The 70,429-nt window shown below is 42.1% G+C and overlaps 1 protein-coding gene and 1 long non-coding RNA gene across 3 annotated transcripts; one reads left to right on the top strand and one right to left on the bottom strand.

Annotated features, from left to right (window-relative positions):
- Positions 1-9,990: 9,990 nt before the first annotated feature.
- LOC138981732 (probable N-acetylgalactosaminyltransferase 9) lies at positions 9,991-42,537 on the top strand. Of its 2 annotated transcripts, none has more exons than XM_070354802.1 (11): positions 9,991-10,407; positions 12,233-12,399; positions 15,000-15,177; positions 22,436-22,636; positions 23,349-23,466; positions 24,239-24,326; positions 24,821-24,918; positions 26,314-26,448; positions 28,299-28,406; positions 30,820-30,954; positions 33,863-42,537. In XM_070354802.1, exons 1-11 carry the CDS (start codon positions 10,079-10,081, stop codon positions 33,998-34,000), a joined length of 1,695 nt encoding a protein of 564 aa, XP_070210903.1. In that variant the 5' UTR covers positions 9,991-10,078; the 3' UTR covers positions 34,001-42,537. The 2 variants fall into 2 exon arrangements, with proteins under 2 accessions (XP_070210903.1, XP_070210902.1); XM_070354801.1 differs by lacking the exon at positions 22,436-22,636 and adding an exon at positions 18,272-18,487.
- On the bottom strand, positions 25,456-53,420 carry LOC138981733 (uncharacterized). Its single transcript, XR_011460703.1, has 2 exons — positions 52,935-53,420; positions 25,456-25,539 (listed from the first exon to the last, which is right to left on the bottom strand). It is a non-coding gene; the product is annotated as an uncharacterized lncRNA (long non-coding RNA).
- Between the last annotated feature and the right edge of the window lie 17,009 nt (positions 53,421-70,429).

The following is a 70,429-nucleotide window of genomic DNA, read 5'->3' as shown; positions in this document are numbered from 1 at the left end:
ACACACACACACACTAATTGTGTGTGTGTGTGTGTGTGTGTGTGTGTGTGTGTGTGTGTGTGCTTAGTGCCGTGTGTGTGTGTGTGTGTGTGTGTGCCGCGTCAGTGTTTGTGTGTGTGTGTGTGTGTATGTGTGTGTGTGCGTGTGTGTGTATGTGCGGCCCAGGCCCAATAATGAGAATGTGTATTTATATGTGCGCGTGTGTTACTTGACCGGACACTCTGCAATTCGTCCGATGGATTGAAAGTGTTGGAAGTCATTTAGTAACTTTTGAGTGCAACCATGTCTCTTATTCAAATGAACTTTTAAGATATTCTAACTTTAGGTGTACACCACAGTTTACACTGAGCATTTATAATTCATTGTAAGTTTAATAACGGAAAGGGGAGACGAGAGAGGGTATTACAAGGAAGAGTGTGTATGTGTGTGTGTGTGTGTGTGTGTGTGTGTGTGTGTGTGTGTGTGTGTGTGTGTGTGTGTGCATATTGTGTGTGTGTGTGTGTGTGTGTGTGTGTGTGTGTGTGTAGTGTGTAGTGTGTGTGTGAGTGTGTGTGTGTGTGTATGTGTGTGTGTGTGTGTGTGTGCGCGCGGACGAGCCTGCGTGCTTGTGCGTGTGTAAATGTGGGTGTCTGTATCCATGAGTGATTGCAAAGAATGTTATGGATCTTTTTAGTGGGATTTTAAACTGTCAGTGATTGAGATGTTATTTATGTTTTAAACCGCCTGACACTGCGAGGCAATTTTCCTTGGTTTTTTTGTAAGAACATTAAAATCTTTGAGTTGAGTTGAGTTGAGTAAGAGAGAGTAGGAAAACGAGAGAAAAGATCTTGCGTGTTTCATTTCTTGTTTCTTTTTTCTGCATGTTATGAATTTATGCTACAGTTTTCAGTTTCCACGAAATAAACAGGCACTCAAAAAACTATTACAAAAAAAGTGATTTCGTAGTTATAAGTCATTGCACAGAATAAATCACGTCAGCATCAAAAGCGTGGTACTTGCATGTTTACAGAAGAGAAAGAGAGAGTGCATACTTGCGTATGCGTGCATAGGATTAGGAACGATTAAGAAAGGAATGAGACTCAGATCTTAACAAAATTAGCAAGTCACCAACACAAAATAATTATGTGATGAAAAAAATGCACAAATGGCTATCTCATAAGAAGATTCTGATAATGCTTTTCTTAATACAATCCATCGTTAGACACTTGCATTTAAGTTTTCAGCTTCCGCGTGAGGTTAAAAGGCACACACAAAATATAACATCACAAATCACGTCAGCATCGAAAGTATGGTACTTGCATGTTTACATAAGAGAAAGAGAGAGTGTGCTTACTTGCATATATGCGTGTACAGGTACGATCGAAAAAGGAAGGAGATGATAAAAACACAATGGAAGAAATAAAGAAGAGTTAAGCTTAAACGTAAGTAATATTGTTTTAACTTCAGTATTCACTAGTCTTTCGGATGATACGAAAAATCGAGGTCCATTCGTGTACATTACATTGGGGTGTGCACGTTAAAGATCCCACGATTGACAAAAGGGTCTTTCCTGGCAAAATTGTATAGGCATAGATAAAAATGTCCACCAAAATACCCGTGTGACTTGGAATAATAGGCCGTGAAAAGTAGGATATGCGCCGAAATGGCTGCGATCTGCTGGCCGATGTGAATGCGTGATGTATTGTGTAAAAAAAATTCCATCTCACACGGCATAAATAAATCCCTGCGCCTTGAATATGTGCGCGATATAAATTGCATAAAATAAAATAAATGAATAAATCCCTGCGCTTAGAACTCAGTGTACCCACGGAATACGCGCGATATAAGCCTCATATTGATTGATTGATCATGTCTTACACTGGAAGTAAAAATATCTGTGATTTATATTCAACCCAGACTCAAATAAGGGTGTATGGGAAAACCGGGGCACCCCCGGAGAAAAAACTAATGTAGAAAAACAGCCGTAACTAAAAAAAAAAACAGTTCCGCATAATAACTTTTATAAAATCAAGTTTAAACAAATATATATAGATATGTCGTGCCGAATTCACGGAATTTTCGAATTCGCAGAATCGGCAACATTTTTGGCCATTTCGCGTAATAGGCAAAACGTTGCCCATTTCGCGAAATCGGCAGAGTTTTGCCGAAAATGCGTAAAGGCCTCTAAAACTTGCCCATTTCGCGAAATCGGCAGCCTATTACGCGGACTAGGTAGCCGATTACGCGTAATGGGCAAGTTGCCCATTTCGCGAAATCGGCAATAGTGAAAAGCTTCGTGCGGCAAGCTTCAACAAGCTGACTTCGCGAAGTCGACTTTGCTCAATTATCGGTTTTGAGGCCAAAGGCAATCAGCTTGATTAGAATGGTCTCATCACCATAATTATATGCGATTTGCTGCGTGGACTGATGCCTGTCCAGATGCGCTCAGATGACAATATAAGGATATTAATCAGCTTTAGGATTTTTTTTTTTCATTTTCATTACTTTATTGTCCCATCGCTGGGAAATTCGGGTCGCTTCCTCCCAGTGGAAAGCTAGCAGCAACGGAGTCTGCGTGTTTAGGTGTATTCAGCCACCTGCACTTATGGCAGAATGACCAAGGTCTTTTACGTGCCATTGTGATGACACGGGGGTGGGACATGGCTTCCGTCTCTGGGTCTGCACATAAAGTTGACCCGTGTCCGTCCCGGCCCGAATTCGAACCTGCGACCTTTCGATCACAAGTCCAGTGCTCTACCAACTGAGCTACCGGGCCCCCTTAGTTCTTCCTTATCTATTGCGTCAATGTTTGTAAAGATTTTAGTCAAGCAGTATGTAAGAAATGTTAAGTCCTTTGTACTGGAAACTTGCATTCTCCCAGTAAGGTCATATATTGTACTACGTTGCAAGCCCCTGGAGCAATTTTTTGATTAGTGCTTTTGTGAACAAGAAACAATTAACAAGTGGCTCTATCCCATCTCCCCCCTTTCCCCTCGTATCCCATCTCCCCCCTTTCCCCGTCGCGATATAACCTTGAATGGTTGAAAACGACGTTAAACACCAAATAAAGAAAGAAAGAAAGATCTATTGCGTCTTTGGTTGTTGTAATGGATTCGCTGCTGGTTTTCAGCTGTTTCCATCGGCCAGAAATAAGTTTTGTCCGGCGCATTACTCTCTAATCATGAAAGTCTGCCTGTTTGTCTCAGGACTGTAGTAGTAATTTATCCCGTAATAAAGTCGCTGCTTGTTTTTACTCGATTCTACCGCCAAGAAATAACGAATACTGACCCGGTTCATTACTCTCTATAATCTCCGAGAGGGTCTTCCCTAAGAGTATCATCGGGCTGTCAAATGCAATCAACACAAACAGGACTAAGCCGCCGGCTGGACAATTTTCCGCCAGGATGGGTTTCCAGATGCGTCGCAAAAATAAACAAACAAAAAATATACCTACAAACGAACATAACATATTATTGTCAAGGGCATAATGAAACAAAAACCAAATTGCTGAATATAAAACGTGACTTAAGCCAAATTGACCCGTTATTTTTCAATGGAATTGTTTTGGAAGACACAAAGGAACACAAGCACCTCGGTATTATTTTGCAAAATGACTGTAAATGGGACGCTCAAGTCAGAAATATTGTGAAAAAGACCACTTTGTTGATTAATTGTTTAAGGCATTATAAGTATAAGTTATGCAGAAAAAGTTTGGAAATAATGTACAAATCCTTTATTTTGCCACATTTTGACAATGTTGATGTATTATGGGATAATTGTACCGAAGCTCTGTCGAACACCCTGGAAAAACTACACCTTGAAGCTTTACGTATTATAATTGGCGGTGTGCGGAGAACTAGTCATGGTAAGATTTACAAAGAAAGCGGATTTTGTAGTCTAAAGGAACGCCGAAGACAACATAAATTGATTTTATATCATAAAATGGTTCATGGTAAATGTCCCCTATATTTAGTTGACCTTTTGCCACCACTAGTTTCATCCTTAAATCCTTATCACAGAAGACGACCACTTGAAAGATTTGTACCAGCTCACAGGACAGAAATCTTCCGAACATCCTTCGTTCCTTCGACTACAATTTTATGGAATGATCTGCCTGATGTGGTTAAAACCACAAACTCAATTAACGAGTTTAAGCATTTTTTACAAAGTCCTCATCATTATGTGCCAGTTTATTATTATTTTGGAAAAAGACAGGTAGAAATACAACACAACAGAATGCGTTTAAACATGGGTAACCTTAATTCCGATTTATGCAAACGCCATTTAAAAGATAACCCACAGTGTGCGTGCGGTAACCGGAACGAAACAGCTGAACATTACTTGTTATACTGCACGTTGTTTGAAAATGCTCGTATGTCCACAATTAACATACTGCCTGCCAATTTTAGATACGTGGAAACATTATTAAGAGGCAGCGAGCAACATTCATTTCGCATAAATACATTGATTTTCGAGTCGGTCCAATCCTTTATTGCTGAATCTGGTCGACTAACTTGAAGGATTAGCCCACGTACTGGTATTGTGTATGTTTGTGTGCAGGAGAACGTAAACCCGCATCTCAGTGTTGTTGCATCAATTACATATTTAACATAAGTAATAATTATCATTGAGTTTTTGTTTTTATTTTGCTGTTCTCTTTTGTGTGTGTGTGTATGTGGTTGTTTTCTTCCATACATTCGTAACGAACTATGCTGCCCTCTCCATGAAAATGTACATTTATCTGAACTTACTTATTGCATGTCTCAGCATCGATGTTCTCGTCCCACGCGCTTCATTCATAGTCTCACCTTATTTTTTTCTTTTATTTTTTTATTTGATTAAATTTTTTAATTTTTTTTCTGTAAATCCTCCTGTTTTGATTAAGTTCCCCATACCCCCCTCCTACATTTTGTTCTTCTGGTTAATAATTGTGTTGTCCCCCATCATGAAAACTTGTGTAACTTAGCATTGTTTTGGTCACGTCAAATAAGCATCTGCTTGAGTTCGTGTCCTAGCTGCATTTTTGTCAATTGTTTCATGTCATGTATTTTGAATAAAATTGTGTTTAAACCAAGGGCATAATGAAAACTGTTTCAAGCAAGCAAAAACGTGAGCAACTTCGAGGGAAGAAAAATTCCGTGAACTGAGGAATCAGTGGAACAACTACGTTGCAAGAAATAACAATGTAGCATCGTTACATAACTTTATTTATCCTACATACGTGAGAGAGACACCCGTGAGATAATAATCGTTCAAATCACACGTGTGTATATCATGTAAATGAGGTCATGTCAAGCAAGTCTGGCAGGGACCTGTTTTTCCACTGCTTATGATGCCAAAGTCACCGAGACAAACGTCATTATAGAAAAAAAAATTGCGCTCGCTAATTACCCTCGATGAATTTTAAGAACTAATACGTCACGCCACACTTTCAGAGTGACGTTTCTTTGCTTTGACGTAATAAGATTGCACGAGGCTTTAGAAGAGATCGAGGTTCCAAAACAAGCGTCTTCAATTTAGCTGCCCCGACTGCAGGACATTTTCAGTAAAATACACGTAAGTACAGTATGTATAGGATAAACAGAATACTACATGGCTTGCTGTGTCGTACCAGATTTACACTCGTTGCTTTTTCAAATAGTGAAGAGCTCGCTTTCGCTCACAGTTCAATATTTTTTTTAAAAACTCGTGTAAATCTGGTACGACACAGCAAGCCATGTAGTATTCTCTATAAGTCATGTCATGAAATTAATTAGGTACATTTATGTACTGAAACGTGTAAAAGGTAAAAATAAGGCATCAAAAATATAAACATGTTCAGGCTAAGTGAGAACGAAATTTGCCATTTATAAGGAATGAGAAATATCTGTCTTTAAAAGTCTTGGCATTGACGGAATGTCTGAGACCGCTTGAAAGTGAATTCCAAAGATTAGTCCCCGAAAAGAGTAAGCTGGACTTAAAAAGATCTATACGAGGACGAGGAGCGAGCGAGAGAGAGAGAGAGAGAGAGAGAGAGAGAGAGAGAGAGAGAGAGAGAGAGAGAGAGAGAGAGAGAGAGACAGACAGACAGACAGACAGACATATAGACAGACAGATAGAGACAGAGACAGACAGACAGAGACACAGACAGACAGACAGACAGACAGACAGACAGACAGACAGACAGACTGGAGAGACAGTCTGATGTAGACAGATAGACAGAACCTCATGGAAAGTTCAGTGGACCCCCCCCCCAACCACTTCAAGATCTCCCAATTTAAGACACACATCCCCCCCCCCCCCCCCCCCCGCTCATGCCCCTAATGGCTTTGCTGTAAGGGCGTAAAACTTGAATTTCTCTCCCCCCCTCCGCCCTTTTTTTAAGATCTTGATTTTTCGGGGAGGGTGGGGGTCGTAAAATGTGCGGATGCTTTCTTGTTTTCAACGTGTCCTTTGTTTTTAGTTAAACGTTGTTTTCATGGTACGCTATGCCGATAGTGGGTTTTTTTCTTCAAAAATCATGAAGGGGAAGGTTGCCTAATATGGAGCACGTTTTGTTTCAATCAACCAATCAATATGAGGCTTATATCGCGCGTATTCCGTGGGTACAGTTCTAAGCGCAGGGACTTTTTATTTAAAAAAATATATATTTTTGGGTATGCAATTTATATCGCGCACATATTCAAGGCGCAGGGATTTATTTATGCCGTGTGAGATGGAATTTTTTTTACACAATACATCACGCATTCACATCGGCCAGCAGATCGCAGCCATTTCGGCGCATATCCTACTTTTCACAGCCTATTATTCCAAGTCACACGGGTATTTTGGTGGACATTTTTATCTATGCCTATACAATTTTGCCAGGAAAGACCCTTTTGTCAATCGTGGGATCTTTAACGTGCACACCCCAATGTAGTGTACACGAAGGGACCTCGGTTTTTCGTCTCATCTCATTGTTTCTTGCTGATACAGTGATAACTAACTTGTTTTCTTGCGATGAAATTTCGTTTTGTGTTTGATATTCCTTCTCTCTTTAGTTAACTGTTGAGCCTAATTAGAGCGAATAAACTTTGATACAAATTCAGCAGAAATTAAATACAGAAAAATTCACAAATGGTCCATATTACTTCTTTTTACATTTAGTCAAGTTTTGACTAAATGTTTTAACATAGAGGGGGAATCGAGACGAGGGTCGTGGTGTATGTGTGTGTGTGTGTGTGTGTGTGTGTGTGTGTGTGTGTGTGTCTGTGTGTGTCTGTGTGTGTCTGTGTGTGTCTGTGCGTGTGTGTGTGTGTAGAGCGATTCAGACTAAACTACTGGACCAATCTTTATGAAATATTACATGAGAGTTCCTGGGAATGATATCCCCGGACTTTGTTTTCTTTTATTCGATAAATGTCTTTGATGACGTCATATCCGGCTTTTTGTAAAAGTTGAGGCGGCACTGTCACACCCTCATTTTTCAATCAAATTTATTGAAATTTTGGCCAATCAATCTTCGACAAAGGCCGGACTTCGGTATTGCATTTCAGCTTGGTGGCTTAAAAATTAATTAATGACATTGGTCATTAAAAATCTAAAAAATTGTAAAAAAAAAATAAATTATAAAGCGATTCAAATTTACGTTCATCTTATTCTTTATCATGTTCTGATTCCAAAAACATATAAATATGTTATATTTGGATTAAAAACAAGCTCTGAAAATTAAAAATATAAAAATTATGATCAAAATTAACTTTCCGAAATCGATTTAAAAACAATTTTATCTTATTCCTTGTCGGTTCTTGATTCTAAAAACATATAGATATGATATGTTTGGATTAAAAACACGCTCAGAAAGTTAAAACGAAGAGAGGTACAGTAAAGCGCGCTATGAAGCACAGCGCAACCGCTACCGCGCCAAACAGGCTCGTAACAGGCTCGTAACTTTCACTAGCGGCGGACTACGTTCAGTTTCATTCTGTGAGTTCCACAGCTTGACTAAATGTAGTAATTTCGCCTTACGCGACTTGTTACATTTAGTCAAGTTTTGACTAAATGTTTTAACATAGAGGGGGAATCGAGACGAGGGTCATGGTGTATGTGTGTGTGTGTGTGTGTGTGTGTGTGTGTGTGTGTGTGTGTGTGTGTCTGTGTGTCTGTGTGTCTGTCTGTCTGTATGTGCGTGTGCGTTGTGTGTAGAGCGATTAAGACTAAACTACTGGACCGATCTTTATGAAATTTGACATGAGAGTTCCTGGGAATGATATCCCCGGATATTTTTTTCTTTTTTTCAATAAATACCTTTGATGACGTCATATCCGGCTTTTTGTAAAATAATAATAATAATAATAATAATAAGAACATTTATATAGCGCTAAATCAAAAACTTTCGTTAAAAAGGCTTGCTCTAAGCGCTTGACATCTAAACTAAAACGTCATTCACACTCTTTACAATGATGTACAAGAACTTCATGTCACACTCTTTCATTCAGTATAGCACCATTCACACAGTTGTTATTCTGTACAAGACAATAAGTTAGTCTAACATTTAGAATGTTCATAAGATGAAAACAAGAGAAAACCAGACTGATTAAAACAACTGCTTAGTGCTAACAAAGCATGAATCTTAATGATAACGTAATACATGTTTAACTGTTAAGACCATAAAAAAACCTATATGCTAAAATAACTTCGAACTTTTAAGAACTTCTTATAAGATACACAGCACATCTAGATAAACACCAGAATGATAAAACAAAAGGCAACTCGTTAAAACTATTAAATGCATCAATGTCTAAAACACGAAAGACTCAAATATAAGATACACAATTCTCTAAAATTGTTTATTAAAACTGAAACCGACCTGCTCAAAGTAAACCATACCCACCCCCTCCCTACCCACCCCCAACCCTCCTCCTACACTAAATACTAATTATTTCTACTCTTAACTTCCCAACTACACGTTATCCATAAACTATGCACAGGAACAAGTTGAGGCGGCACTGTCACACCCTCATTTTTCAATCAAATTGATTAAAATTTTGGCAAAACAATCTTCGACAAAGGCCGGACTTTGGTATTGCATTTCAGCTTGGTGGCTTAAAAACTAATGAATGAGTTTGGTCACTAAAAATCGGAAACTTGTAATTAAAACTATTTTTTTTATTAAACGATCCCAACATAATTTCATCTTATTCTTCGTCATTTTCTGATTCCAAAAACATATACATATGTTATATTTGGATTACAAACGAGCTCTGAAAATTAAAAATATGAAAATTATGATTAAAATTAATTTTCCGATATCGATTTAAAAACAATTTCATCTTATTCCTTGTCGGTCCCTGATTCCAAAAACATATAGATATGATATGTTTGGATTTAAAACAAACTCAGTAAGCTAAAAAGAATAGACATACAGAAAAGCACTATTCTGCATGGCTTGTCGATTTCACTGCCTTTGCCACGAGCGGTGGACTGACGAAACTACGAGTATGTGGTCTTGGTGAAAAAAGCAGTTTCATTCTGTGAGTTCGACAGCATTTCGCCTTACGCGACTTGTTTTTTATTAGGAGCCTGGGAGCCTAACATATGTTACAGTGAAGAGGCCTTCACGAATCACTGCAAAAAGCCCCCTATACATCAAAATAACATGATAAAACTTGGTGTGCAAGTCAGACTAATTCAAATGTACTTTAGATTTATCTGTTTCGAAACGACGAGAACATTATTTAAAGCACAACAGGAAAATAAAGAAATATATCAAAAACAGAGAGAAAATCCAGTGCTTTTTACTTTCGAAAATGCATCAAATCTACCTTTATGTTCTTTTCTATGGCTTTAAACTTGGTACAACGCGAGAAACACGGTGAAGATAGTAAATCAACAAAAATATTACATGCAAATGCTTTACTGCTTTGAGGTCGCCTGTGGTTGCGCGGAGTCGCGCGTGGTTGCGCAGTAATTAGTCAGACCGGTTATGCCCCATTCATAGAACTGTGTCTAGTTAATTTTTAAGAGTAGCGTCCCGTGCCCAATTGTATTGCAATGGCGGAGACACGTCTGCTACGTTGGCTGTGTTGAAGAGTTGGACACAAAAAATTGGATAGCATTTTAAAACTTCAAAATAGCTACCATGAGGGTCTTCAGACGGAGAAGATCTAGTGTAGTGTACGTTTTAATCGGTTGTGCATTCGTTTTAGGAGTCATTTGGTACTGGCAATGGGGTGCGGACTCGATATTCGTAATGACTGACGAAGTAATGAGGGTAAGAGTGAAACGTTTCATGGAATACCAAAGCTCAGAGGCGGGCCGCTCGGGACCAGGGGAGCGCGGAGAACCTGTTGTGCTTTTGGGAGAAGAAAAAGCAAAGGCAGAAGTGTTGATGCCCAAAGAAGCGTTTAATCGGCTTGCAAGCGACAAAATTTCGCTTGAGAGGTCTGTCCCTGATGTGAGGGACCAAGCGTGAGTGGCTTTCGTGTTATTTTCAGTTTAAACTTTAGTATGACCAGATCAATATATACAGTCGAACCTGCCCTTAAGACCACCTGTCTAAGGAGACCACCTGTCTAAGGAGACCACCCCAAAGTATCCCCAAGGGTTTTTACGACTATATAAATCAACTGTCTAAAGAGACCACCTGTCTAAAGAGACCACTTTTGCTCAGTCCCTTGGGTGGTCTCTTTAGACAGGTTCGTCTGTATATTTTATAAGGTTTTATTCAAAACTAGGAGGATAGACGCACTGAAATGTGGAGGAAAAGAGCTCGATCATTGCACACGTTGACACCGACATGCAAGGTATAATTACCTACAGTGTGCAACAGCTGGTTTTAGGCCATAATTACTAAATTAGGCCTCAACATTAAATATTTATTTTGAATTGTTGTTGTTGTTGCTGTGGTTTGGTTGACCTCTGATGATACTTCGTGCCACAGACAAACTAATACTAATTTATATTGTAATGCGGACAGACTATCAAAGTGTTGAGTAAACGCAAAAACATTATGTGCACATGCTCAAGCCTGCTCTTGCGTGTGTGTGTGTCTGTCTGTGTGTTTACAATGTAAAAGTTGTAATAGAGGGGATCAACAGTAAGAGTTGTGACTTGATCGGTGGGTAACTACTTCAACACCTGCACCTGCAAATACCTTGACAGGGATGGCAAATAGTCCTCCCGATCATCAGGGGCGAGTAAAATATCCGCCGGGATAGCAGAAACTGCCTGGCAACTCGCCCGGCAGGCCAATGAAAATTCTGGTCAAATGCAAAACTTTTGGTTGTAATATCGAGTTTTAAAGCCATATGCAGGCATGGGAATTGTCCGCGAAATCACAGATTTCCGCGAAAAGGAAATTATGTTTCAGCGAAAATAAAAAATTGTCCGCGGCAAAAAAAAAAGGTAAATTAAATTATATGTATACTATTGTCTCTCTATCCATTATTTGCTTACACGAGAACTATCAAAATATTGGTCTAAAATGCTAACATTTGTTTTCCTTCCAGGGGGCTTTGCCCCTGTACCCCGCCGGCGCCTAGGCAGCCCCTGGACCGTGGCCTATTTTCAGAGTTTTTTTCTATTTTGGAATTCCCATGCCTGCATATGAACACTGCAGATCAACTGTGGTATGTACCAGACCAGCAAAATTTCTGCCGGGCTAGTGACTTTCTTGAAGTTACTTGCTCGGCTGGCAAGTTAAAGTTTTGAGATTTGGCCATCCCTGCTTGATGTTTCTGAAGCTACGTATAATGCTAAACCACCCACCCAAACAAAATAATTCATAATTTATCTTCACTGAGTCATTCATTGATTCTGTCATTATTGGGGAGGGGATATAGCTCAGTTGGTAGCGCGCTGGATTTGTATTCAGTTGGCCGCTGTCAGCGTGAGTTCAAACCCACGGAAATTTATTTATCAGAGTCAACTTTGTGTGCAGACTCTCTTCGGTGTCCGAACACCCCCCGTGTACACTACATTGGGGTGTGCACGTTAAAGATCCCACGATTGACAAAAGGGTCTTTCCTGGCAAAATTGCTTAGGCACAGTTAATAATTGTCTACCTATACCCGTGTGACTTGGAATAATAGGCCGTGAAAGGTAAATATGCGCCGAAATGGCTGCAATCTACTGGCCGTATAAAATTTCATCTCACACGGCATCATTGCAGAGCGCCTAGAACTGTACCCACGGAATATGCGCGATATAAGCGTCCTATTGATTGATTGATTGATTGATTATTCTTTATTGTACCATACAGGACAGTCAAATGAATTCAGTTTTATCATTTCAGATGCAAACACATTGTATACCCCAGACAGTTGCCGACAGCCAGTGTAGTAATCATCTTCCATAACGAGGCGTGGTCACCATTACTGCGTACAGCTCACAGTGTTGTCAACAGGTCCCCTCCACAATACCTGCATGAAGTTATCCTGCTGGATGATTTCAGTGACAAGGGTATGCCTGAAGCATTTAATCAGATTTTTAGATTAATTCAACTCGTTGCCGTTTTAAAATTATATGCACATGAATTATTCATCACTTCTCTGCACTTGTTTCCTATTTCATGAATTATGCAGACTGGATCACAGCTTGTTTGTGATTTTTCAGTTCAAAATTGTTGAACATGGATAGTTTTTGGCTCACGTAAATGTAGCCTATGCGATGCTAACTTTTGTCTGTCTGTGCGTGCGTGCGTATGTATGTGTGTATGTCTGTGGTACTGGTAGAAACTTTAACATTTGACTGAACACCGAAATACTAATTTTACCTGGTTATTATTCAAGCAACAGCTTCAAAGTATTGAAGCAATGATCAACATTTCGTCGGCACGTATGTGATGCTGTGCCAGAACCTGCCTCCTTACAATGGGACACTTGAGGCAAAAATAAAACTGTTTATATTTGTTGTTGGATGTTGCAGCATTAAAGACTGAGGTTTCCTGAATGTGTTTCAAGTTTTAAAAAGATAAATGAAAGCAGCGTTTTTTAGATATTGATCAATAAAGACGGGCACCTGACTGATGTTGGATGTTACACTGGACACAGTACAACTAGCCACAGTATGATAATTACTTGCCAGATATTTCTGAATCTAATCTTTATCATTGACTTAGATGCTGAAATTGACATTCACATCAAATCCAAACCAAAATTCAAATTTATTGTCCCATAAATTCATCTGCTCACTGTGTCCTGTGTAACGTCCGACAGCAAGCAGTACACACACATTTCATTAAAAATGCAACAAACACAGAAATCTTGTCAGAACAAAAATAATCTTATTTAATACATTGTGTACCACATCTAAAACCAGAAACAAAGTGACAAACAGTTTGTAAATATAGTCTGCAGGCTGTTGAGCATGTCAGATGTTACACTTGGTAGATACATGTAGAAATGGACACAGTTTGTGCTGTGTCCACGTAACGACTGAAAGCCGAGGTCACTCATGCCCGGTACATAGACACGTGTGGACGCAAACACATGGTGTTTCCGCTTCAGTCCGTTTTTGCCGTTGTAGTGTGCATTAAAAAGCTTTAAAAACACTAAAAACAATAGTTGATCATAAAAACACATACTTGCAATTCAGTCGAACGTTACCAGTACGATGTGCCTGACAAAAAATTATAAACACTCACCTTCTCTCTTCTTTGCCGCCATCTTGGGAAATCAAACACAGAGTGCATTCTGGGTAAAGATGGCTTCCCGAAATAATCTTTCTACCGCGAAAATGTAGAATACCTTTTTTCGAATCTGGATATTTTCGTACGTTACCGTTTGACAAAAAAAAAGTACTGACCTTTTCAGAGCTGAAAGACTGTCTAGCACACGGTCTAATGCTTTTTGTGTGGTAAATTACGTTCAAAGAGTGCAATTTGTAGTCGCCATTAACGTGAATGTTGACGACGGCTCACAGTGGAGTAGCAGACGAACTTTTCGTTCACAGGCACATTTGACATTATGTGTAACGACCGAAACCGTTCCTTTTCAATCCTTTTTTTTTTTAAGAAATAGTTTGAAATTTTTATTTATTGTGAGACAGATTTGAAGACTTATACTTCATCTACAAACACACACAGTAAGTTATCTATAGGTAAGTTGATGGTAAACAAGCAAACAAGCAAAATCCTGAGTTCCCTTGAAGTGTCCCATTCACACTCACTCGTTTCAACCCACGCATCTCGTTTCTTTCTTTTTTTATTTTCAAACAGAAATGACCATATCTAGCACGGTTATGATTATTATCTCTATGGGTTATGTTTGTCATTAAAAAACATTGGTTTGCCATGAAAGATGCGAACAGATAAAAAAAAATGTAATCAAACTCAGGGGGTGACCGTCAAAGCACGTTTTGGCACAGCGTCATGTAGTTAAAGTGTGTATCCAAAGAAAACGGTTGTGGGGGGTTTTGGGGGGGTAAAAACACCTGACTGGTTTGTGTCGTGTGTGGTATGTAGACCAGGTCAGGGGTCAAGGTTAGGTCAGATCGCGTGAAGGATTGTGGTATAGATACAGTTATCACCGAGCTGCAGTTCGCCGATTCGAAGAAGACGACTCATGATTTCACATTGTTCGGTTTCGTAGCTCCAGAAAAATAGATAAAGAAGATACCAAAGGAGATTTCCTGCAGGTTAATCTGCACAGCGTGTTTCCAGTGTCTGCGCGAGGAAGCGCTGTCGAAAGCGCAGTGTCGATCTGGCCATCTGGCAGTCGTGTCCCTGTGGCCTGTAAGTAGGCTACAGAGAGACAGATCTAGATCTAGTGTCTCGCACTCTTGCACCGTGTCACCTAATGCTTATTGTGTGTGTGTATGTGTGACGGAGTGATTGAGTTTGTGTTACTGTTTGTCGATTTCTTACGTGAGCCTTGAAGGCTTCGCCTCTTGTTTTTTTTAATTTGATGATTCTAGTTATAATGTTGAAAGTATGAATCTGAACTTTTTAACTTTTTGCTTCCCTTTCGAGAAGAGATCAGGTCATCTGCTTGAGTTGGCACTAGTCAAGGTCATTAAGCCTTCATGCTTTGTTCACATTTTGATGTGCCTTGTCAATGCAGACTTTCTTGGTGAAGATCTGAGGAAGTACGTTGAGTCAACCTGGCCTGATGGTGTGGTGAAGATTGTACGCACAACAGAGCGAAGCGGTCTGATCCGAGCGCGGATAGCGGGAGCCAAAGCTGCAACAGGGGATGTGCTCATCTTTTTAGACTCGCATTGTGAAGTGGGCCCTGGATGGTGAGAATGTCTGTTTTGTATTTGAGAAATTTTTTTGGTTAAAAATGAACATTTACCAGTATATTATATTAAAAATGATTGTTTTAAACAACTTCAGATGGAAGATGGAATTTGTCATTTAACTACAAAAGGCATTTTAATTTTGACTGGTGAATAAGCATGTCTCTTGGGTTAGTCCCTATTTTTGCAACAATTTAAGAAAAATGCTAAGAAATGTTAAAAACAGCGATATTGCATTTTGTTTATCTTCAGAATGCTATGACATAACAAACGCCTGGATCATTATTTGACAGCTACTTTATAATCTTGAATAGAAGAAAATCAGCTTAATACAGTCAAACATGCTTAAGCCGAACTCGCCCGGGGAATGAAAAATCGTTTCGCTTATCCGAGTTTGTGCATAATTATATCCGAGTTCGGATAAGCCAAACCTTTCCCGAGAAATTACCCTGCAGTTTGGCTTAAGCGAGGTTTTTTTTCAGGATAAGTTGTAAAATCACTTGGAATCTCTCTCTCTCTCTCTCTCTCTCTCTCTCTCTCTCTCTCTCTCTCTCTCTCTCTCTCTCTCTCTCTCTCTCTCTCTCTCTCTCTCTCTCTCTCTCTCTCTCTCTCTCTCTCTCTCTTTCTCTCTCTCTCTCTCTCTCTCTCTCTCTCTCTCCTGATATCCATGCAAAGTGTAACCTGCTAAAATGCTAAAAAGTTGTTCTGAACCAGCCTCAATGGAAGATGTAACCCGTATCCTAGCCCTGGATGAAGAAAGTGTACTCGAAGCAACTGCACAATGTATTTCTAAGGCACTAAACATGCGCAAAAAGAAACTAGACGAGTCAAGCTGAAATGATGTATAATGTAATTTTTACGTACGCAAATGTTGGACTGGATGGTCTTCTCATTTAAATCGGGTTGCGTGTACATGTATACGCGTGGATTTACACGTGTGCGAGTGTAGTCTATATAAGCGTATGTGTGTGTTTGTGTGTTTGTTTGTTCGTCTGCAGCCATTGTTGTTTTTGTATAGATATGTATTTAGACATGTTCCCCTACTAGTCACGCGAGGGTAACGCCGACTAGTGGTTTATTGGTTTTAAATATTTGTGGTCTGCAGATTGATTGGTTTTATGAGTGTGTGTTAACTGTTGGATCAGTATTTTCCTTTGTGTGTACATACTATACCTTGCTTTTTACCCTTAGTCTTAGATATTTTTGTTTACCTATGGCTTTCGTGTCGGTGTGTTTGTTTGTTCGTACTCATAAACTAGTTTGCTATGTTTTTGTTGTTATTAATGTTTTGTTCATTCGTCCTTTTACCCCTTTTATGAATGATGCAGAAATTGTTGTTTTACCTTGTCTATAAGGCTTTTATTAGCTAATGACAATAAAGTGTCAAAGCGTCTCTCTCTCTCTCTCTCTCTCTCTCTCTCTCTCTCTCTCTCTCTCTCTCTCTCTCTCTCTCTCTCTCTCTCTCTCTCTCTCTCTCTCTCTCTCTCTCTCTCTCTCTCTCTGTGCGTGGTGTGTGTGTGTGTGTGTGTTTAAATGAATAAGATCAAAACAGTGACAAGCTACAAGTGCTTTCTTCAGTGGAGTTTTATTAATACCTCAAAGCCAACTGTAAAAATAAATGGTGAAAACAGTGACACATCTCAGAAACAAAACCAAAGATTCCACAAGCAACTACGCTTTTGTTAAAAGGATTCCAAGTAATGTTTTATTAAACCCTGTCCATTAAAGAAAGAAAAGAAACAAAATTAGACAATTTGTCTCTGTGGTCATAAATCAAGATCAAATCTCCGTAAACATAGATTGTAGGCAAATGTTTTGTTTCGCTGCATGCTTATTGTGGTTTGATCTTCACCACTCGCTCAAAATGAGCACATACATTCCTCAGGTAGATTTGCTCTTCACAAAGATCTCTTCCTTTGATTGGAAAAAGGTTTGTATGAGAGCCACTCGATTTTGAACACTGCAGCAGTTGCAAGGATTTCAAATTCGCATCACGTGACACGTGTATTTCTTGGTCAATGTGGCACACGTCATCAGTTTCCCCGCATACTCAAAATCAGGTGACAGGTTCGTTTCCGTAGGATAATTATAGCCGTGACGAAATATGTTTATCTTCCTGACGTGTTTTTTAAGGGGGGGGGAAAAAAAGTCTCTCTGACAGTGTTTAGAGTTTGGCTTATCTGTCAAAATCATGAGATGTCCGTGTTTGAGTTAGCTATTTTTTGACAGAGTTTGGCTTATCCGAATTATAAATAGTCTTACAAGAGGGGGGTCTGGCGGGGAATTGGTTTTGGTTTCAGATATATCCAAGTTTTTTGCTGAAGCGTGTTTCGTTTAGGCGAGTGCGGCTGTATACTGGTTTCTGTAAACATTGCTTTAAAATTAATTAAAGTGTGTTTTTATTTGTGGTGAAAGTTCTGAGTGTGTGTGTGTGAATGTGGGAGCAATGATATGTTTTATTTGGCAAGGACCTTGGTTTAAATGACAAAATATGTTCTTATTTTATGCACTTTATGTTGGCTGTTTGTTTCTAAAAGTTTCTGTGGTGTTTATTTTGTGTAATGATGTGTAGGTTTGGTCATCATTTGCTGATATCAGTTGAGTCTGCAGGTTGCATACACTTGATCTTTTCAGACAACATTAAAACATCGATTGATAAACTGTTGTCCACTTCAGACTACCTCAAAATTATGATCAATAAACAGTCAAAAGTTAAATTCTATTCGGTACTGAAATAGTCTGCATGTTTGAGTCCAGGAACTTTTAAAACATATAGGTCGATATTTATAGTTTGCATATTTCATTGACTTTATTTTTTTTAATTTATTTTCGTTTGTTTCGAGCACGTTGCCCACGGTTTTGTGGATATTTGTTTTATCCTGCAATGATCAAATCATTCTGTTGCAATTCACTTTTGTCTCCCTGTTTTGTTTATGTTTTTGGGTTTTTTTAAATCATGTTTTGGTTGTTTTAGCTGCATATTTATTTTCAACACTGCACTTTAGTTTACGTAATCACATTTTTAAGTGGTGACGTGAATCGTTAAAAAAAAATGGAGAAACAAGAGCACTAGCTATGGTTACTATGGCGACAGGATTGAGCCGCTGTTGGGGCGCATAAAGGAGGATCGGACGACCGTCCTGTGTCCTGAGATAGATCTGATAGACAAAGACACACTACAGTACGGTGGCACTGGTAGTTTCTCGGTGGGCGGCTTCTGGTGGAGTCTTCACTTCTCGTGGCGGCCCATTCCGGAGCACGAGCAAAAAAGAAGAGCTGCACTTCCCAACGGCTCTGTCTCCCCCATTAGGTACCGTTCATTATGTTTGTCTTCCGTGCTCATTGTGGCTGCACTACTCTTTGTTGTTTTGTTCACAGCAGGGCACTGCTTGTTCAATCTCTTGTCTGCAGGTGTCAAGTGCATGCAATCACTGTCTTACTTACAACACAGCAAAACCTCTGTCTTCTAACCCTTTATTTAAGACTACTTCCCTTTCAAGACCCTATTATCTCATATGTTACAGGCCTTAACATGGGGTGACTACTGTATCACAAAGATTGCTACCATATGTGCACATCCACGGTACTGGGTCACAGCATGGGTTATCAACTTTGAAAATCTGTCAAAATATCTGTGCTTAATGGTTGACCAAAAGGTTACATTCCCACAATAGCAAATAGATTTGTCTTAATAAAAAAGCCAATTTGAACTTCCAAATTTTGTGTTGTGTTTTGTAGTTTTTAATGTTTTGCCGATTACCCACCCAAAATGGCGCTGAAATGGGGAACACAAACACGACACCTTGTTTTGCTGCCTTGCACTATGGAGAAGAAAGCTCTCAGAATCTTTTTGGCGATGTTTTCTGGTTCTCTAAAGGACACTGTTGGACACGTACCCCCAGAAGAGCATATTTTTTATCTTCTTAGGGGATTTTAATCGGCAAAGAAAATACGTAATCGTGGGTTACCGTCGTTTCCGGTTTCAACTTCATCAAAAAATGCGATCTGCTGAACAAAGGAAACCTCAAAGTTATTCAAAGTCATTATTTATTTATTTCAACAACATTTAGGTTTTCAAAACACAGCACTACGGTAGGAAACGAATTTATTTCGGCTTATAATCGCGCTTGAATGTACCCCACCCTTGTTTCGTTTCAATCTGTAATGCACGAAAGCATGGCCACAGCAGACGACAAATCCCGCATTGCCTATCACACACGCGTTGTGAGATCGCGGGAACACCGTGGAAAGTTCCATTCATGACGTTTGACCCGGTCATGTGAATAGACAATGAGAATTTATCCACCCAATCGTATTCGTTTCCGGTTTTTGAGACGTAACTCACGACAGACCACGCTGTATCTTCACTGTTTGAGACCTGTACAATCTTTTTTGACAATTGTAGCATATATTCATCGAAAAATTTTGCGATATTTTACTGGTTAAAGCTTGATTTGGTGCAAAGTTTGAGCAGCACATGTGTTCTCATGATCGGCACCATTATGAAATTTTCGATTCTTCTGCAACGCACGATCGACAATCGATTAATTCTCTCATTTAGGATTGTCGCTTATGGAAACTTGAAAATTTCAAACTTTCATGTATGCATAGTTATTTATCTATGTAGTCCACATGCAATAATCAAGTTTTAGTTCTTTTCTTTGGAAATAAAAGACATTACGAACTATGGTTTCGATGTAACTCACGACAGTATTATCTCTATACACATACACCCAGTGAGCACAGATCGAAAACTTTTTGCTCACTTAAATGTTTCTATCATGTGTTAAAACCCAAAAGGGTGCCCAAAAGGCTAGTTGCTACATTTGACCTAGAAGAAAAACTTTTGCGCCTGGAAATTGCGTGGGTTACGGTTTCCACTTTCTACTTCGATCTAGTTAACTTATGGAAACTTGTAATTTCAAACTTTCATGTTTGCATATTTATTTATCAATGTTGTCCACATGCAATAATCAAGTTTTAGTTCTTTTCTTTTGAAATAAAAGACATTACGAACTATGGTTTCCATGTAACTCACGACAGTATTATCTCTATACACATACACCCAGTGAGCACAGATCGAAAACTTTTTGCTCACTTAAATGTTTCTATCATGTGTTAAAACCCAAAAGGGTGCCCAAAAGGCTAGTTGCTACATTTGACGTACGAGAAAAACTTTTGCGCCTGGAAATTGCGTGGGTTACGGTTTCCACTTTCTACTTTGATCTGGTTAACTTATGGAAACTTGTAATTTCAAACTTTCATGTTTGCATATTTATTTATCAATGTTGTCCACATGCCACATGCAATAACTGAGCTAAAGTTCTTTCCTGTCAATATTGAAGCCTAAAGTGGAAACCATGTAACCCACGACATAGAGCGTACTGCATGTGTCTAATTGTCATTTCTAAAGAAACCCCGGTCATCTCTTTGACAGAAAAAGATACAGGCATGTCTTTTGCACTTAAAAAAGAGTTCAGTCCTACTTTTTTTCCTGGTGTCCATGTCCCCAGGTTGTGTCCCAGTACTGTGGATGTGCACATATGCTTCAGCTAAACTGGTGCAACTTCTACTAACATTGGTTAAAAGATGCCTTCAGTGTTACCCCAGTCATCAGTACAGAACAGTTTCAGGTTTCTACAATATTAACCTTTTGTATGTAAAGAAGACGGCTACATCTTCAAGAACCTATGCTATAGAAGAAACTGCAGGGTATATCTGCTAATGCTAATGTATTGTTAAGTACTTTGCTTAAAACCTACATTCCCTTGCCATGTTTATTGCACAGTTCCTCTGATTGTGTGCTGCTCTGACCAAGTGTTCCTTGCTTGCTTTATTTCTTATTGAAAATGGCCTCTTGAAACTTGAAGCAGAAAATATAAGTGGCTTTTGATCAGTCTATGCAGGGATGGCCAAATCAGCCGCCCGATCGCCAAGGGCGAGTAACAATTCCGCCGGGCTAGTAAAAACCGTTTGGCAGTTCGCCCGGTTGGCCAGTGAAAATTCTTGTCAAATGCAAAACAACTTTGAGGTACTGTTGACGGCTGGCGAGTGACATTTGTGAGATTTGACCATCCATGCTATATGCTTGTGGATCACAAAACTTAGTTCTACCCTTTATTTCCATCCACTGGCTGCAGCTTGTGAGTGTGGCTGTCTCTCATGCTGAAAATGGCTTTCCCTTGAAACTGAGAGAGTGTAACAAATGTGCTTGTGGATCATAAACCCTCCACTGGCCACAGCTTGCACATGGTCTCTTAGTTTTATGACTGGTGTCAGCTCGCTGCTTAGCTCTGCTCTACATCTTTACTAATAAGTGAGATTAAGTGCCTCTACATACTTTCATCATCAAAGGCTGAAACACATGTTACTGTACTTCATTTATTGATTGCTGTTGCTGGACAGTTGTAACCTTGTTGGAAGCTTTTGTGTACAACACGAGCCAGTTTATCTATACCTTGATTTTGCACACACTGTTAAGTTTCCAGTTTATGCTTTGGACAAATAATACCAGAACAGTCTTGCTTACAGTGTACACATGAACACATTGAGTGATGGGTAAATGTAAAAACAAAGACCGTGTTCAGACATAACTACAAGAAAACTTTATTATTTGATCTGTTGTTGTTTGTTTGGTTGTTGTGGTTGTTATTTTGGTTGTTGTTATTTTGGGTTTTGTTGGGTCATTTTGTTAGGTGTTGCGCCATTTCGTCTAAAGGGTTTACTCATAGTCATAGGCTGCATGTTGCTTTTACAGACACAGACAACAGGTATAAGTTAAGATTCTGAAACATTAAACATTGACGTATGTGTAGGATTCATCAAATCAGTGGCTCATCATTACAGAAGAATGATAGCAACCAAACTGTGTACAAAGAAGTTCAAACCTTAAACTCTATACTGCCAAAACAATACAAACAAGTCCAAAAGGGGTAAAAAAGCGAACAAAACCCAGTCAAATTGAGGTACAGTTTAACCAGACCTTCAACACCAAGTTTTTGGGAAAATGGGCAAACTCTTATCATGACGCACATTTTTAATCATCCTCATCATAATTAACAAAGACATTTTATTTGTGGTAAAACAAGAAAAAGAGAGAACTAAATGTTTAAAGCATAAGATCAACAGTTGGAACTGATGTGATGTATATAAATGCTCAGCTAAAATGGTGACCAAACCTACTCAACCAGCTTGGGTTCAAGCATGGTTGTTCAGCATCATAAACAAGCATAGCCTTCTCCTAAATCTGCTCCTATAGGGTGGAGCCAGTGCTCACACGCATTCAAGAGGACCGTTCAGCCGTCGTTTGTCCAATCGTTGACTACATAGACGCTAATACTCTCCAGTATTCGCTCAACGGCGGCTACCAAGTGGGAGGGTTTTCCTGGAGCATGCACTTTACGTGGGAAAATGTGCCAGAGAGGGACAAAGCAAAGCGCAAATATACAGACCCTGTTAGGTATACATGTAGTAATGTACAGTGGAGTAAATTCCTACAGTGCTAAGGTATGCATGGTAGAGTCGCACTTGATTGAGATGGATCTTTCATTATTTCTGAGTGTGCTGAATGGCACCTTCAGCTGAGCAGCTGGTAGATGTTGTTATACATGTACATGTATTCCTTTTAAAAAAAACTTGCACTCCGTTAGTCTCTTAACTACTGAAATTGAAGATCTTATGAAATACATTTTGATTTTCTTCTGTGTACAGAAAATGCATGCCTATCATTTACAGCAAGGCCTTATTATCTTCTTTAGTATATCAGATAATAATTGCTGTTTAAATGCTGGGAAAGAATGATGATGTAATTCTTACTTATGTGATAGTACTGGAACTACCTGTTTTATGACAAATTTGACATCAGCGCTCTGATGTTTTGTTACTAAGAGAACTGATTTGTGGGCAAAACTGGAATTATCTTTCTGGAGATAACAGAATGTAGTTATTGCTCTTTCTTTAGCTGCAAGTTCAGTGATTTTGTAATGTACATTATTGTTTGTTTCAAAGAATCTTGTGGTAATTCACAGGTGCCATAAAGCAGCTTGTCCTAAGAGATGGTGCTCAGAATGCTTGATCTTTGACTTTGTCGTGGAAGATCTGTCTTGTGTTAATTCTTCTGCATTGAGGGAAGACAAATGGTGACAACAATAAAACTACGTTTCTGTATCTAGATCTCCCACCATGGCAGGAGGTCTGTTTGCAGCAGACAGAAAATACTTCTTTGAGATTGGCGCTTATGACCCTGGCATGGACGTGTGGGGAGGAGAAAACCTGGAGATATCTTTCAGGGTGAGATCAAGTTTGTGTGTGTCTTGTCTGCATTTTGTCATTCCCCTACGTTCCGTTCACCCCCCTTGCAAATATACACTTGCATACATGTCACATTTTTGCTGTTATGTTTGTTTTGTGGTGTGTGTAGTTTTGTTTGTTTCGTTTGTTTGCAGACACCAGCGGTAGTGAAACACACACACACATACATACACACACACACACACACACACACACACACACACACACACACTGAGACACACACACACACACACACACACACACATATTATATACTAGATGATTACCCGCTTCGCCGGGAAGAAGTAGAGCCGAATACCAGGCTGCGCCTGGGACCCGGCTTTGCCGGCGCACGAAGGAAAGGAGATAAACGCGCAAAACACTGGAGACCTTCTAAAAATAGTAACGTGCAGTGACCTTCTAAAAATAGTAACGTAGTAACGGGAATATGGATTGACGCCACACGGAGGAAGGGAGATAATCGCGGCTGAAAACACTGGAGAAGATAAGGAAGAGTTACTGGTAGTGGATCCAGACCAAAAAAAACAAAATCGGTTCAGCGCGCACAGCGCTGCGCGCTGAGAGCACGTGTTGAAATATCTCATCGATGAGGTTGTGTCCGGGGTGTAGCTGAATACGGTGTCCAAATTTGAAAAAGATCCACCGAGAACTTTGGCCGTGCATCGCGAACAGACAGACAGACAGACACTAGTCGTATATATATATAGATAGATATTCAAAGGTTAATATTGCCTTTCCTTGTGTGTTCCCAGACGTGGATGTGTGGAGGAAAACTGGAGTTCATTCCCTGCTCTCGTGTTGGTCACATCTTTCGCTCCAGTCATCCTTACACTTTCCCTGGTAAGTACTTATAGCCTTTTTTTTCTTTTTTTCTTTTTTTGCCAAGCAGATCATGATGAGTAGCTCTGATTTTAGCTGTTATTCCACATTGCTCTATTCTATTTTCTAAAAAAATGTCAAGACAGTGTCAAATGATTAAAAAATGTGAGTTCTGTGCAGGACATGAAAATTATCTTTGACAGTACATATACACAATTCTTTTGTTGTCGCTGTTATTCCGATCAGGGAAATGTACACCTAACAACATTACACAGTTTGTGATTGTTGGTTAAAAGCAAACAGAGGGTGTGAGAGCATGTGGAAATGGGGGTGGGAAGGGGGGGGGGATTGAACAGAGGAACAGCAATGACGTGAAAAGGAAGAAGAGGACTTGTACTTGTGTAGCTACTGTCAGACAGGTGTACACAAATGTTTACTGTCAGATTCTGCCAGAAATGTACGTTAGTTGTCAGGTGAAATGGGTATGACTTAAAACTCAACTCTTGTATTTGCAGGAAACAAGGACACTCATGGCATCAATTCCATGCGACTAGCAGAAGTGTGGATGGATGAGTATAAGCGCCTGTTCTACACACACAGACGAGACCTCCTGGTAAGATAGTTGTGTCTGATAGTCCAGATTATGTTTCCTTAAGTGAAGCCATGAATTGATTTCCTGTGAGACTGTAATCATATGTCGATCTGTTTTCAGAGATCGTACTAAGTCTTCCCCCTTTTTAAGACTTTGTTTTTTCAGTTTTTCTGTTCATATGATCTGTAAATTTACCTCCATTTTAAGACTCCCTCCTTTTTTTGACTGAAGTTTCTCAGATTTTTGGAGGTCTTAAAAAGGGTGGTTTTTACTTTAGTCAATAGCTGTCCATGCCACTGTCTTTATTCTCAATTCTAGGCACCCCCCGCGGGTTAGGGGGAAGAATTTACCCGATGCTCCCCAGCATGTCGTAAGAGGCGACTAACGGATTCTGTTTCTCCTTTAACCCTTGTTAAGTGTTTCTTGTATAGAATATAGTCAATTTTTGTAAAGATTTTAGTCAAGCAGTATGTAAGAAATGTTAAGTCCTTTGTACTGGAAACTTGCATTCTCCCAGTAAGGTAATATATTGTACTACGTTGCAAGCCCCTGGAGCAAATTTTTGATTAGTGCTTTTGTGAACAAGAAACAATTGACAAGTGGCTCTATCCCATCTCCCCCCTTTCCCCGTCGCGATATAACCTTCGTGGTTGAAAACGACGTTAAACACCAAATAAAATAAAAGTAAAAAATTCTAGGCAACCCTTTCTGATGGATTGTTCTTAAGTTATTCTCGAATGTTGTTTTGGTCATCAAATGTTTGGGCAAGAACTGGTTTGGGTCATGCAGTCAGAGGAATAAAGCTCTTTTACTCGTTTACACTAATAAACAAACAGCACACCAGGACTGATGTTGACTCCTAAGAGTGGAATTTTATTTGTTTTAAGATGTGTTAATAACGTTTTAAGATCACAACTTCTAGGAGAAACTCACACTCTTTCTTCTTCTTCTTTGTTCATGGGCTTAGACTCCCACGTTCACTCATGTTTTCAGCACGAGTGGATTTTTACGTGTATGGCCGATTTTACCCCGCCATTCAGGCAGCCTTACGCCGATTTCGGGGGAGGCATGCTGGGTATTTTCGTGTTTCTATAACCCACCGAACTCTGACATGGATTACAGGATCTCTTCCGTGCGCACTTGGTCTTGTGCTTGCGTGTACACACAAAGGGGGTTAAGACACTAACAGGTCTGTACATAAGTTGACCTGGGAGATCGGAAAAATCTCCACTCTTAACCCACCAGACGGCAGCGACCGGGATTCGAACTCACGACCTCCCGATTAGGAGGCCGACGTCTTACCACTACGCCACTGCGCCTGTCGACACTCTTTCAAAACACCTCTTCTTCATCCTTCTTTAGCTTTGCACGGTGACACCGTGACTTATCTTATGATTTTCTTGCATTGCTTTTCAGGGTCAGGACTTTGGTGACATCTCAGAGAGATTAGAACTGCGTAAGCGACTCAACTGTCACAGTTTCAAGTGGTTCCTGGACAATGTCTACCCAGAGAAATTCATGCCTGATGAAAATGTCCACGCCTGGGGAATGGTAAGACTTTGGTTTAAACAGGGTTTTATTCATATAAACTGAACACTTCAAAATGTATCGAGGGTCAAAATCACTATCTACTGGGTCAGTGGGGATCTAGTACTTGCTGTTCTTTTCATCGCTTGATGCCGCACAAAGTCTTTACCAACTCGTGATCTACATGATGCTAGATTTGCCTCGAATGTCTCAAATAAAAAGATTTTCATAGTGAAAAAAGGGTGAAAAAACAGTGGAAATAGATGTCAACTGTGCAAAGGCAGTTGGTGCAATAGCATTAAGAACAATATAGCGATATTTGTAAAGATCAAGTCATGCAAAGTATGTACGGATTTGGTGACTGGAAGATGCCGTTTCATCTCGGCATCTTGTGTACTCTTGACCTAGAAGTTGACATCAGTTGTCGCCATCCTGTTGTGTCGCCTTCTTGGTTATTTATTTGATTTAGAAGTAGATACCTATTCATCAAAATAACAATCATCTGTATTTTTGAAAACAACAGGTAGCCTACAGCTCACAGTGAGGTAAGAACAATCAGTTGGTGAAAGTGAAAAGGGCAAAGAGACATGTGATGGTTAGACCTTGGCTTGGTTGTTCCTGGATTCAATCAATCAATCAATATGAGGCTTATATCGCGCGTATTCCGTGGGTACAATTCTAAGCGCAGGGATCTTTTTTTTAATTTGTTTTTTTTATGCAATTTATATCGCGCACATATTCAAGGCGCAGGGATTTATTTATGCCGTGTGAGATGGAATTTTTTTACACAATACATCACGCATTCACATCGGCCAGCAGATCGCAGCCATTTCGGCGCATATCCTACTTTTCACGGCCTATTATTCCAAGTCACACGGGTATTTTGGTGGACATTTTTATCTATGCCTATACAATTTTGCCAGGAAAGACCCCTTTGTCAATCGTGGGATCTTTAACGTGCACACCCCAATGTAGTGTACACGAAGGGACCTCGATTTTTCGTCTCATCCGAAAGACTAGCACTTGAACCCACCACCAAGGTTAGGAAAGGGGGGAGAAAATTGCTAACGCCCTGACCCACGGTCGAACTCGCAACCTCTCGCTTCCGAGCGCAAGTGCGTTACCACTCGGCCACCCAGTCCTTAATACTGAGTCAAGTTTTAACATAAAGCACATAAGTATAACTATTACATGTAAGGTTAAAATATGGCACATTATCTTTCATGAAAGCTATACTCAGCAAAGACTGCCAGCTACTCCTCTGCCTAAGCCTGAGTTACTGTTAAAATCAGCATATATGATTTTAAGTTAAAATAAAGCATATCAGTGTTAATGTAAAAATATGGTATGATTATATTATACTCAGTAGAGAGTGACAGATGTTTCTATGCCTAAGCGATAATTATATTCATAATGAAGAGATTTTTTCCCTGAATGGTGACAGGGTCTTGCTAGTTGGGTGTAACAGATGTGATGGTTGGGATTCTTTGTAGAGCTTGGCAAGATATAATAATCACTGGAAGAAAAATAACTTTAAAACAATAAGGAGAGTATAGGCAATGTTACTGATCCATTATGATTATATGTGTGTGTGTGTATTTTTCTGTCTGTCAGTCTTGCCGGTCTGTCTTTAAATGTTTGTGTCTGTCTGTAAGTGTTTGTGTATGTATGTCTGTGTGTAAACATGCTTGTTGTCTTGCCTGTCTGTCTCTCTGCCTATCAGTTTCTGTCTGTCTATGTGTCTGTCTGTATCTTGTCTACATGTCCCTGTGTCGGTGTGCCTGTTGGTCTAACTGTGTGCATTATGTGCCACAGGTGAGGAACCCATCCTCCAACCTGTGCCTGTTGGTCTGACTGTGCATTATGTGCCACAGGTGAGGAACCCATCCTCCAACCTGTGCATGGACACTCTGCAGAAAGACGAGAAGATGGTGTTTGACATGGGTCTCTACAGCTGCCAGAATGGTGCCAGTGCTAACCAGGTAGGTCACTTAGAGATGCAGATTGATACACTTGACTGACATGGAGATGCTGCAGAAAGACGAGAAGATGGAGTTTGACATGGGTCTCTACAGCTGCCAGAATGGTGCCAGAAATGTAAATTGATACACTTGACTGAGAGGCCTAGCTGGAGGACCTGTCCTGTCAATATAATGCCCAGAAAAGTTATCCCCTCATTCGGGGTCAGGATTCTGTCAGGGGGCTGGACAGCTGATTAACATTGAAGAAATGTCATTAATATTGTGGTTTTCTGTTTATATTCATAACCAGCATATTCTGAATCCATTGGGCAAAAACCAAAGGTTGTTTGAGACAACGCAGTCATGGTGCGATACCATCATTTGGGGTACAATTTCAAGCCTATGCTTACATTACCTGACCCTTACTGTGTGCGCCTTCGTGTGCGAGGCTGGTACTACAATTGTTCATACGAAATGACAAACACAGGTTACAAGCGATAACGCGCAAAAATACTGGTTTATTACTTTACATCTGATCAGTATTGTATATTGATTACAGTACTATGTATTGCGTAATTCAGTAATGCATATTGCGGTAAAAAACTAAACAGAAAGAAAAAGAGAAAAGAAAACAAATTATTAGACATGGCAAAGGTATGAAAAATGCATAAACAAGACACGAGAAATAAAAACGGGAAGGGTAAACAATCACAAAACAGGCGAAGACAAACAGACAAGAAAGTTACGATACCAAACACTCGTTGGTTAATCCTTTAACAATAAGAAAGGATTACGTTCCTTACGTTAAACAATACAATAAAACACTAAGAATACTCAAGAAACTTAGCATAAAAACGTTTAAATCCAAAATGGCTACTTTAAGGAAAATACAAAACGTTGACTCATCAGACCAGGAATACAATAGCAAACTGTCATACTAAAAAGTCTCTAAACGACAACGTTCCTGCGTTAAACAGTCACAAACAAGGTATTTCCTCATCCAATTTCCCCCAATAACGTTATTAGAAATAAGCTCCTTTACAAACGATCACCACAGACCGCAAGCTCTTTTACCTAAATTCCTTTAACGTAAAGCAAGGATAAGTCAGAGAAAACGTTTCACTTCGAACACAAGTTATCATTATAAAAATTAGCGACTTTCTAGCGTCTACAAATCATTGCTGTACGTTTCACAAAACTAGAATAGTTGAACACACAATAAAGAAACACTACAACAAGTCAGACTTCCAACTCACGTTATACACAAAAAACTCACAAAGTCATTACTAAATGGCGACCAAAATACAACACAAACAAGTAACAACAAAATTACCTTATGCGCTGTGTGGGTTGACCAGAGTACCAAAACTGTAGCCTCTCAACGAAGGGCACAAAACAATTCACAACTTTCAATAAAACTATCCAAAAACACGTTCACGTTGACAATATCCAAACTGTTCACGTTGACTTTAAAACATTACAAGAAGAACTCCATAAGCTCACTTGCTAACTTTGATACGTTATAAATATAAAACATCCCAACTCTTCCATAAAAACCCTCAGATCGACTGAAGAGAGGAAGTCAAATAGTAATATTTATAGAAAACAAAAACCTAACATGGAATAGTTCATTTTAAAGGTGAAAGGTCACCATATTGACCGACCAACAACATTCCTAAAACACGATTGGGTGAGACTACTATTTACAACCAATCAGTGACTGATCACGCACTTTGTGCATGCTCACAACTTGGAACGGTCTATTATACAAAAAGAACAAGGAACTAGCTGACGTTAAAAAACTGAAAACACGTGAGTCACACGTATTCTAAAGGTTACGAGGCAGTTTTGCAGCGCTCACACCAAAAACAGGTCACAACAAGAGCACGCGAGTCTCACGCATACAGATAGTTAAAAAACGCTTCACAAAAACAGGTCACAACAAGGTGCCATGGTAACACGGTCCACTTGCTTCACACCGTAAAATGGCTGAAGCAAAAAGTATTCACAACAACAACAAAATAGGTGAATGCATGCCACATCGGCATGCACACTTACTGTGACAAATGTATACAGGTAGTAATAATTGTGATTGCTGTCAAGATGACGTTGGCATAACATTAATGATACCCGTGAATTTAACCCGTAAATATTTGTATACAAAGCATTACCTGTATTTACCTCAATTGACAATGACAATGAGCCCTTGATGAAAAATGAATACACTACACACACACACATTGTCTGTTTATTGTTGTTGTTCTTCTTCTTTGTTGTTTATTGGAAGGTTTGTTGCCCGTTAAGACAAGTTACCCAGGACATCAGCTGACGTCCTACATACTGGCAGTGAAAGGGTTAAACATTAACATGTATTAATCTGATTGTATGAGATACATCAAGAACTGGTGACAATGTGTCTGTGTTATGGTGCCAGGTGTTGTCGCTGAGCTACAAAGATGAACTGAGGAGGGAGGAGGGGTGTCTGGACAGCGGGGGGAAGGACGGGGACAAGCTGACCCTCAGGCAGTGCAACCAGGCCAAAGCCACCATGAAGTGGAAACACGACAAGGTAAGCTGAATCTTTCACTTTTCTCTCAATAAACATTACCTGCCACAGTGGTACATTGTACCTGCGATGTGTGGCCTTTCCTGGGTTTAGCATGGGAGAAAAAGGCAATGGGACATTTGTCCCACTCAACTAAATTCCGATGGGACATAGTCGAAGGCAAGAAGCGCCAAAGAGGCCTGTACGCGTTTTGACCAAAGATGCAAAAGGGTGCAATATGGTGCCATCTGAGAATTAGCCGCTATATCGTGTTATCTCTGTATGTGTGTGTGTGTGTGTTTAATCCGATGTAAAGTGTACATTTGGTGGCGCAGTGGTACGTAATCTCAATGCGCCCTTTGACGCACTGAAGGGAATTGTGATTGGACATTTTCAGATTTAATGCGCGCAGGGCGCAGTAGTAAATGAAACCCTGCCTTTGTGTAAGTGTATGTGCTAACAAACTGAATTACAGCTGGTTACTGTCCATCAGAGCTGTACTGAACACGCACTCATCCGCTCGTTCCATTCTTATCAGTCACTCCCACAAATTAATTGTCCACACCAGCTGTTTGCAGTTAAGTCCACGTAAAGTGAAATGTTATTGAATTAAAGCTTTTTATGATTTTAACTTTTGTGAAAAATCATAGCAATTTCAAAATCAATTTTCCAAAACATATTTACAAAAAACATGAAAAAGTTTAGCATCAAATTATAGCACAGCAGGGCACTGCTGGCCGATTGTCTCCCCTGCCCTTCTGTTGGGTCAACAAAGGGGCAAAATACATATTTACAACAACAAGAAAACGTTTAGTATCAGATAGCCCGGCCGGGCACTGCTGACCGGTTTACTGGACATAAAGTGGTTAAAACAACCAGGCTGTTGGTGCTCAGGCAACTGGAAATAAAGTGGTTAACACAAAAGTGGCTGCCGGTGCTCAGGCACTGGACCAGGCTGTTGGGATTAAAGTGGTTGAAGCAAATGCGTTTAAAGCAATAGGCGACTGTGGTTGTGTTTCACGCGCGCAACAACAACAAACGAGTGTAACTGCAAGTGTGTCTTGAGCCATAGAAAAACCCCTTGGCTGTGTTTCAAGTGCAGAAAACGTGTGGCTGTGTATCCAGCGCACCCAAAAACATTTAGAGAAAAACATCATAATTATGCATGTTCCCCCACATATAATTCTATTAGATTGCACATGTGTCATAAACATGAACCTGACTCAAGTCAGATAACGCTGCAACCACAGGCACCCGATGACCGCTGGCTTCAGACGCCCCTAGCGTCCATCGCCCCTGCAACGCCACACAAAAATATCCGCAGGTCTGAGCCTCCACCGTGTAACCTGTCTGAAAGAAGGTCGCTGGACGCAGGGTAGTCTGCACTGCAACAAAGCGCCTTGCTAAGCTGTCAGCGCGTCGCGTGCATGCATGGTGCTCTTGCTCTCTGCACGCACGCCTGCACAGAAAGCTTTGTTAATTAGCAGCGCCGATGGCCCCCAAGCGTGTGCTGGCCGCAATAAGTGCGCCCCGTACCGATTTGTACATCAAGTAGCTGCCCTGTTGAGACAAATGTACGCCGTCGGCCGCAAACAAGCCTCTTTTCTCCTCCTGAAATTGAAACTTGTCATGGCAACAAACCGTAACGTAATGCAAGTCAGCACTGTGTTCCACCAGCCTGGCGTTAATATCTTGAGCCCAGGCGTGATAGCGTTGCTTTATTGTGGCCGATAAGCCCCGCGATCCTCTGTAATCGGCGGTTGGCATGAAGCGAGGCAGAATGCCGCAAACCACAACTTTTTTAACTTTGTAAACCCCATGAAGGAGGCAAGCAAATGCCAGCATCGTCAAGGCAAACTCCTCAGCATCCATAGTTTCTGAAAACCTGAAATCATTTCCCCCAAGTTGCAAGATCACTACATCAGGTCTAGTGCGAAAAATCTTTTGTGAGTAGTTGGATCCGGCGCCATCTTTCCCCACCAATTGCTGGAGGCGTAAGCCTCCCCTGCCGACAATGTTAACATACATTTGGCTATCAAGTTTGAAATCGGGACGCATGCGAGGATCGCATCCCGACTCAATGCATTCCCGCAACGTCTGCAAATGGAATGACCAAAACCCAATGCTTGTAACATCGTAAAAAAACCGACAGGGAAATAAAAATGTTCACCAAATACAAAAACTTGACCTTTCAGCTTGCTGGAATCTTGCGTAGTGACGCTAAGCTAAGCTCTGTGCGGGGCACTGTCCGCCGCATCGGTCAGTTCCAGCGGTCCGCTACGAGCCAATCAAAGAAAGGCGCATGCAATCACACAAACTGTGATCAGTGTTGAATTTTAATGTCCAGTGTCTGGTAGTGAAAAGCGCTGAAGAAGAACCTTTTAGGAGTAGTAGTAGTAGGATATGAGACAAAGGAGAGAAAAAGAAAGACAAGAGCAAGGAGAGAAGGTGTTGCCTATCATTCTTGTAATATACATATTCTCAAACGCTACTTCTTTTTAATTTTACAGACAGGTTTCCTTTATCAAAAACGTTGCTTATTTCAGTGTTTTTTTCTAAAGACTTGACTAGAAGTTCCGGCATGAAACTTTACATTAAGACAATTGTTTGTTTGTTTGTACAATCACAGCTAGACTATGTGTGTCTTATTTATTGTGGGCAGGTTGACGATGCTTTTTCCCCCCATGCAGATTTGTCATAAGCCCTTCGAAACAAATGGTCATATTTGAATATAGAAATAATGGACATCGGTCAGATACGTTGTCAAATTTAGAAGAAGATTGAACCAAGGTTGAGACCAAAGGTCTTATATGTTCAACACACACGGCACGCACGCATGCACACACGCACGCACACACATGCATGCACGCACGCACGCACGCACACACACACATTCTGTGAATTGAGATGACTTGACATACTGGTGTTTCAGAAGAAGAACAAGATAATACATGAACAGTCCGGCCTCTGCGTTGACGTGAACGGAGAGAAGAACGACGGTCACCCTATGCTCAAACCTTGCAAGGACACTGACTCCCAGATCTGGACATTTGAGCACTACTTGGATTGAAACTGTTTTCGTGGGTGGTAGAATTTGTGGTGTGGGTGTGTACTAAAGGGAGATGTGTATCTTGTGCATGCGTGTGTGTGTGGGGGGGTTGGTTGGTGTGTGTGTTTGTGAATTATGGTGCTTATTAAGCTCATGTTAAAATGTATAGCACTCTTTGACATGATTTGTATGTGTTGTTGCTCATGCCCATGTTTGTGTGTTTTTAAGGGTTGTATGCATGTGGGTACTTTTGGAACTTACATATGAACATAAAGCACCATATAGATTGTGGACTAGTAAAGTGGAGAAGCATACATATTGGCAGGAAGAAGCTATGACCTAAATGCAACCAGGGACCTTAAAACGTTTATGCAAGCTCAAAGGTTTGACTGCTGTACAGCTGTGCCTTAACTTTTGTTAGTCCAGGGTGTGCAGCCACACATTGATGGAAGAAACAGCAATTAAATTACATATTCCTACTCCGAATCACATGTAGCATTGACACAATCGGAGATGCTAGGTTCTGTACAGGCTAACCGTCTAAGGGAAGCAACCCCAACCACAAAAGTGTAAACGTAGCCATGGTAATGCCCATACACCCGGGGAGTTACCTCCCCTCGTGCATGCCACGTCACCACTGCTACTGAACACGTGGTTCCTATCATTCGACCTTACAGCTTTCGAGGGAGCAGGTTGTTGTATTTTTTGGGCTCCCCTGTGGCTGCGCTGTTGGTGTTGTTTTGACACCCACCGGCCACGTTACCGTCTATCTTGCCTCCTGCTTCGTAGTTGGTGAGCTCTTTCCATTTTGGTCATTATTTTGACAGGGAATTTGTTGTAGTTGCTGATTTTCGTCCGTGTTTGGACCTGTGATATTTCAGTGACTACTGTTGGCCGCCATTTTTGTTGTCAGCATGAGTTGACAGATTTTTGTGGCTAGGCCATGTATTTTGGAGGTAAACGTAATTTTACCTTCTTACTTGCTTTCTGCTTTGTTTAGCTGGTAAGCTTGTTCCTTCTTGTCTTTAGTTTGACAGGAATTTACCTATAGTTGCTGACTTTTTTGTCCGTTTGGACCCCTAAATGCGTTTCAGTAACTTATCTTGTGGCCGCCACGTTCGGTTGCTCAGCTTTCCTGACAGCTTATTTATGTGGCTAGGCCTATGTTATGGTGAGGTTCTCCTTACTTTACCTGCGTTTTTGCCTTCTGCTTTGTTAGTTGGTAAGCCATTTCATATTTCGTCATTTCTTTGACAGGAATTTTTGTTATTGCTTAATTTTCGTCCGTTTTGGACTTCTAAATTTTGTCCAGTAACTTATCGCTTGGCCGCCATTTTGTGTATCAGCGTCGCTGACAGTGGTTTACTTGGCTAGGCTTTAGCAGGTATCTACCAGTCCGTAGGACTTGTCGTGGTTTCGGATTTAACATGTTTTTTATGTTTTGTTCGTTACTCTTTCTGCCTCGAACAAACACTTTGTGGGGCAGTCATATACTGTTGTACGTCCTGTTTCTTCTCCTCGCCTTCTCTGCCGTTAGCAGATCAGGTGTTGCAGGTGTCTGCGTTATCTTTGTGAAGAAATTGTCGCGTGCCAAGCCTGCGTCTTCCGTTGGTCCCGCTGTCTGTGGGCGACGTCACCTTGTTGGCTTCTTTGACGCTTCCGGCCGAGACGTTGTCTAGGGCGGATGTTTTGCTTCTTCGTCTTCTACCGCTGTGGTTGGCGATTCAAGTAAGTCGAGCTGGTCCACAGGCCCTCGTGAGGCCGTCGGACAGTCCCTGCTGGGACACAGCTCTTTTCGGCGGGTTCACGACCCGCAAACCCCTGTTCAGTCGCACCCTGGCTTCACTGAAGACCATTGTGTGGCTGAGCAATGGCGGCAGTTGGTTCCGGCTACTTCTCCGACGTACGCACCCGCTGGGGTCGTTTCCGGAGTTGTCTAGCCGTTTCCGACTGCTGCGCTTCCGGCACTCGCCGGAAGCATAGGTCCCCCGATGTACGCACCCGCTGTGGTCGTTTCCGGGGTTGACCAGGTCCCCCGATGTGCGCACCCGCTGTGGTCGTTTCCGGGGTTGACCGGACGTTGCCCCCCGGGCATTCGTCCTCTGTTCAGTCGCACCCTGGCTTCCTCGAAGACCATTGTGTGGCGGAGCAGTGGCGGTAGCCGTTTCCGGCGCTGCGCTTCCGGCACTCGCTGGAAGCATAGGTCCTCTGACGTACGCACCCGCTGTGGTCGTTTCCGGGGTTGACCGGACGTTGCCCCCCGGGCATTCGTCCTCTGTTCAGTCACACCCTGGCTTCCTCGAAGACCATTGTGTGGCGGAGCAATGGCGGTAGCCGTTTCTGGCGCTGCGCTTCCGGCACTCGCTGGAAGCATAGGTCCTCTGACGTACGCACCCGCTGTGGTCGTTTCCGGGGTTGACCGGACGTTGCCTTTAGGGCATTCGGGCTTCCGGCCTCCGTCCTCGCATTCGGCGCTTCCGCTTTTCGCGGTCTCGTCTGGTGCTTTCCGGCTCCGCCCGGATTTACTGCTCCTTTCGCTTCCACTTCCTTCAGGATGTCGGTAGCTGAGGAGCAACGCCAGCCCTTCGGGCAGGTGTTGTCTTAGCCCTGGCCGATGTAGTCAGCGTTTCAACCTTCGGTTGTCGCGTCGACTGCAGTTCCGGTGCCGGCGGCTGCAGACTTGCCGTCTTCTCTCTCTTAGCCTGGTCAAGGCATGAGTTAGGACGACGTCGGGGGGGGACGGATTTCCGGTTTTCCGGTTATGCCGTTTCACCGGCCTTCCACCAGTACGTGGACTTCGGTTTTTTCGCTGGTTGTGTCGGACATTCAGTCTGTCGTCAGCGATTCCACACGTGCTGGTTATCGGGAAAAAGGCTTAACGCTGTCCTCTTAGCTGCGGCAGAGGTCACGTCGAAGTTTTTTCCCGGACGGGGCTTCGGCCTCCTACACTTCCTGTCTGGAAGCATAGGTTCTCCATCACAAGCGCACGTTGTGGCTTGTCTGGGGTTGATCGAGGACTGGCCTACGGGCGTTCGGGTTCCGGCCCCAGTCCTCTTCTGTTCTGTCTCACTCTTGTTCCGTCGTGGGCATTTGTGTTTCACAGGGCGGCAGCCGTTGTCGGCGTGGCGTTTCCGGTTTTACTGGAAGCATAAGTCCTCCATTTCAAGTACACTTTGCGGTTTTGACTGGAGTTGACAGAGGACTGGCCTACGGGCGTTTGGGCTTCCGGCCTCAGTCTACTCTATGCAACTTTCGCTTCCGTTTTTTGCGGTTTTGTCTGCTGCATTTCCGGCTCTGTTCGGATACACTTCTCCTCTTCCTGACACTCCTTCGGAGGTCGGGGGGTGAGGAACAGCGGCTGGCCTACGGGCATTTAGGCTTTCAGCCTCAGCCGGGGCAGTCTTCACTTTACCTGTTGGGTGTTGAGTTTACTGCCTATTCAGTTCGGGTGGCCCTGGACGTTTCCCCTATTCACGACCGTCATTAGGGGGATGAGTCAGGTCTTTTTCCGGTTGGATGGTTTTCCGGTTTCCGGTCATCTCATTCATCAGTTTACCACCAGCAACTGTGACTTCGGTTGCGTTCGTAGCTGAGCTATTCTGGTTTTCAGTCTTTGGTCAGCAATCGAACACGTTCTGGATTTCCGTCGAAGCTCGGATCTTCGGCTCAGGATTTCCCGTTGGGTGCATCGACATTGGTTGCTTCCTTGTTGGTTGACTTTGTTGTCGATGTCGGACTTCCGTTCCGTGAAGATAGGATGTTTTCCTACTTCCGGTTCCTTAGTCACCTTTTGTAGGTACCACGGTTTGCAGGTTTTGGCTAGGCCATCTCCTCCCGAAAGTGGTATCTCTTGTGTTTTGGTTCTGCCGCTGTTTCTACTATGGTTCAGTTCCGGAACATGCTCAGCCTTGACTGGCTTCGGCTACACGGGCTTCACCTTCTGTTCCTTCTTGCTTATTCAGCCTTTGGAACTTGCCTCCTTTCTCTACTCTGTTGGCCAGCCCTTGCTAGGGTGAGCATGGAGCAGATGAGGCTGCCCTTCCTTCACTACGCTCGTACGGCGGGTGTCGGAGGGACTCGTTTCTTTCGCATTCTCAGTTCCCTGAACAGTCAAAGAGAGTCGCTTAAACTTTGCCTGCAGTAGAGATTCAGTCGAGTAGAGATCAGCAGGTCTCTGACTGCTTTACAAGGGTTGAAGGAAGGTAAGGCTAGCATACTCAGAAACATGCTTAGCAGAAGCATGCTCATTCCTCTGGTTAAGCTAAGCTGGCAGCCTATAGGCAGCCTTGGCTGGGCAACAGCCATTCCACGTTGCGGCGATGGTGGTTGTTGCCTTCCCGTTTCTTGTGGCTTCGGACTTCGTCTTTTCTTTCCTTTGTTCTCTCTTTTAAGAGATTGGATAGGACGATTTTCGTTTGGGTGGGGTTCTCTGGATTCAGGTTACCCCTGTTTGGCCACAAACGTTTGGACTTTGGTCCTTGTTGTCTTTCATCGAGTCGGACTCTGTCTTTCTCTAGTGATCAGACGCGTTCTGGTGTTTCGTCCAAACTTAAGGTACGCTTGAGTTGGCCTCGGAGGTAACATTCAGATTTTCCTGAGGGGGCATTGTCTTGGACAATGGATGTTTGAGGAGTAGTTCTTTGTGGCTTTCCTCCTCTCTCTCAGGTTTTGGCTACTCTTCTCCTTCGGGCAGAGGTTTAGCTAAGGTTTGGTTCCTGTGACTTCAGTCTTGGGCCTTTCCTCTCTTCTTCCTCATCTTAGTATGAGGCGAGTCCGGATGACGTCCGTTGGGTCGGGTTTCCTTACAGTCGCCCGGCTACAATAGGCAACTTTGTCTAGGGCGGTTGTCCGTTTTTCTCCGCGTTGGACTCTGTCTTCAGACAGGGACAGACGCGCTCTGGGTTTCTGGCCAAACTCAGGTAGGCTCTTGATTTGGCTAGGAAGTTAACTGCCTGTTTTTTCCCTGAGAACTCTGGTTTCGGGAGTCTTATGGCTGGCTGGCTTCACGGTTACGTTTACCAGTCTTGGTTTTCTGCTTTAGGTTTTTGATTCACTCTCGATTACCTTCAAGCAGACTGTTTTGGGAACATTCTGGCTTTTAGCCATTTTGTTTATGGTTGCCAGTCACATCGGTTTTTGACCACCGTGGGTCCTCACTTCCGGTAGCTTACGCACAGTCGTAAGTGGCTGCTGTCGGGTGCTACCTCTCTCCCTGCGTTCGCAGGGACTGGTAGGGGATGACTGGCGACCTTCTATTGTGAGTTTTCTCTTCGAGGTGGACTCTGGTACGTAGTGCTTGGATGTCTCTCTCTCGCTCTTTCGTGGGGATTGGTCACTCTTATTTTGAGCTGACTTCTTTCTCACAAGCCTTTTGGGCTTTACTACATCCCAAGGTTTGCAGACTTTGGCATGGTTGTCTTAAGGTCACCGCGGGGGTTCGTCCTTCTCAGTTGAGGGGACAACCTTACGCACGGATCTTCTCAGGACATTTGCATTTCCTTCCAATAAAAGGGGGGGGGGGAAGCTTGTCTTTCCCTTGGCTCGCCAGGGTTATTAATCCAAGGCTTGGGTCTATTCCGGTGCTGTTTTTTACGGCTAGGAGATTGGAAGAAGTGCTGAGCACAGCTTTCTGGATCTCTGAGGTTGTCTCTTACGCTTTTGCCTGAGATTCTTCTCGGCTGTCAATCAGGACTTTCCTCGGTTCCCTCACTGCCTGTTGGCAGTGGGCCAGCCCTGCCAAGGGCTTTTTGAGTGGGTTAGATTTTCTTTCCCACTGGGACCGCCCTGGTTCTTTGGCAGCGGTCCAGGTTTTCGGCAAGGTTTTTTGAGTGAGTTGGATTTTTCTTTCCCACCGCCTTGTTGTTGCAATCTGCTACATGTGATTCGGAGTAGGAATATGTAATTTAATCGAAAATTTTATTGTAAATTTTCATTTAATAAATATACCTACCCGAATCACATAGTATATTCCCTCCCGCCAACCCCGCTTTTGATTTGGAGAATTTATTCTTTAGGTCGAATGATAGGAACCACGTGTTCAGTAGCAGTGGTGACGTGGCATGCACGAGGGGAGGTAACTCCCCGGGTGTATGGGCATTACCATGGCTACGTTTACACTTTTGTGGTTGGGGTTGCTTCCCTTAGACGGTTAGCCTGTACAGAACCTAGCATCTCCGATTGTGTCAATGCTACATGTGATTCGGGTAGGTATATTTATTAAATGAAAATTTACAATAAAATTTTCGATTGTAGGCGCACAAATGACACAAAAGTATTCTCAAAGAAGTCACTGATTGGACTGCTGTTTTAAACATAAATTTTAAGATTTGTCTTTTGTGTGTGTGAGAAGTTCCTGGGAGAGGGGGGGGGGTACAATTGTTTTACACAGACAGGGTTTGCAGAAGGATGCTTTGTACAGTGTACATGTGAAGTCACTTGTTGCTTTTTGTAGAACACTTCAGACATTTTGTTAACAACAGTGAAATGCACGGTAAAACCTGTGTTTCCAAGGTATTTTTTAAATGGTGTGGTGCAGGGTTACTACCAACTTGTATGACACTTTCACAGTTTGAATTGGCCTTGGTAATATTAATGCAGACTTGTACATGTATGTATGCTACATTTACAGGTTACTGATGCAGTATAAGAATTGTTTTTAAGTGGTTGACTTCCAGGATAATGATTGTGTTCTAGTTGTAGTAAATCGAGAAGTCACTAACAGCTTTTGAAAGAATGTTGAAAGATACATTTCATCTCGGGTAAAAAGTCAAGTAAAGTAAAAAAATCCCCCCCGCGGGTTAGGGGGAAGAATTTACCCGATGTTCCCCAGCATGTCGTAAGAGGCGACTAACGGATTCTGTCTCTCCTTTTACCCTTGTTAAGTGTTTCTTGTATAGAATGTAGTCAATGTTTGTAAAGATTTTAGTCAAGCAGTATGTAAGAAATGTTAAGTCCTTTGTACTGGAAACTTGCATTCTCCCAGTAAGGTAATACATTGTACTGCGTTGCAAGCCCCTGGAGCAATCCATCTCCCCCCTTTCCCTGTCGCGATATAACCTTCGTGGTTGAAAACGACGTTAAACACCAAATAAAGAAAGAACAAGATGGTCTATACAGGAAGGCGGGGGTGTCCTAAAAATGCACCCCACGGTCTTTGATAATCCGTGTTGGTTTGCTCTGCCCTCAGCATGATCCACTGAAATTGCAAATTTCACATATTTACTGGATCCAAAGAACATTTGACATTTGCGCATAGTTACTGGATCCATTTACACATAGTTACTGAATCCATGGAACATTTGACATAATCTGTTTTAACCCCTTCACCCACTTTGAGATTTAGCTGAGTTATTTACAGTGAAGTACTAGAGCTTGAATGTTAAAACCTTTAACCTCGAACACTTTACAAGTAGTATTGTTTTGGTTGGTTTCGTATGATTTGTGTGTTTTGTTCCTTTCTTTCTTTGCTTGCTTGCACTTAATTTGCTGCTGAGTCAACCACGAAGAAAAAAGCCTGAGACCACATGACATTTCTGAAAGAACAAGAACTAAGAATTGCACAAAAGTACAGTTGTTCATGTATGTTTGCTGATTGATAATTTTCCATTTTGTTGCAACTGCCAATGCGTTCGGGTTTGCAAAAGTAGTTCTGCTTGTCATATGCATATGGATCACCAGGGAGTATTGAGGGGTCATTTTGTGCATGATTTGTTGTTGTTGTCTTTTTAGCTTGGTGTCAACTCCAAGGGTGTTTTTGCCTTGCCAAATCGGCAAATGGGTTTTTGCTTCATTCTGTGATTTAACAAAGTCTATAAAACCACATCCGGCTGCATATTACACTAACAGGGGCCAAATGTTTAAAAATGGTCTGTGCTTGCTTCTCAACTAGTTGACTATTGATAACACTGCTATAGAATTTTGTACTTGCTTTTGTTTGTCAGAAGTTGGTTTTTTTTTGTTTTTTGTTTTTTGGGAGGAGGGGGGGTTGCGAGGCATCTTTTATCAGGTCTTGAGTGTGCTTGCTTTATAGTCAAGGTGTGCTTGGAAATAAGGATATGTGCCTGATAGATAACATGTTAGTTTGTTTGTGTGATTGTTTGTGTAATTGTTTAAATGATTGTTGTAAGTGTGTTAGTTTCTTAGGGGTTGCAATGCAAGGAATCTTAGTTTGTGTACCTTCAACAAAAGCACACTAAAACGTAACTTATTGTTACAAGAATCTGACCTTTCTACACACAAGGTGATGTGTGAGGCTATTAGCGTAAGATTTCTTCCTACAATGATAAAAAGTAAAAGGAGAAATGAAAGCTTTGTTCAACTTTATTTGCCATTCTCTTCTTCCTTCTTAAACTCAGCCAGTACAAATTTTTATGAACAAGTTTTAAACTTTTGTTTGCTTATTCAAAGATAAATATTTGTTTATGCAATGAAATTGTCTCGCTCCTAATTAAACTACCTGTCAGATCTTGCCATACCATTCAAGTTGCAGTTGTTCAAGGTTGTTATAGGGAAGATATTTTAACACAAGGGCCAGAAACTGAACTGTCGTGCCATCGTGACATTTTTTTTATACGATTTCTACTTGAGGGTTACAACTATAATAATTTTTTCCTGTGCTGGAAAATGTATTATGTCAGAGTCACAGCCTGTTCTTCCCTGGGAAGGCATGCATGTATCATGCTGATGAGGGTTGATTATAATTACATATTCTTACGCCGAATCACATGATTTGCATTGACCCACTTCGATGCTTAGGTTATGATAAAAGCTACCCCGTCTAGGTATAAGGGGAGCAACCCCAACTAAAAAAGTGACTGCACCAGCATGACTGGCACCCTGGGTTACGTCCCATGTAGCACACTACGTCATCAATGGTGCTGGTCACGTGATACCCCTTCAATCGACTACTATCACTCAAGGGTGACGGTTGTGTTTGCTTTTGCTCTGGCTGGTTTTGTGTCTACGGCACCCTCCGGCCTCGGCCCCCGTCTACTTCTTGCTGGCTTGCAGCTGGTGAGATCGTTCATTTTTTCTTGAATGTTTTATTGTTTCTGCTGTGAATTTCGCATGTCCGTTGGACTCTGAAGTTTTCAGCAGTTGTTTGGCTTCCTCACGGTCGCCATTTGCATTAGCACGTTGTCTGGCTTCTGTTGTTTTAGCCGGGTTCGGTCTATTAACGCTGTCGTAGCTTGCTTTGTAGCTGCCGTCGGTAGCTTTTACGTACGTGCTTATCTATTTGCTTGCTTGCTTCTGAAATGTTTGTGTCTGTACGGACTTTATTATTTTCAGACTTGTGGCTTCCTCCTTGGTCGCCATTTTTAGCTAGCATGTTGTTGTTATGTTGATTTTTCGTCCGTACTCGGACGCTTAACTCTTCGTATAGCTAGTTGTTTAGCTGCCTTTGGTAGCTCCTAAACTGGTTTTAGCTGCCCTCTTTGCTGGCTTCTGAAAGGTTGGCGTCCTTTCGGACTTTGCTAGTTTCAGTTGTTTGATTATTTTTCTCTTGGTGCTTACATGGCCGTTAATGAGAATTAGAGGGAGCTAAGGCCGAGGGTTAGGGCTTGGGCCCTGCTAAGCTCTATCCCTCGGCAGCCTCTTATTTTGAAGAACTCCGTTGTTGTTCATGTTGGCACAATTTTAGGCAATTTTTTACGTTGTTCTGTGCCGTTTTTTATGTTACGGACGATTGGCCGTCTGGCTCTCTGCCGTCCGTTTTGGCCTCTAAGGCTGTCGTTTTACGTCTGTTTCGGCTCCAGAGTCTAGGGCTCTGGGGTCTGCACTTATCTTTTGCTTATTTCCAGAAATAGATTCCCTCGTTCGCGAGGTTTGCCGCGGCGGACTTCGTCGCCAGCTCTGCCCCCCGCCTGGGGGTTAGGTGACGTTCTCTCCTTCAGACTCTGGGTCTTCTCCGGACCAGGCTGCTGTCCACCGCGATGTTTCTGGACGGTCCCTTGGGGATCTTCTTCTCCTCTTCCTGGCCGGCATTTGTTGCCTTCCGCTTGCGGTAGCGCAACAGTGCATGTCCCTCCGGGGATCCGGCCACTTCAAGGTTGGTGTCTGCAGCAGCCGTTTACGGCAGCTGCACTTCCGGTTTCCGGAATCGGATGTTCTCCTGCTAGTGAGCGACTTGCGTTCACGTCGGGTCAGAACCTCTCCGTACTCCAGCAGTCGGTTCCGACAGCTGGGCTTCCTGCTTTGGCAGGAAGTAGGGGTTCACCGTCTAGTGAGCGACTTGCGTTCACGTCCGGACCGAACCCCGCCTTACACCAGCAGTTGTACGCGACAGCTGGGCTTCCGGCTCCGGCCGGAAGCAGTGGTTCTTCCGCTCGTGCGCAGCCTGCTGTCACGTCCGGTGCGTCCCACATCTTACGTCAGCAGTCGTCCGCGACAGCTGCTTCCGGCTCAGGCCGGAAGTAAAAGGCTCACTGGCTAGTGTTCGGACTACGTTCACGTCCGGTTTGAGCCTTGCCTTACGTCAGCAGTCGTCCGCGGCAGCTGCGCTTCCGGTTCCGGCCAGAAGTGTAGGTTCACCGGTAGTGCACAGGCTGCTGTCACGTCCGGTTCGGGCCTTACCCTACGTCAGCAGTCGTCAGCGTCAGCTGGGCTTCCGGTTCCGGCCGGAAGTGTAGGTTCACTGGTTAGTGCTCAGGTTGCTGTCACTTCTGGTTCGAGCCTTTACCTACTTCAGCAGTCGTCCGCGACAGCGCCGCTTCCGGTTACGGCCGGAAGCGTAGGTTCACTGGTTAGTGTACAGACTGCTGTCACGTCCGGTTTCGAGCCTTGCCCTACGGCAGCAGTCGTACGCGACGGCTGTGCTTCCAGTTCCGGCTGGAAGTATCGGTTCACTGGGTAGTGCACAGGCTACTGGCACGTTCAGTTCGAACCTTGCCTTACGGCGGTGGTCGTACGCGACCTCTGCGCTTCTGGCTGCGGACGGAAGGTGAGCTCACCGGTTAGTGCACAGGCTGCTGTCACTTCTGGTTCGAGCTTGCCCTACTTCAGCAGTCGTCCGCGACAGCTTTGCGTCTGGTTCCGGCTGGAAGCGTAGGTTCACTGGTTAGTGCACAGACTATGGTCACGTTCGGTTTGAACCTTGCCTTATGTCGGCGATCGTGCGCGACCTCTGCGCTTCTGGCTCCGGCCGGAAGTGGGGGCTCACTGGATAGTGGACCTGCTATGGTCCCATCTGGTTTGAGTCTGGTTTTTGCGTCAGCAGTGCCCTTTGGGCTTGCAGGCTCCCTGCCGCAGGCGGATTAGCAGCTACCACACACTTCGGTAGTGGGTTCTGCCGTTCTCCTCACTTCCTGTGCCTTTGGTCTTCGACGCCTCTCATCCTCCTCTTAGTCAGGGGTGAAGTTTGGCCGTTGACCTGCAGGAAAGGGGCTTCAGGCTCCGGCCTTCCCAGCTTCGGGACATTAGCGGCTCAGAGGAGGTTGCCTTTGCCCAAGATGTCCCGGAATTTGCTGTCGTCTTTTGCCCCTCTGCGTGCACCTTTGCCGGTCACGCCGGAACTTCTTCTTTGGGGAACGTTTCGAGTCCCCTGCTCTCTGAGCAGACTCTCTTCCCCTCTGAGGAAGTGGGCAGACAGCTTTTGGAACTTGCTTCCATTTCGGAGACACTCCTTTACGGAGTCCTTGGCGCCCTTTACACTCAGTAAAGAGCAGGACGCAGGGGATGCTTTCTCCACCTTTGCTAGGGCGAATTTAGAGCGGAGAAGGCCCTCCTCTCTGCACAATGCCCATACGGTCATGTACAGACGGGACTTGTTCCTCGCCCATTCCTAGTTTGTGGGGAATCAATGAGACACCCTTAGTTCTTCACCCTTGGTGGATGGGTCTCTCTTCGGCCTCCTGGCCTCTAAGGCCTCCTGGCCTTCAAGTCCTCCTGGTCTCTGAAGCCTCCTGGTCTCTTAGGCCTCCTGGCCCCCAAGGCCTCCTGGCCTCTAGGGCCTCCAAGGCCTCCTGGCCTCCAAGGCCTCCTAGGCCTCCTGGCCTCTGAGGCCTCCTGGTCTCCAAGGCCTCCATGGCCTCCAAGGCCTCCTGGCCTCCAAGGCCTCTTAGGCCTCCTGGCCTCTAAGGTCTCCTGGCTTCCAAGGCCTCCTGGCCTCCTGGTCTCCAAGGCCTCCTGGCCTCCATGGCCTCCGGGCCTCCAAGGCCTCCTAGGCCTCCATGGCCTCCGGGCCTCTAAGGCCTCCTGGCCTCTAAGGTCTCCTGGCTTCCAAGGCCTCCCTGGCCTCCTGGCCTCCAAGGAGATAAAGATGTGTAGGGACCTTCAGGTCTCTTCTTTTGCTCTTCAAGCTTTGAAGCAGCAAAACGGGCTCTACCTAAGCAGACTCAGCTTTTTCAGGCTAAGTCCTCAGCTCAGGTTTATCCGGAGAGGTTCTTCCTTTCACAGACGTCTTAGTCTGTGTTTTTTGGGAACAACAGCCGGCATTAGGGCATCCGGGTTTTTCAGCCTCGGCTGGTACAACAGCCATTTCTTCCGTTGGTGGTGGTGGTTGTTGTTTGCTCTTTTGGACTCGGTCCTTGTGGGTCTTTCGCCGATTTAGACTCTGTCTTTCTCTAGCGATCGGACTTGTTCTGGTGTTTCGTCCAAACTTAAGGTTTACTTGAGTTGGCCTCGGAAGTTACATTCAGATTTTACTGAGTTTGCATTGGTTTTAGCAATGCATGGTGAGGGGTCATTCTTGTGGCCTATCACTTTTCTCAGCTTTATTGGCTAACCCTCCCCTTTCGGTGGAGGTCTGGTTAATTTCCTGGTTTCTTGGTGCGGGCTTTCAGCCCAGCATCTTTGATGGCAGGTCTACGGGCGTTCCGGCTCTCAGCCTTAGCTCGTGTAATAGTCTCCTGCCTGGCATGGGCGACTACGGTCTCCGTGTCTCTAGAATTTGTGTCTTCCTCTTCTCCCTCATCCTGCCATGAGGCGAGTCGGGTCGACTTCCGGTGGGGTGGGTTGCCTGTTAAGGTCACCCTTCTACCACTCGCATCTTTTACGGACTCTTGCCTGTTGTGTTCCGTGTCTGATTCTCGGTTCTGAGGTATCAGACGTGTTTGGTTTTTCAGCCAGACTCAGGAATTTTCTGGGCTCGGTCGGCCGCGAAATTTACTTCGGGCCCTTCTTCTTGAGAACTCTCGTTCAGGGAGTCTTAAGGCTGGTTAGCTTCACAGTTTTCTGTTTTTCCTTTCCAGTCTCGTTTCTGTTTTGGGTTTTTGATTTTCTTTCATTTACCTACAAGCAGACTGCTTTGTGATCACTCTGACTTTAGTCATTTCGGTTAGAGTCACCGGTCACATCAGGCTTTGGCCACCGCGTTCTCCGCTCTGCTGGCGGCTTACACTTTTCGTAGGCCGCTTCTTCCTCTGTTTACCTCCCTCTGTGCTTCTGCATGGACTGGTAGTGGACTTCTGGTGACCGTCTCTTCTGAGTTGTTTCTTTGAGTTTGACTCTGGTTTTTTGTACTCAGACGTCTCTCTCTCTTTCTAGGAAACAGGTCACTCCTCTCTGGAGCTGACCGTTATCTCTCCGGCCTTTCGGGCCTCTCTCCATGCCAAGGTTTTTTCTTTGGCATGATTGTCTTACGGTCCTGGGGAAGGTTGGTGCTTTTCATTTATGATCGGTCAACCTTACGCTTAGTCGTTTCCAGGGTTTTTGGCATTTCCTTCCAATAGTAAGGGGGGGGGCAGCTTGTCTGTCCCTCTACTCGGCTCGGGTTATTCAAGACTTGAGCCCCTTTCTGGGCTGTTTTTTATGGTTCAGGAGATGGGAAGAAGTGCTGAGCACAGCTTACGGGCTCGCTGATGCTGTCTTTCGCATTTTTGCCTGAGCGGCATTGCGACTGTCATTTAGGTTGGTTCTCGGTCCTCGTTCTGTCTTTTGGCAGTGGGCCAGTTCCTGGCAAGGGTTTTAGAGTGAGCTAGATGTTTTCTTTCTCACCGGCTCTTTCCCTGATGTTTGGCAGTGGGCCAGTTTTTTGGCGTGGGATTCTCTTCCCCTCCGCCTTGGCGTAGCTATCGGCTATCTTTCCCCTAGGTTCAGCCCGAGCTCTTTTTCCAGGGCCTGGGCCTCCTCCTCGGCCGTTTTACGGTCTGGGAGGTTGGATGATGTCCTGCACACAGCTTACTGGTGCTCGGCTTTTGTCTTTATCAGTTTAATAGGGAGACATTGCTGCCTTGGGCCTCTTCCTTGGCCGTCTTGCGGTCCTACAGAATGAGCGAAGTTTGGAATACAGCTTATTGGCGATCAGACGATGTATTCATCAGCTTTTATCTGAGAGACATTGCTTCGCTCTGTAACGATGGATCAAGGTCCCTGCCTGCCTTGGTGGCAGCGGGCTAGTGCATTTCCAGAAATTGATGGTGAGTTTGAACTTTTTTGATCTTACCCACCGCCTGGTTGGAGTTATCTGCAAATCATGTGATTCGGCGTAAGAATATGTAATTATAATCGAAAATTTTTATCTAAATTTTGATTTGATTAATATACTTACCCGAATCACATGAGTAATTCCCTCCCTCCTGCCCCGCTCGATTTTTTCATGTTCTATTAGTCGATTGAAGGGGTATCACGTGACCAGCACCATTGATGACGTAGTGTGCTACATGGGACGTAACCCAGGGTGCCAGTCATGCTGGTGCAGTCACTTTTTTAGTTGGGGTTGCTCCCCTTATACCTAGACGGGGTAGCTTTTATCATAACCTAAGCATCGAAGTGGGTCAATGCAAATCATGTGATTCGGGTAAGTATATTAATCAAATCAAAATTTAGATAAAAATTTTCGATTCAACCATTTCTACCCATAATTGGCGTTCCTGTCATTCATGTTCCCACTATGTGAGTCGCTACGCTTTTTTTGTACATAGCTAGCACTGCTCTGGCTAGTGGTCATGTGACTGTTTCCTACTTCAGCAATAAAAAGGTCACATTTATAGAATGGAGAATGAATAAAAAGCAGAGTGCAAACATGACTTCAGCAGACTTATAACGACAACAAAACACTTTACACAAAAGGAGAAGTCAGTGTCCTAGACTAGTTAAAGGCAGTTTATGCCAGTCCTGAAAAACACACAATGCCACTTTAGATCGATGCAGCTAAGACAATTACTGTAAGTGAAGCACATTGCCAATTATGGGTAGAAGTGTTTGATCTGATCAGTGTCACCTGAGTGTTTGATGCTGCGTAGAAACGTCTCTAAAATGTCACATATACCTATTGTCACACAACTGTACAGAACATTATATGTCGCTTGCGGGTTGTATATATGTCTTTGCTTTATGATAGAGGGCAGATATGCTGCCTTTAGGCTGATGTGTTTCCAACGTGCTCAACATGAATGTGATATGTGTGTTCACTTCATTTAAAAGTGTATGCTGTTCTTCTGATCCTTTGGGGTCAGAATAGTTATACGTATAGTTACATTCTATTGTGCTAGTTTCTTTGATTTTGTGCAAGCGGGATAAGATATGTACATGGGTTCTTCAATAAACAGCTTTGATACTGCTGATGCACTACTGATAGGTATGCAAACGTTTTTACTAGCACTGACTTTAGTCACAGATCTTCTTTTTTTTCTGTTTTGTGTGTGATCTTTTTGCTTTGATTTTTCTGTACATGGCCTGGTTGATTGTTCTTGACTTAAGATGATCACAGTATTGCATCTGCAGTTTTGAAACAAAAAACAAGAATGGTAGGTTGTTGGAACGTTTGTTATTGACAAAACAATACATTCACAAATATTATGAAATATATCGACCCAACGGTCTTTTAAGTGCACAGACAAACAATTAATAACGAAAACTTATCTGGCTGATTTTTTTCTTCCGCCTGCCACGAAGCCGCAAGCGAATGTTTTAAAAATGTGTCAAGAAGCTCACCATTCAGATCAAATCTTCTTTTGCTGCCAGATCCAGACAGTGTCATTTGCATGTTCAGATTGTGACATTTTTGCATGGTTCAAGAAATGTTTTCTGTGCACAAGTTTGATTATGACTATATGTTGTTTTGTGTGTTACTTTTGCTGATGGGGTCTATGTCGACCAAAAGAGTAGGATTCCCTGTAGGTGGAGTTCCTGTAGCGGGATTTCCTGTATACAGGGAATCCCACAGGGTCTAGTTCCTGTAGTGTATCGCTGAAAGTCACGTGATGCTTAGCAACATTGGTAGAATTTGATGTTTTTTTATCTTTTTTGATAATTCTTAGAAATTTGAGTATGGTTTGCAAGTTTTATTGAAAAACTCCAACCTGTGGGATTCCCTGTATAGGAACTCCACCTACAGGGAATCCCACTCTTTTGGTCGACATAGACCCCATCAGCGTAACTTTTGGATTCAGGAATTGTATTGAGCTTGCCAGGTTGAATGCTAGACTGTTACAAAAATGTACAAGAGAACAGTTAACCTAATTTTGCCACAGGTTTAAATATTACTGGCTTTTTGTGTTACTGTTGGATTCAGGAACTCTATTGAGCTTACAGGGTTGAATGATAGACTTTTTACATCAGAAATCAATCAAAATAAATCAATCAATAAAAGTTTATTATCTGAATGTGGTACATACAGAAACACTCACTTAAAAAAGGGTCATAGATATGTGATGTAGTCCACAGTTGTAAAGTTTAAACAACAGTGTTTCAATTATTGACAACTATTGTCTACTGAATGCATTGTACTTAATTTTAAAAGCCAGTGTCCTTCCGACTTCATTACCATGAACTGACAGAAGACTTTGCAGCGTTCACAAGTTTAATGTCTAAACAACGAAAGTTTAATGTCAATAAAATATGCAAATAGATTCAGAATCTTAGCAATTGTTTTGGAAACATGTGAATAATTTTATACATTTTTATACATTTTTAAGTTTATTTTGTTCTGTACAAGGTGTATGTCTTATAAATAATGGTGCTGTGAAACTGACTGTGAACTGAAACCATGAATACTTGGTCAGTTTGAAATAACTGAATAGTGGCATGCTTGTATCAACTGCAAAGCTTTGGACACCCATGCTGAAATGATTTTGACGTTTTCCACACAGAGGTGTGTTCACCAGAGACTGATAAAAGGTTAGATAACATTTTGATTTTTCCTGAGCAATTTGATGTACATGTAGCACATGAAAAGTATTAAAAACAAATTATTTTTGTTTCATTTATTCGTCATGCATGGACAGAAAATGTAAGAAAGGTTAAACATTGACCTGTCAAGTGCATATTGTATATAATGGTAGTTTGTATGGGTCGTCAAAGGTCTGGCATACTAAAGATTTTGATTTGCTTTTTAAACAAAACAAACGCTTTTTTTTTTTAAACTAAATAGTGGTGGTATGAGGTTTTGATCATGTACATATAATTTTACATGTACCCCCAAGAGAAGAACAGAATTTCTGCAACTTTGATAGATTTTGGAAACCAGCTATATGTTAAAGGTGGTCGTCTACATTTTTGCTTTTTTTCAATAATCTTATGGTTAGATTTCGCTAAAAAGTTATGTCAGATGATGAATGAACCATGGGGAAAAAAGTGATAGAAAAAAAAATATATGTAAAAAAAGATTTTATTTTTGGGTAGCGTGACTCACGCTTCCAATATTTTGTTTTCTGTTTGCTGAGAACATGTGCTTTGCCTAAAAATACTGACCAATCAAATTCATGTCACTATGCTTATAGCCACGCCCAAACAAGTGCAGCAACAGTTTGACACTGGAGCGCTGTCCACGCTTTTTTTTCAACGCACGAAATGCACGGGATTTGAGAGGAGCTTTGCGCTTGGCATTTTCCAAATAAGGATATCCTACTATGACTACTACGCTGGAATACTACAATGAATTTTCAAACGACTACACTGGCTTCGTCTTTCCTGATCGAAAGGGGGTGTATTGTTGATATTTGTAGATAATAGACTCTGCATTTTAATGGTCAAATGGCGATTTCGGTATAAAAATGTAGACAAGGACCTTAATAACATGTCTTAGGACTTATTAGAGTTTTTTTGTGCTATGCAGCTCACATTTCTCTTTATTCTTTATTCCCTTTTATTCTTTATTTTGTTGTTGTTGTGTGCGACTTTGCTTTCTTTCACCTTGTCAACTTTTGCTCTGTGCCTTCTTTCCATTCCAATGAGTCTTTCTCTGACTTTTCTGTTTTTGTCAAAACGGATTGTGGTACATGTACACATGGTTGTAAATTGGAATCACATCTTACTGGTACATACAGTGTAATGATGCCAACTGAACAGGCCAAATATCTGTGACTTCTAACATGCATGCATTTGGATGTGAACTGTAGGTATTTCCTGAGACAAATTTGATAATGAACCAGGGTTGTTTTATGATAAAAGGTGTTTCTTGCTGTTGTTGAATAACTTGTTTCTTAATTTTTTTTTCAATCATTAATTATGGTCAATCCATATTATTGTACAGTATTGCATTGCACTTTATTGTATTGTACTTATTTTCATTTCTTTATTGTTTATTTGCTTGCAGTTTGCATTTTCTCAATCGTTTTTCTTGTGTTTCACACGTTTGTGTTCCAATCAAAAGAAGAACACCTTTTGACAGGTCAACATTAGTTTCAATTATTTATCTATTTAGTTGAAAAGAAAGTACTTTTACACAAAAGTGTCAAGATGTTGAGGTTTTCGATTAAGGACAAACCCCCCGCGGGTTAGAGGGAAGAATTTACCCGATGCTCCCCAGCATGTCGTAAGAAGCGACTAACGGATTCTGTTTCTCCTTTTACCCTTGTTAAGTGTTTCTTGTATAGAATATAGTCAATTTTTGTACAGATTTTAGTCAAGCAGTATGTAAGAAATGTTACGTCCTTTGTACTGGAAACTTGCATTCTCCCAGTAAGGTAATATATTGTACTACGTTGTAAGCCCCTGGAGCAAATTTTTGATTAGTGCTTTTGTGAACAAGAAACAATTGACAAGTGGCTCTATCCCCTCTCCCCCCTCGCGATATAACCTTCGTGGTTGAAAACGACGTTAAACACCAAATAAAGAAAGAAAGATTAAGGACAAGCTGAATAATCTATGGTAATTGTTAGCTTATATGTTGGGCGGGGATATAGCTCAGTTGGTAGCGCGCTGGATTTGTATTCAGTTGGCCGCTGTCAGCGTGAGTTCGATCCCAGGTTCGGCGGAAATTTATTTCAGAGTCAACTTTGTGTGCAGACTCTCTTCGGTGTCCGAACCCTCCCCCCGTGTACACTACATTGGGTGTGCACGTTAAAGATCCCACGATTGACAAAAGGGTCTTTCCTGGCAAAATTGCATAGGCACAGTTAATAATTGTCTACCTATACCCGTGTGACTTGGAATAATAGGCCGTGAAAGGTAAATATGCGCCGAAATGGCTGCAATCTACTGGCCGTATAAAATTTCATCTCACACGGCATCACTGCAGAGCGCCTAGAACTGTACCCACGGAATATGCGCGATATAAGCGTCATTGATTGATTGATTGATGTTCATTTTATGTTTTGATTTTCATGTCAATTCTTCATCCTGGCAGCGGTAATATTTGAAAAACGTCATTACCTTTTATATAATAATTATAACATGTGGTAGTTATGCATCACTCTTTGGGTTAAAAAAAATCATTAAAGTGGGACAAACTATTGCTGTTTAACTGTGTCCTCTCTCTCTCTCTCTCTTTCTCTCTCTTTCTCTCTCTCTCTCTCTCTCTCTCTCTCTCTCTCTCTCTCTCTCTCTCTCTCTCTCTTCCTTCCTTCATTCTACCTTCTTTCTTTCTGTCTTTCGTGACTGTCTAAAGTGTGATAAGAATGGGCATTACAGGACATCGAAAGCTAGTCAAAATGTATTGTGTGGTTTTGCCAACATTTCGTAGCTTCACACTACAAACCCTAGATTACAAGTTTGACACCTGGGCCAAGTGACCAACCACCAAAACAAAGGCTGACTTAAATAATGCGAAAAGTATACATTTTTAGGGTGACATATATCAGTTTATGGTTCGCATTTTCTATCTTTCTTTATCACTTTATCACAGGTACATGTATTAAGTAAGCACTGTTGTGGTACTTCACAGACGTTCGATTCAGGCCAAGGCTCCTGTTGTAGCGACCTAAAGACAGATAAGATCAGTGAATGGAAACAGATAAGAAAATCTACATGCACTTTAACAATTCGGGTATGACTCTTTGAGGCCAGACAAAGCAGCAGGAGAGTGACTTTTCATCTCAAAAATAAACCCTGACGTCAAAGGTATAAGCCATGACGCCAACGCTTGGTGGTCAGTGCTCTGAACAAAGAAGTGGGCATTAATTATACCCAACAATGAAAAAAGTAAAAGTTAGCATTGTTCTGTTAATTCAGGTAAAAGAATGTTCCTTTTCTTTTAATCGACATACTCATGTAAATACGACAGTGACTCTTGCGCACAAAAAATGCTTGTTGTTCAAAGTAGAACCGTGTACTACTGCAACTGTAGCAATTTAGTAGTTATTGTCCGTGTGCGATACACCGGAGACCTGGTTTTTCGAAATTTTCTCGCAATCTACACATATTTTGCAGTGTAGATAAGAACATAATAAGTACGTCAAAAGTATACCTATTTTAATAAATTTATATTTACTATAATCCTTACTTTCCTCTGGTTAATTATTTCTTCATAAAGACTACTTAAAATGAATTAAATGTTTCCCCCTTTCCAGGCCTCTACAAACGGTCAAACCTGCTGGCAATTTTTTTTCCACCTGTGCCGTACTACCTTATTAATTTTGTGCATCTCGTGCTGACACATTCTGAGGGTTTGCACACCTGAACTGGTAAAGATGTTGTCCGAGGTGAAAACGATAACTGTGAATGTACAGACGAAGCTGAAAAGGGGAGCCTGTATATATCACTGGAATAACGTTGCAAAAAGAGCTTGCCACGCACTTGGAATCAGTTTCAAGAACCACATAATTTAAAGCAGTGACCGATAACAACAAAAGAAATGGATTGCCGTCGAACAAGGAGCAAAAACAATAACAAACAAGCAAACACACACGCGCACACACATTCTCTCTCTCTCAGTCTCTCTCTCTCTCTCTCTCTCTCTCTCTCTCTCTCTCTCTCTCTCTCTCTCTCTCTCTCTCACGCCGGAACAAAATAGATAGAACACTGTATCTATGACGTAGGAATGCCTCCAGCTTTAAAGACAACCCCTTTAACAACAATTGTTCGATGCGGGAAAACCCCGACACAGTCCAACCTGGATGACACAAACGTTACCGCATGAAATGCACGAGTTTGACCTCCATTTTGCAAAACGGGCTTACATTTTACTATTTTATCTGGTACAGGAAAGTATGAAGACCTAATTAATATCCCGCAGTGGGGCACTGCGGTTATGAAATTAAAGGCCCCTCCTGTTTTTGGAACCGCAGGAGCTTTCTAGTTTGCTGTTAGGTAGATTTTTGGTTCCTCTTTCCTGTCATGCTCTCTTTTTCTTCATGAATTCTTTTCTTTTTTCTGCCTTCTTGCTCATTCACCTGTATTTTTTCCAAAAATCTCTTCTCTTGCCGCTTGTCTCGCGATTCATGTATAGTTTAATCTGTTAGTGTTCTGATGTAAGTCCAGCAGTAGATAGGTTAAGCCTATTTTAACATAATGGAAACTGGTAATCTTCCAGTAGGTATTAATTTAGTTTTACTAAAGCCTGCTGGGACACAAGTAATGGGTTAGTGCATTTGTAAACAGGAATCGCTTGACAAGTGGCCCCCTTCATCCCCCCCCTTCCTCGTCCTGATATGGCCGGCTCTGCGTAGTCGGCTGGACGTTAAGCAACAAATAAACAAACAAACAAACAAACCTAATTAATACCAATCTGCCTATACTCTAAGAACGTACAAATCCTATTAGGTATACTTCAATGGAACATATTTTCTTCTTCATCTCCTAATATAGAAATGTGTGCAGCTTGCAAGATAAAACCGAAAAACCGGGTCTCGGGCTGATCGCAAACGAGCAATAGCACCAAACGTAGACTCGGCACAAAAACAAAACGAATAACAAAAGTTATTCAATCAGACCGGCGTCACCCAAGGAAGCGATTTTGTCACTACGGCGACAATAGAAATGAAAACACCGTCAAACAAACAAAATTATTTAATGAATTGAAATGCGATACAGAGCTGCCGTAAAAAATGTATTGTACGCGGAGAAGGGAAGAGAGTAAGAGGAAAGAAAGGAACTCTGGGATGGAAGGGGAGTAAGACAGAGGATAAGAGCTCTAACTTGGGAGCAAACTGTACAAAGAAAAACCTTTTTTGTTTTTACACTAACAGTGATACTCTGCTTAACAAAAGGGCAGAGCTTTTACATGTGATTGAGTGCGATAGGCCTGACATCATTTGTGTAACTGAGATTTTACCAAATTTTTTTAGATTTACTGTGGATTTGTGTGAAATAAAGATTGATGGCTACAGTTGTTTTACCAACATCCAGGGTGGTGTACAGGGGACTAGGGGGGTGGTTTTGTACGTACGTGAACAGTATGGAGCGCAACAGATTGTTCTAGATGGCAACCATGCAAGAGTTTTAGAGTCTGTGTGGTGTGAGATACCACTTGTGGAGGGAGATAAGCTTTTACTGGGAACTGTATACAGGTCGCCAAACAGCTCTGTGGACAATAACAATGCACTGAACACTTTACTGAAAGAAATTACAACGAATAGAACTCATGTGCTAGTGACTGGAGACTTTAACTATCCTGAAGTGAACTGGAGCGAAGGCACGTCACCGTCTAACGCAGAACATAAGGCCACTGTGTTCTTGGACACGATCAGAGACACTTTCTTGTATCAGCATGTTGTGGACCCTACTCATTGTCGAGGTGATCAGCAACCTACTCTTATTGACTTGGTGTTAACGAATGAGGAAGGCATGGTTGCGAATCTAAAACATCATGCGCCTTTAGGTAAAAGCCATCACCATTGTTTAATGTTTGAGTACATATGCTATGCCAGTAAGATAGACCATGGGTCTGAGGGGAAGTTCGCCTATGCCAGGGGGGACTATGACTCGATGAAAACTAAGTTTGCATCTCTCAACTTAGCGAACAAAATTGAAGGACTCAAAGCACAGGAGGCATGGGACATTTTGTCCAGCAATATAGAGACACTAGTGGGTGAATATGTTCCTCGTGTTCGGAGCAATGGACCCAATAGGAAAAGAAAACCTCTGAGGATGAATGAAAAAGCATTGGCCAAAGTAAAAAAGAAACGTTCAGCATATCAGAGATATATGCAAACTAGGGAAGGGGCAGACTACTTATTGTATGCAAAGGCCAGAAACCAAGCTAAGAAGGCATGTAAAAATGCGGTAAAAGATCATGAGAAAGACATTGCTAGAGCTGCTAAGAGCAACCCCAAAGCATTCTACGCTTACGCCAAAAGCAAGATGGCCACCCGAGATGGTGTGCCCGATCTAACTGATAAGAGTGGTAAACAAGCAACGAAAGACAGTGAGAAAGCGGATATGCTTAATGACTTTTTCTGTAGTGTGTTCACGAAAGAAAATCTTGACTACGTCCCTGATTGTGAGGGAAGGAAGTTGAATAATGAATTGAATAGCATAGACATTGACACGAACGCAGTCCTGAAGTTACTCAAGGCACTTGACGCCTCGAAGTCAACTGGACCTGATAATATGCATCCAAGAGTGTTGAAAGAATTGGCTGACGTTTTAGCTGAAGTTTTAGCGATTGTTTTTAGGGCATCGCTAGCTGAAGGAACAGTACCATATCAGTGGAAGCAGGCAAATGTAACACCCCTTTTCAAGAAGGGCTGTAAGAGCAGTCCAGGCAACTACCGCCCAGTGAGTTTAACAAGCATACCATGCAAACTGTTAGAAAAGTTGATAAGAACCAGTGTTTTCTCTCATTTGACAGCCAACGATGTGTTATCAGATTGCCAGCATGGTTTTGTGGCAAAACGATCATGCGTGACAAACTTAATTAGCGTCATTGACGACTGGACAGATAGCTTAGATGATGGAGTACCGGTTGACGCTGTGTACCTTGATTTTGCTAAGGCATTCGATTGTGTTCCGCATGTGCGGTTACTGAAAAAACTAGAAGCATATGGTATCCATGGACTTGTCAAAGACTGGATCGGTGATTTTCTAAGTGATAGAAAGCAAAGGGTGAAGGTCAATGGGTCTATGTCAGACTGGAAAGACGTGACAAGTGGAGTGCCCCAGGGCAGTGTGCTGGGCCCGGTTTTATTTGTTATATACATTAACGATCTCCCTGAAGTTGTGAGCAGTCTGTGCAGCATGTACGCTGATGATACAAAAGTGTACCGACAAATCAGAACTTGTGAAGATAGCAAGGAACTCCAGAGGGATTTGGACAGTTTGGTCGACTGGGCAGACAAGTGGCAGATGCGCTTTAATGCAGATAAGTGTAAGACATTACAGTTGGGTACAAAAAATCAGAAACTTGTGTATAATATGAGAAAACCTGGCAGCGTGGACAGGGTTGATCTGGAAAGCTCGAGTGCAGAAAAGGACCTTGGAGTCAATGTAGACAGTGAATTGAAATTCTCAAAGCACGTGGAAACACAAGTCAACAAAGCAAACAGAATCCTGGGTCTCATTAGACGGTCTTATGAGCATTTGGACGCAGAAACGCTAAGACTGCTCTTTGTTGCACTTGTACGGCCTCATCTGGAGTTTGCAAATGTGGTGTGGCGGAGTCCCCGACTCGAGAAAGATAAAAATTTGATTGAAAGTGTATTAAGAAGAGCCACGAAGTGTATTCCAGGGTTGAAGACCTTGAGTTATGAAGAGCGTTTGAGAGTTTTGAAAGTTCCAAGCATGTGCTATAGGCGTATCCGGGGAGACATGATTGAAGCATACAAATTCGTGCATGGATACTACGATTGCAAGAACCCACTGGAGCTGAATAGCCTTTGTAATACCCGTGGACATCAGTTCAAGCTCAAGAAGAAACAATGCAGAACAGCTCTCCGACAATCTTTCTTCACGAACAGAATCATAGACACGTGGAACTCCTTGGACAAGAATGTGGTAGAAGCGCCGACAATGAACAGTTTCAAAAATCGCTTGGACAATGCACTGAAAGATTATATGTATAGCCCAAATGTCAGTATGCCTCTCACTACACCAGCCAAGAAAAAGTTGATAGAATAGGCCACGGTCAAAAGATCGTGTAGGTTACCTAGCCCAAAGTTAGGCTAGGATAGCAACTGATCAAAAGATCAGACAAAGGCTTAACAGCCTAAGTACCAGTCTGATAACATAACATAACATAATATAACATATTCGTCTTCGGATCTTCACAATGAACATAGTATACAACGGTTAAAGCTAATGAGTAGATGAACAATACCGAAAAACTTAGCTTCAATTGCAGTTTGGGTCCTGCCTGGAAAGGTGATAATGAAGGATATTCTTCAAATATGAGAGGAGGAACTTTTTCTGTCTTTCCTTCTGAAAAAATGTATGTACAATTTTATAGCAATCTGCTTGTGTTGTGGGTAGCGCTCCACTGACATACGCACACACGCACTTACACATACACGCACGCACGCACGGCGCACACTCACGCACTTGCCATTCAGCCTTTTACGGTATGATGTACAATTACTGGGTCTACGTACAAACTGATTTTAGTTATAATGTTATCGGAGTAAATGCTGCGTTGTCTATCTTAGAAATACTACGCAGCGTAAATTCTATTTAAATTAACGCGTGACATAAGCTTGAAAGCCTACGTCATGGCCCCGATGTGACGCCATTGTGACGCGTAACTCAGTTTGACCGAGATGGGATGTCTTCCGACTCTGAACATCCTCAGAGGGTTTTTCATTCATTTTGGACACCAAAGTTCAAGATGTCTTCGGTGTCCCAGGGACCTATATTACCCAATATTGACGGACTGTGTGATGATATCTTCTGCTATGGTCTGTTGAGACAGTGATATCAAAATCTCGACCTCCTGTCTCGATTTTGATATCACTGTCGAAACAGACCAATAGCAGAAGATATCATCACACAGTCAGTCAATGTTAGATATATTGCTAATTCTCTGGACATTTTGTATTTACTGTAAAGAAATTACAAAAGTATTTGTCTCAGTTTTGGCTGTTCCATATCCCTCCCTCTGATTATTATTTCTTTTTGTTCACTCTTTTCTTGTACTTTTCAGTATTTAAAAATGTCTTTTCTTTCAAAAAGTCTTTAGTCACTTGCTCAACTAAATCCTGGGATCATTACATTTTCATATATATTTGTTTGTTTTTAAATTTAGGTGTTTTTGTTTTTGAAGTGGGGAAGCAATAAAGAGGTCGTCGATATCAAAACTGATATCGACGGAAATGTCGTCGATATCACTTTTACAATGAGCTCAGTTTTGCCCAATTGACCAATGGAAATCCACGTAACATATGAAATAGCAATATTTAGGTCTATGGGTCAGGTCCAAAATGGTTTTCCTGTTTACTTTTGTTCGCTTGTTGTAAGTGCAGGTGGTGGTTGTGGTTGTAGAGTGCGCGTGCTTGCACGCGCCTGTGTGTGTGTGTGTGTGTGTGTGTGTGTGTGTGTCGAACTGACAAACACAAGCCGGAGATGCAGGTATATGTTTGGTCAAATCGGTCTTGAAGATCTGTTTTCCTTCAATTCCGCTTTCAACGATTTGCCAGGTCGTTGATATTTGTGCATTGAATAGAATCAATTTTGACATGTTTTCATCAAATTAGCCATGAGCTTGCAAATAAATGACTAAGGTCCCCGTGCTGAAAAATCAGCACTATTTTCTTTATTCAGCAGGGATTGTGTCAACCGGAATTTCCCGATAGTAATTTATCGGTAACTGACAATCCACATTGAAACACCGGAAATTACACTGGCCACTGGTCATTCTGATCTACCGGTTGATATGTGTTATACAGACCGCCTTCTCCCCTCTACAGACTGAAGATCCTCCACACAGATGATTGCCCGTGCGGAACAGGCACGCAGACCCCAGAACATGTCCTCCAGGCAGACATGCCCAATCTTTGCGCAGCCGAGATACGAATTCTGGCCGGAGATGGTAGGTGGACCTGATGGAGAAACTTTGGGGTCGGACGAAGTCGCTGCGGCGAACTGCAGGCTTTGTCTCTTCCACAACATTGACAATAGTATCACGTCTACGGAAACGCGAAAAAAGAAGATGAAGACGCTGAATATTTGTTTGTAACTTCCTGATTTGACCATGCAGTTGGGGTGACAGTTTTCGTAAGAGACAGTCGGCTAGCGTTCGTACTTTTAAAGCGATACCTGTATGAAAAATGGCCAGTGCAAACATTGCAACATTGTCCGTAAAATACGGCGGGTGCGTTGGCCTCGTGGAGAGTGGATAAGACGTCGGCCTCCTAATCGGGAGGTCGTGAGTTCGAATCCCGGCCGCGCCTGGTGGGTTAAGGGCGGAGCTCTTTCCGATCTCCCAGGTCAACTTATATGCAGACCTGCTAGTGCAGTCCATCCCCTTTCGTGTGTACACACAAACACAAGACCAAGTGCGCACGGAAAAGATCCTAAAATCCATGTGGGTTATAGAAACACGAAAATACCAAGCATGCATCCCCCGAAAGCGGCGTATGGCTGTCAGAATGGCGGGGTTATATATTAACGGTCATACACGCTAAATCCCTCTCATGCAAAAAACATGAGTGTATATATGTGAGAGTTTCACCCCATGGACGCCGCAGAGGAAAAAGGAAGAAAAGTCCTTACAATACGAACAAAGGACACTTTTCGTGACTGACGCTTTTTATTTTTTATTAAGCACTTATTATACAACTTATCTACAACTAACTCGCCATGCATTAATTTACCACCTAGATCTCTCCATCCACATTGAAATAGCGGGAGAGAGAACGATAAAACTGGTTGGTCACAGTGTTGGCTTTCAATGTCACTTCAAACTATCAGGCTATGCCGAGCCGATTTCACGTGTTTCCTTTCTCAGTTTTCATTGTAGTCTCGGTGTTTAAAAACATTCGTCTAGGTCTGTCGCAGTAAAAATGTATAGAAGGTGCTAAAAGTGGAGATAGAAAGTTTTTAGTTTTCATAAATGGTTTACCCACAGAGTCAACATTTGTATCACTGTAACTTGTTTTGTTTTTCTAGAGCTTAGCCTTTCAAACAAAACATCTATGAGAATGTCTGAAACATTCCTGCAAAAGTTCAAATCATTCTGATGAATAGTTTTGAAATTATCTTGTCATCCGTGAACTAACATGTTTCGATTCATCGCTTTGCTTATTTTTCATGTAATAATTTGTATTAAATCAATCGAAAAGCAAATGTTTTGTTGGTCATATACTATTATTCTACATACATTGAAGAAAATGCACACCACATTTGAACACAAACATGTTTTGTTTCATGAATGTTGTGGTCAAATGACTTGAAGAGAAAAACAGTGTATTTTAAGGTAGCTCCTACCCTTAAGTTCAACAATACCCATATCTCTACAACTCGTTTTGACAAAACAAATTTAATAATTACATTAAAAAAATACATAGATATATAAATATATAATACATAAATAAATAGACAAACAAACAAACACACAAACAAATAAATGAATAAATAGAAAGAAAAAATAAACAAGAACAAAACAAAATTAATAAATAAATACAAAAGATACAGAAATACAGAAAAGAACAGATAAATAATTAAACAAACAAATAAACAAACGGACAGACAGACAAACAAACATAACAAATCAAAACACACAAATAAATAGATACATAGAAAGAAAAAGTAAACTAGGGCTGAAGAATGGAACATGATAAAATACAAAACATTCACAAGCACTTCAACAGATCGGTCTTTAGAGTAAACCAACACACACGAGAAGAAGAACAATGAACACTTACGTAGCTTCGGTTAATTTTTCCTCAAAATATTACTGGGAAGCAAACAAGCAACAACAAAAGGAAGAGAAACAAGTCGCGTAAGGCGAAATAACAACATTTAGTCAAGCTGTCGAACTCACAGAATGAAACTGAACGCACTGCTTTTTTCAACAAGACCACATACTCGTAGTTTCGTCAGTCCACCGCTCGTGGCAAAGGCAGTGAAATCGACAAGCCATGCAGAATAGTGCGGTAGTGGTCGCGCTGAGCAGGATAACACGCTTTTCTGTATGTCTATTCTTTTTAGCTTACTGAGTTTGTTTTTAATCCAAACATATCATATCTATATGTTTTTGGAATCAGGGACCGACAAGGAATAAGATGAAATTGTTTTTAAATCGATTTCGGAAAATTAATTTTAATCATAATTTTCATATTTTTAATTTTCAGAGCTTGTTTGTAATCCAAATATAACATATGGATATGTTTTTGGAATCAGAAAATGACGAAGAATAAGATGAAATTATTTTTGAATCGTTTAATAAAAAACTAATTTTAATTACAAGTTTCCGATTTTTAATGACCAAACTCATTCATTAGTTTTTAAGCCACCAAGCTGAAATGCAACACCAAAGTCCGGCCTTTGTTGAAGATTGCTTTGCCAAAATTTCAATCAATTTCATTGGAAAATGAGGTTGTGACAGTGCCGCCTCAACTTTTACAAAAAGCCGGATATGACGTCATCAAAGGTATTTATCGAAAAAAAGAAAAAAAAATTCCGGGGATATCATTCCCAGGAACTCTCATGTCAAATTTCATAAAGATCGGTCCAGTAGTTTAGTGTAAATCGCTCTACACACACACACGCACAGACAGACACACACACACATACACACACATACACCACGACCCTCGTCTCGATTCCCCCTCTATGTTAAAACATTCAGTCAAAACTTGACTAAATGTAAAAACGACACACAAAAAACACAAACACACGTTTGGCCGAAGGTACAGTGCATCATCTAGACTTTTTGCTGAGGATCTTCGGCTTCCAAGGCAAACCGTTACTGTTTCAACCTTAACTAAGTTAAGAATAAAGTCAACGGGTACGTGATTTACTGAAAAGAGATAGCAAAACTTTCATTACATGTCTTAATTGATTGATAGTAGAAATCTGTATCCATGTATGTGAACATGTCTACGTCCATTTTGTCATCATAGTCGACTGATGTTTTCACGACCGTTTCCAAACGTAGGTTCTCCCAAAATAGTAAGATCTGTCCAGGGACACTCATGATAAGGTTGTGTCTGAAACACAAAAGTAGTCTACAGAACATAAAAGTGTGGACTTGTTCCAGCTCCCGCACCCAACCTTTTTTTTTTATTAATAGTTTTTGCCCTGGGTAAGCAAGTTCACAAAAACAAGTTCACATTCGGAAAAAGCCAAAATTAGAAACTCAGTTGACGTAAATAGTTCGCTGTTTTTTGTTATCTTAAAATATAAATCAAATCAACGCCTTTTCTTGTAAAAGGTCGTGTATGAATCGTTGATGTAGCTGACTTTGAGTTTTGTTCTGGAAAATAACGCGTTTTCCAAACACATTTTATACGTTTATAGAGGGAAAACTACTTTTACCGCCATGTAACATGGCAAAAGAAAAACAAAACACAAACGAATAAACAAACAAACACGCATACAAACAAACAAACAAAAAACACAACGGAACAATCAAAAAACTATGCCAATGACGCCAGTATCATGTCTGTGTCATCTTGATTTTTATCTCAAAGTTCTTGAATGTAATGCATTTTTCAAAACATATTACAAACATATTAATGAGGAGGAAAATTCACCTTAACCACCTGAAAAGTTCATTACATTGAAACATGTAAACTTCTTCTTCTTCTTCTTCTGCGTTCGTGGGCTGAAACTTCCACGTACACTCGTGTTTTTTGCACGAGTGGAATTTTACGTGTATGACCGTTTTTTACCCCGCCATTTAGGCAGCCATACGCCGTTTTCGGAGGAAGCATGCTGGGTATTTTTGTGTTTCTATAACCCACCGAACTCTGACATGGATTACAGGATCTTTTTCGTGCGCACTTGGTCTTGTGCTTGCGTGTACACACGGGGGTGTTCGGACACCGAGGAGAGTCTGCACACACAGTTGACTCTGAGAAATAAATCTCTCGCCGAACGTGGGGACGAACTCAAGCTGACAGCGGCCAACTGGATACAAATCCAGCGCGCTACCGACTGAGCTACATCCCCGCCCGAAACATGTAAACAAATTAAACAAACATACAAACAAAACAAGAAAACAAATATGGCAATGACACTTTTTTCTTCTACATCTCGGTTGTTTCTCTGTCTCTCTCTGTCTGTCTGTTTGTCTCTGCCTCTCTGTCTTTCTCTCAGTCTCTCCCTCTCCACCTCTATCTTTATTTCTTTATTTAGCGGGAAGTATCAATGGCAAAGGTAACAGCATTACCTGCGACGTTACGTCAGACACTTTGCTTGACATAAAAACGTAAACAACATGTTTTCTACAGAGGCGGGAAATAAACTGTTACACATAGTTACGCAGTTCTCACCCCAATATCGGTCAGAAAGAAATATAACAAATATGGGAACTCAAATAAACAGACAGACACACACACACACACACACACACACACACACACACACACACACACACACATAGGCACACACAGACACACACAGACACACGCACACACACACACACACACACACACACACGCCAAAAAACCTGGCGGATTTTTCTTATTTTTTCACGTAAACAAGACTTAGCTATATAGATAGCATGCCGATCTGCGCGTAGAGATACGTAGAGGTTACATGCCGAGTCTCAGTGATTATTAAAAATAATGGTCGAAGTTAGCGGATCATGAAAAATGCGAGCTTCAGCGAGCTTTTTCATGACCGCGAACTGAGACCATTATTTTTAATAATCACTGAGACGAGGTGTGTAACCTCTTTATTCCCCCTTTCTTCAGTTATTCAAAGAAAACAGGAGTTTTTGTGCGAAAGTTTGATCGAATCCGAATCACTCAACCAGTCAACCTGCGCAGGCGATCGATTAATGCGCGGTTGTATAGTTCCGTGCAAATCATTCCATTCTGTTAACACTTCTTGTCAGTTTCCCTGTTTTAGACTAAAATCAAGTACACAGATAAGCTGTTATTCTGCTGTGGCGGTAAAGGCAGATATTGTGTGTTCTGTTTATGTTTTAGTATCGCTAAAGATAATGTTCTTTCGTCAAATGGGACTAGCAGACGAACTTTTGCACCCGTGTTCCAACGTTAATTACTGTATGAAGTTCAGTTTTTTGGGGAAAATAGTGTATGAAACCGCTTTATGTTGTTTAAATTGATGAGATGTGTGCATTTGGTTGCGTGTGATCTGTTTATAAAATGAAATATTGTTGAAAACTGACCGTCGGATTGCAGTCAGTGTTGTCGAAGAAACTGCGTTAAAAGAAGGGGAACTACTCTTGTCGGCAAGAGTATGAGTTACTTGCCTTGGGAATTTGCTTGTGATGAACGGTGTGTGCACAGCAGATCTATATTCAGAAAACAACCGAACTCGTGGATTTTATATGGAGATTCATGTGTTCAGGCCTGTAGTTGTTAATTTAAACGCGGTATGTTTGTATTGTTTGCTCCAGAGATGTATATTTCGTACGTATAGAGCGTTTTGAACTTTTCAGTCGCAAAAGTAGTACCAAAACAGAACAGCTTCTCAACCCATTGCACTATCGAGGATTCAGGCTGTTGCTGGCTCGTTATTTGTTTGGTTGCTGGGTCATTATCGAAAAATAACTAGCTCTACAAGTTTACAGAGGTAAAGAAGCAGAGGGGGGAATAATAACATGTAAGGTCACAAAAGTTGTTTTCATATGAATTGGATGTTATTTCGTCCTTTGAGGGGTACCCAAACCAAGATTTATAAGACTGTTTACTTGAAAAAATCCAACAACAATAAAATACAATCTTGCATGTGCGTCAGAACCGCGAATAACAATAACAATAACAATAACAACACTTTTTTGTCCATTACAATATTACAGAAGAATGGAAAGTTGTCTTCGGCACACCCTGTCTGCCTGTAAACGATTATAACAACAATTGTATATGTCATGATGTCATGCTGTCCATGCACTCATAAATACTGAAACGGGTCCGTTCAAGTATAGAACTTTAATTTCAACTCATCAGGATTCTAACATGTCTTCTAGCCGCCATGTGCTAGCTCCCAGGAAGTGCTGGGCGGAAACACGTGACGCGTGAATAGCACAAACGTATTGTAGTCTCGGCGAGCCATGTATGATACCATGACATCCCCCTTTCTTTAAATGGACACTTTTCTTTTTAAGTTGAATATTTTTACTTTAATTAAGTTTAACATTTCTAACGACAGAAATTAAAAATATTTCTTGTTATGTAAGCAAGTTCCTTTTGCACACTTAACTACACAATGACTCAAACAGGGCACTGAGTCTTTCATCAGTGTCTCTGACTTAAAACTTAAACAAAAGCACCAGAACTTCACACCAAAGTGAATGTGACTAGAAGTGACTACACTGACTCTTTCGCGTAGTATGGAAACAAATGTTTTCACTGAAACCGTAGTGGAAGTTTGACTTCCCTGCCACTCCTGGTACGAACAGGAGAAGTTTCAACATCTGGAGGATCTGGCAGTTCAAATTCAACAGTCTCTGCGCCGCCAGAATCACCTGCCGCAGGAGATTTTGGAACAGTTTCATCTCGAATCTGCACCTCTTCGCCAGTTGGAGCCCGACGAAGGTGTCGTCTGTTTCGTCTCAGTCTACCTGTCGGTGTTTGAACCACGTACGATCTAGTGGCACACTGCTCAACTACACGTCCGGACTGTCGCCATCCGTCTTCGCCGTCGATCTTTATTTTGACAGTCTCACCCGGCTCGAGGGTGGGAAGAGACTGGACACCATGTCTACGGTCATAGTTCTCTTTTTGTTGCTGCTTTGCTTGTCTGTCCCGTTCTTTGAAATCCTTCGCCACAGGTGTTTGGGGTATGAGGGATTTGGGGAGACTTGGGAGACGAGTTCTAAGCTGTCGCCCAAACGCCAACTCGGCTGGGCTTGCACCAAGTGATGGGATTGGGGTAGCCCTGTAGGATAGCAAGGCTAAGGCAACATCGCTTTGTTTCAAGATTGTTTTGGACGTCTGCACAGATCGTTCCGCCTCACCATTGCTCTGGGGATACCGTGGACTGCTTGTCACGTGCGTGAAGCCCCACGAGTGTCTGAAGTCTTGAAACTTTTCTGACGTGAATTGGGTACCATTGTCCGACACCACAATTTCTGGAACCCCGTGTCTGGAGAACAAGTCTTTCAGCTTGCCGATCACTTCTTCTGCTGTTTCCCTGGACAACTGCTCAATCTCAATGAAGCGAGAGTAGTAGTCTACGTATGACAGGTAGTTCTCTCCCCTGAATGCTAGTAGATCTACCCCTACTTTCTGAAATGGGTACTCAGGTAACTTTGAAGTAATCAAAGGTTCCTTTCGCTGTGTTGGTTTGCTTTCTAAGCAATGTCTACACCTCCCCACCATTTCCTTGATTTCCTGACCCATGCCTGACCACCAAACACACTGGTTTGCCCTTTCTCTGCATTTTTGAATGCCCTGATGCCCGTCATGAATTTTGCCCAGAATATCTTTTCTGTGGGAGAATGGGATTACTATCCTTGACCCTCTGACTAGTAATCCATCATGATCGCTCAGTTCATCTTTGACACTGTAAAACTCACGAGCCGCAAGTTTCACGTCTTCTTTGTATTGCGGCCAGCCCGATCGCGTGTACTCTAACGCTGTTTGAAGCGTAACGTCTTCTTGTGTTGCTTTTCTGAGAGCTTCTAGCTTTTCATCTGAGACCGACCACGATGCGCGAACCGCGTCTACATGTACTTGAACATCTGTTTCAAGTGTGTTCTGTTCTGGACTCTCTGTCTCTGCCAGTGGAGATCTGGACAGAGCATCGGCGACAACCAGATTTTTCCCTGGTTCATATTCCGCGACAACGTTGTGACGCATCAGTCGCATCAACATACGCTGACACCGCAAAGGAGTGTCTGTGAGATCCTTTTTGTTAATCAGCGGAACCAAAGGTCTGTGATCTGTAATCAGCTTGAATTCCGGTAACCCTGTAAGATACCTTTGAAATTTTTCGCACGCGTAGACCCCAGCAAGACATTCTTTTTCGATCTGCGCGTATTTGCATTCTGCTGATGTGAGTGTTCGCGAACAAAACGCGACAGGTTTGAGTTCGCCTTCATACACTTGGTATAGGACTCCGCCTAAGCCATAGCTGTTTGCATCTGAACACACGACTGTTTCGCGACCTAACTCGTAGAACGCCAGCGTTGGTGCGTTTGTGATACTCTTTTTCACCTGCTCGAACGCCTGTCGCTGTTCACTATCCCAGATCCACTGTGTATCTTTGTGAAGAAGCGCGTTCAGTGGCTTAAGTATGTCCGCGAGGTTTGGAATGAACCGACCGAGGTAGTTAACCATCCCGAGAAACCGACGCAACTCGCTCACGTCTTGAGGCTCTGTCATCTCTATGATAGCCTTGACCTTTGACAGATCAGGTTGAATGCCGTCTTGGCTGATCGTGTGACCCAGAAAGTCAAGCTTCGTTTTCCGAAACTCACACTTTTCTTTGTTCAGCTTGAGCCCCGCCTGTCTTACGCGCTCTAGAACCTGCCTGAGACGTTCATCATGCTCTGCCTCAGAGTCGCCACTGACAACGACATCATCCATGAAGCAAACGACTCCGTCTATGCCTTGAAGCATGTCTTCCATGGTTCTTTGGAAGATTTCGGGTGCGAGTGAAATCCCGAACGGCAACCGTTTGAAGTAAAACCTTCCAAATGGCGTCATGAACGTTGTCAGTTTTGCTGACTCTTCCTGTAGAGGAATTTGCCAGAAACCGGAAGTCGCATCGAGTTTTGTAAAAACTTTCGCCCCTGCGAGTTTGTGTGTCATGTCTTCCAACGTTGGAAGTGTGTAGCGCTCCCGCTTGACCGACCGATTCAGACGTTTCAAATCAACACAGATGCGAACGTTTCCATTCTTTTTCAATACTGGTACGATCGGCGCACACCAGTCTGTCGGTTCGGTGACCTTTTCTATGATGCCATCCGAAAGCATGCGTTGAAGTTCTCTCTCAACTTTTGGTAACAACGGAATCGGAACGCGTCTCGGAACTGAAATGCTGTACGGTTCTGCATCTTCATTCAGAACGATCTTGATTGGATCACATTTGACTGGGACGCCTATGTCCCCAAATGCTAAGTTGTTCATTTCATCTAGCCTCTTAACTAGACCTAGCTTCAAAGCTGTGCTCCTGCTGAGGAGACTATCTGTTTCCCCTCTCAAAACGTAAACTCTGAAGGTTGTACGCTTTCCCTTAAAGCTTGTTTGCGCTACAAACTGACCCATGTTCTCAACAGGACCTCCCGGGGACTCTAGTTTGGCATGACTAGTGTGAAGTTTGGGTCTTGGACTCATCTTTTTGAAC

The sequence above is a fragment of the Littorina saxatilis genome, linkage group LG12 (assembly GCF_037325665.1).
Source record: "Littorina saxatilis isolate snail1 linkage group LG12, US_GU_Lsax_2.0, whole genome shotgun sequence".
NCBI classification, from domain to species: Eukaryota; Metazoa; Mollusca; class Gastropoda; order Littorinimorpha; family Littorinidae; genus Littorina; species Littorina saxatilis.
This window is presented reverse-complemented; position numbering and strand designations above follow the sequence as displayed.

Coding starts and splice junctions, on each gene's coding strand:
- LOC138981732 (XM_070354801.1), top strand. CDS start 10,079: ATGAGGGTCTTCAGACGGAGAAGATCTAGTGTAGTGTACGTTTTAATC. Junction 24,919..26,313: donor CACACAGACGAGACCTCCTG/GTAAGATAGTTG, acceptor ATTGCTTTTCAG/GGTCAGGACTTTGGTGACAT. Junction 28,407..30,819: donor ATGGTGCCAGTGCTAACCAG/GTAGGTCACTTA, acceptor TTATGGTGCCAG/GTGTTGTCGCTGAGCTACAA.